This window comes from Carex rostrata, chromosome 9 (assembly GCF_964058835.1).
Source record: "Carex rostrata chromosome 9, lpCarRost1.2, whole genome shotgun sequence".
Lineage (NCBI taxonomy): Eukaryota > Viridiplantae > Streptophyta > Magnoliopsida > Poales > Cyperaceae > Carex > Carex rostrata.
The window spans coordinates 9,539,516-9,611,604 of record NC_135926.1 but is presented as its reverse complement, the minus strand read 5'-3'; the positions used below and the strand labels follow the sequence as shown (position 1 = coordinate 9,611,604).

The window sequence follows — 72,089 nt, the reverse complement described above, 5'->3', positions numbered from 1 at the left end:
ATGTTTATGTCTCCGGATTTTGCGGAGTCTCTACGTAGTCAAGGGCCATTCATGACCGGTACAAGTCACATTTAATTCGTGCATGCACGCATGTGTCTGGTCGAAATTGATTGTTTCCCTATTTGAGAAATGGGTCTCTTTTTCCGGAAACAGTAAGAGAGAATTAATTTCATCAAAACAGAAGAAGAGATATTTAATAACCATCAAAAGTTTGTACTTGAAAAAACGCAACAATAAGGGTCCCTTCGGCAACTCAGTAGGGAATAGAAATGGATGTGGGAATCAAAAATTTTAAACTGAATTTTACTGTTCACCATGGGAATAAAAACTTAGCTCTGAGCAAATTTTTTTTTCCACGGTGAACAGTTGTTCACCGAACAGGCCCTAAGAAACAAGTAATAATGCAATAATAAAATAAAAAACCTCACCCAGCGCCCTGCGCCCCGCTAGTTGGTTAGATTATTATTAATTATATGAGATACTAATAATTGTTCGAGCACTATCTCCACACAATCACTATCGTAATTACATGTGAGGTCACAAAAACTCTAGCACTAACTTTTTTTCTTCTAAAATATTAATACCTATTTATGAAATTATTTATCTCTTCTGAATTAAAGTATTTATACTTATAAGATGAATAATTTTTACATAAATAATTGTCTCTCAAACTAAGTGGGAGACCACTCAAATTACATGAGAGGATCATACATGTTTTTAAAAGTATTTTTTTTCTTTGTTCAATCTCATCCACATTTTTGACAATCTATGAGGATTTTGCGAATCTAAAACCACAAACGTCTTCTATGCAATTTTATCTTTCAAATGAGATCCATGATGACGTACTTTCAGACTCGTCGTCACACAAGTATTTATACATCGACATGTGCAAGTATTTATACCTATACTTGCAAATATTTTTTACATATGACACTGGCTGACATTTGAAAATATTAATATCAAGTATTACAAGTATTTATACCTATGCACTAAAGTATTTATAGCTATGTAGTAAAATATTTTTGTTAGAGAAATATTAATGCATGGATGATTGGGGAATGTGGGGTCTCAACTACTTCATTAGAGGACGGTTGATTCGGGGACTATTGAGGGACTAAAAAAGGGGATGATCATATCAAGTCACAACTACGGAATAAGAGATTGTACACAGACATAATTGGAGGAGCTACACGGATTTCCTGCCGCGTAGAGTGTGAGGGTGTAGAAATCATTGAATAAATATACACGGATATTTACCCTTGTGCAATTATAAGAGAACTACACAGATTATTACATAAACAACAGTGTACAAACACTTGCCAGCGTCACTCTCAAAATAACCGAGCTATATGGATTATTACATATACAGTCGTGTACAATTACTCTTTCTACACGGACATTTAGCTAAATGTTTGTGTACGATTACTCTTTCTACATGGATATTTAGCTAAATGTCCGTGCAGCTCTCTCTCTCTCTCTCTCTCTCTCTCTTTTAATGTTTAAATACCTTTCTACACGGATTTTAGTTAAATGTCCGTGTAGAATTGTTTTATTTTTTTTAATGTTTAAATATCTTTCTACACATACTTTAGTTAAATGTCCGTGTAGAATTGTCTTATTTTTTTTATTTTTTTTAATGTTTAAATATCTTTCTACACGGATTTTAGTTAAATGTTCGTGTAGAATTGTCTTTTTTTTTCATTTTTTTTATATTTAATTACCTTTCTACACGGACTTTAGTTAAATGTCAGTGTAGAATTGTTTTATTATTTTTTTTTCCTTTTTTTTTGTGGCTAGCATCCAATTTTGCTAGCCATTTAAAAAATCAGAATTCCAAAACAGAGAAACATTAAACAGAGTAGCCATTTAAAAAATCAGAATTCCAAAACAGAGAAACATTAAACAGAGTAGCCATTTAAAAACTCAGAATTCCAAAACAGAGAAACATTAAACAAAGACCTTTTAAACTCAGAATTCCAAAACTATACAATAGTATAAATAATTCATGTACACTACATTATACAAAATTATACGAATCCATATTTAGTATTACAAAATTCTTCTTGAAACCACCGTGCCCACATACATATGAGATCGTCGATCTGCTCCTTGGTGTAACACTTTTGCTTTGGTCCATACTACAATTATAATTTGGTATTAGTTAGTAACAAGAAAAGGTAGATGCAAGACACTCGCAAATATCAATTGCTATTAATAAAATAAAAAGTATAAGTAAGCACAATATGAAAACCATAGAAAATATTAACATATTATAATTCATGTAACATATATACATATTGCCTTTTGTACACATGAAATCCCATGTGATCCACATAACATATACTCCTCAAGATCCAATACAATGTTTGTATAGAAGTTATGTCCTTACTACTTAGTAATCATATGATCAAGCTTTGACACAATATGAAAACCATAGAAAATATTAACATATTACAATTCATGCAACATATATACATATTGTCTTTTGTACACATGAAATCCCATGTGATCCACATAACATATATTCCTCAAGATCCAATACAATGTTTGTATAGAAGTTGGGCTTATGTTGCCAAAACTCTTGGTTATGATCTAGTTTGAATCAAAAATGCATACAAACTAAGGAATATTAGATCCAACATATCAAAAAAGGAGCTCTCATGTGATCCATGACATGATGCATCTTGATTAAAGGTCTCCAACATATTGCATCTCCAATAAGAATTCATTGATCAACATATATGTGCATACATAATAGGGAATAAAAATTCTCCTTTAAATTTTCATCCAAAATTATAAAAAATATATTTATATATAAAATTAGTTGAATCTGTATAGCTTTTATATGAACTATTGAAAATCAATTTAGTAAAAAAAAAATTATTGCATCTTATATGAATTTACATTGGCTCTGATAACAAATGATAGTCTTAATAATTCATGACGTGTTTTGCAATTAAAAAACACAAGCAATCTAGAATCCGTAAATCTAAAATAAAATAGCAAAGTAATTTAAATCTTACAGTTCTGAAGTGCAGACATCTTTAGGCGGAAGCGTTAGTACTGATCTTCAACGGTTTTCCTCAGATCTGATGAAGAAGATTTTAGGCGTTTTCTTTACTTCTCACTTTCAAAAAATGGTCCACAATACACTAATTATTTATATTATCTTAACAAATCAAGCATGCATGCATGCATTAATTAATAATTGACCTAAATAAGCAATGAGGAGGGTTCTAATGCCTCATTTTTTTCATACCTCGTATTTTATATTTTCGTTTTCAAAGTCCAAATTGTCGATCCGAACTGTTCAACAAAATATTTATACTAAAATATGCATAAAGATGAAATTTTATATTTTTTGGAATTTGTTTGCTATATTTTAAGATAGGTACAAAATCATTGTTTTTGAACCGTTCAAAAAACAGTGATTTTCTACCCATCTTAAAAAATAGTAAAAAAATTTCAAAAATTATAAAATTTCATCCTAACCATATTTTAGTATGGATATCATGTTGAATGGTTCGGATCGACAATTTAGACTTTGAATATGAAGAAAATGAAGATATAAAATATGAGGTATGATGAGGTATAAAAAAAATGAGGTATTGGAACCCTCCTCATAAGCAATAATAAGTAACAAAAAAATTAGAGGAAGAAAAGAGAAATATATATATATATATATATATATATATATATATATATATATATACACACACACACATGACTAACCTTAGCAAGATACAGAGGAGAAATACAAATTAAGTTCAAAGATCTCAGATCCGGCCTCCTTCTGCACAGAAATCAGACCAACATTACAGAGAGAGTATTAATTGATCAAAATGGCATTAGAAGGAGAAGGCCTTTTATATAACCAAAACCCTACAATAACCTTTCTACACGGATTTTTAATTATAGATCCGTGTAGCTCTCTCAAGGCTTTCTACACTGTTATTTAAACAATGTGCAGTGTACAATCCCTACCTTTTTACACTGTTTTTTAATAAACATTCGTGTAGCTCTCTTAAGCTTTCTACACTGTTATTTAAAGAAACGTCCATGTACAATTCCTACCTTTCTACACTGTTCTTTAATAAACGTCCGTGTAGCTCTCTCAAGGCTTTCTACACTATTATTTAAACAAACGTCCATGTACAATTCCTACCTTTCTACACTGTTCTTTAATAAACGTCCGTGTAGCTCTCTCAAGGTTTTCTACACTGTTATTTAAACAATAATCCATGTACAATTCCTAATAAACGTCCGTGTAGCTCTCTCAAGACTTTCTACACTGATTCTTTAATAAAAATCCGTGTAGAAATCCCATAGATATTTCGAATTTCCAAAAAAACCTATTTGGTACACGGTTTTTATATAAAATTGTCAAATCCTTGTACAATGTGCAGTGTACAATGACCATTTTTGTAGTAGTGAATTATGCATGCAAGTATTAATATCTTAGTTTGCAAGTATTAATTTCTTATCTTCCTAGTATTTATACCTATGAAGGTTGACACAGGACTAGTGTGGGGACTAAAAAAGGAGGGACGATATATATAATTAGTGGGGACCATAGTACAATTTTTCTCTAATGTTGTTGCGAGGACAGAGGAGAAACATGAGTGTGGTGATGAATATAATTATTCAATTATATATGCATTTAAAACAAAAGAAAACAAATACATCTAGCTTAATTGCCCACGACAATACTCATATATGTGAGAGATACAGGCTCCAAACGCGCGAATATACAAAATCATTATGTCTCATTATTTAAAAATATTTTTCTAACAATACTAATAATAAGAATTTTTTTTAATCTAGTGACTAAAAACAACATTCTTCGTATTAAGTGCGGAAGGTTACAAATTTAAAATTCAAATTAAATTTTTGTATGAACATCAAATTTAAAGGGATAAATCTCTATTTTATTTTTTAAAAAAAACATTACTGATACAGTTGTCATTCAAACTCTAATTGGATAGCTATTCTACTTGAAATTTTGAAATATAATTTAGGGGAGTGATATTTTCAGTGAACTTATTACAATATTGAGCGGTGAAATAAAATTTTCTTTCCAAATGTCTATTATATCCTTCTATTCTCTCTCTTCATTATCTACCTCAATTAATACAAAGTTAATAAAGGAAATATTAATATAAGAAAGAACTTACAAAGAAAAGAGAATATGTATTTGAAAATTGACCATGCCAAGTTTTGCTCAAGCTATATTAATACAATTCTTACAAGGTACGTTTGGATCGTGCAAGGATTAGTGCAAGAATAACGATTTTTGGGTTAGTGGTTGAGAATAGTGCTAACCAAAGAGATTCAAGAATAGCACTAATTTTGGCTATTCCAGATTAGTAGAAATGTTGTTTGGATTGTATGTTAGGAATAACAAATGGAGGGAAAAAAATATAATAATTATTTATTTGCTTTTATCTTTTCAACTAACTTTTATATTTATAATGACTTGTTAAATATATATGAAGCATCATATTTTTCAATAATACTTCAATCTAAAAACAATTAAAATTTAATTAAAAAATATCACATAAATAACAGAAATTTAATTTTGAAATAATTTCTTAACTATTTAATAACAAATTTCAAAATAATTAAATCACACAAATCACAAATACATAAATTGGTCACATTCCTATTAAGTAGTATATACCATGAAACACACACACACACAAGCACAAATCAGCTCCTCTCTACACAAAATTGGGAGTTAAGCCTGAATTAGCCTAAATCAACTCCAAACTAACCCAAATAAAATTCAAACTGACCCAAATCAGCTCATCTCTACACAAAAAGGTCATAGGAAATTTACCTCCGCCGCTACCGTTCACTATCTCGTTTATCTCTACCGCTACCGTCTCTCCCTGGTATTGGATCCTTAGAAATAACAAACACAACTATCCCTATACCTGATTCATCATTGTTAAAAGATAAAAATAGATTAGGTTTGAAGATAATGATTAGGTTAGATTAGATTAGAAATGTGAATTAGATTAATAATATTGCCATAAACCCTAAACTTTCAAAATAGCCAATATCCCCATGAAAATACTATTATGTCAAATATCCCCATCAAAACTTCAAATTATTTCTCATATCCCCTTTTATTGATTTAACATATTATTTAGTTATTTTAAAAATCAAATTGACAAGTATACCCTTCCTCTTCTCTTCTTTTCCAATTGTCTCCTCACACAATAACTCTATTACTCAAAAGAAACTTTCCCCATATTATTACATTCCTCTGTATAACTATCTGTTGATGAATTAGAGGTGGTAGATAAGTGTGCGTACTTGATTCTACTTCATACATGTACAATTAGATGTTGTGAGATCGAAAGAAAAGAGATCCATAACCACGTTCTAAAAATGAATTTTAGGTGTGATATTTATGCTCTTTTTTATTTTGAAAATTCGTTAAACTTCTCATGATCATAGAAGCACAATGAAATAAAGTACAACATACCAAAATTTCTATGTAAAAATTAAGTGTATAATAGCACATAAAAACCAGTACTGAATAAAAATATATACCCTGCTGTTAGTGTAATAATCTAGAAGTCAATAATACGATAATTTATCATAAAGCTTTGTTCATGAATTGGATGATTAATATCATTTTGTTGCCTTGAGTATTATTGAATTTATGGATCATTTCGAGTTCATGACTAAAATTGTGAAACTCCATAATATAGATAATATATACTCTTAAAAGGTCACTAACCAAGGTAATTAGCAGGAACACTAATTACCGCGATAAGGTTAGTATGTGGATTAAAAGATGGTTAAGTTTTACAAACCACCTGACACGAGATGTCATTTTAATCACATAGATACATGTTCTAGGAACATGGTATTTGACAGACCCCGAATGAAATATTAAATAGAATTGTGTTCGTGTCATTTATGTTTTCATTCAGTGTCAAGTTCTACAGTATGAGGTATTCATCTTTCCTACTAAGAAATGTATATGTGTGATTGTTATCAAACACTGTCGGTAAAATGCAGTTATAACGGTAGCTCTTCGGTATACATGGCTTAGCTGAGGTAGTGATGCTTTACCAAGAATACTATTTGTCCCTCGTATCTCTATACGAGCTATAGCATCACTGGGCCCCTTGATAGAGTAAGATTATCTGCTAGCGGTATAATTACAAGAGTAATTATATTTGATAATATGCTCAAGATCAAGAAAAGATTCAGTTAGCAAGGATGACACACATCTACCTTGAAACTGATCTGATAGCTATGAGACAGAAGAACAGACACAAGTAAATTGTTTACTGGATCGTGATATTGTACAGTACAGCATCATCTGTGTAATTGGATGGTCATGATGTGTTGCCAGATGCCGCTCATGATTATAGAAGTTAAAACAGTTTTAACTCTATTTACCAACATAACACAGATCCTATTGGGTCACACCATATAGGAGTTAATCGGAGAATCTTATTGTGATTGATTATAAATTGGTTATGATCAATAGTAAGATAGTTATAATTAATTATACGTGTTATAATTAAATTATAAATGTTATGTAAAAATAACAAGCAAAAACATTGGTTAATTTATAAACGTGTGTGACACGTTGTATAAAAGTTAACCGGTTAATTTATAAATGTGCAGGACACGTTGTATAAATTACCGAAACAACAAACCGCAAGAAAAATATATATATAATTGTTCAGAATAATTATACGAATATTATTTGTGTTCGGGCCGAGGGCATTCGGGTCTTTTCAGATTCGTCCTTATCCGCATGACATGTCATTGATCTTATCCAGATGACATGTCATCAATCCTATCCACAAGGGCAAAATGGTCATTTCACACCTATGCCACCTTGCATGTGTAGAAACATGGAGAAGAGTGTGGAAGGGGTATTTTGGTCATTTCACATATAAAAGGATGAGGTGTCAATGACATACCTTGTAAATAGGCCGAACTTGGAGGGCATTTTGGTCTTTTGCAACCGACCCTAAACACTATAAATAGGGGTGGAGGGGTAGAGAGAAAATAACTAATTCATTCGTACCGTTTCGTGTCGAAACGGATCGGTATTTTCTCTCTTTCTCGGTTTCTCTCCCAAATAGTGTTTCGGTTGAGAAAAGAAAGTTATACGTACTTGACGTATAATCTTGCGGGTTGTTGTGGAGTATATTTACGGGATCGATGAATAGTGTTTTATCGAATTTAGCGGTATGTCAGTTTTGCATATTGATGAAACTGAGCAACCGAAAATTCGTGTTTACGGGTTTTCGTCTTTTCCCCGTGAATAGTGTTTTTGCATAATTCCGCGGTTTACGGTATTTTTGGCGGAAGAAATAAACCGCTCTCCGGTTAGTCCTGGTGGATAACCGATAGAGGTATCACACGTGTGATACTCCGAGTCGATTCCTTCCCTGGTGAGGCTCTACTCGCTCGGTCTGCATTCCAACTGTGATTTGGAAACAAGGTATAAATATGCTATATTAATCTATTTAATTGGTAAGTAGATTAAAGTTTTAGAAATCAATCATGGAGTAGATCTGTAAAAGGATTAAATTGGGTTTTGATCCAAAGGAATACTGAAGGTGGACCGCCTTGGAAAGTTTCCTGACATACCCCGTTTAATCCTGAGCTTAAGTTGGCCGTAGAAATTTTTGTTCTACGGTCATTCCGCAACTTAAGCCTAAACGGGTTTCCGGTTAGCACCGCGTAAACCCCAACACTTGCACCCTACATATCCTCAAATTGACAGACAAAATATAAAATCAACACACTTGCAAATTAATACTAAGAGGCTTCATCATATGCCATGCGCAATTCTTTTGTGAATGAGTTTTTTTTTTCATTCATTTCGATACAAAGGCAACGAGTAACTTCAACTGGGATCTCTGATAATTATAGATGTCACAGCACAGACAGGGGAGATCGAAGCACACAACCAACACAAAAAATAGCAATAAAGCTGGTACCAGCACAAGTACCAGTAGAACCAAAACAAGGGAGTGAATAGGATAAAAGCTGCACAGCCAAAACATATTTGTTCGACAAACCCTAGCAATATTTGGAAAGAGGAAAAACAACAAATTAATAAAACTTACCTGTAGGAAACATATTTGTTCGATTAGCTAGATTTTCTTCGTGGATTTGAATGTCTTTCCTTAAGAATCAAGTGGCGAAGTTCGATTCTTTGGCCACCGTCTTCGCACCTTAACAAAATTAATAAAAACAGATCTCTATCTACTCCTTGTTACACCGAGAAGACATTCTTGCAGTTGGTTCCGACGATCTCTACTTACAACAACGGAGATCTAGAAAGAGGTGGCGAGAGAAAAGCTTGTTATTACTATTGAGAGAAATAAATGTCGGAAGTAACGGTTGGGAGAGATAAGATAAAAAAATAGGTAGTCCAAATTTTTTAATAATATTGCTAACCTAGCAGCTGTGAATTTTTGCTAACCCAACGTTTTCATGGAATAGAGCTGTTCCTGTGCTATTCTTAATTTCAATTTCACGTTTGGATGGCTCTGCTCTGAGAATAGCTTTATTCTCTGAGCAACCAAACGCACCCACAGTGGTCAAACCTTGATGAAATCAATATTTCATACGCAATATTTAAAATATATATTTTTTATCATTAAAGTCCTTATAGCATTCCTTTCATTCAAATCAGTAAGTTAGTACATAGATTCCAAATAGAACCAATTTCTGCGATTTTCCTCCCAACTATACAAGTACCAATATTCCCTTAATAACTTTTTACCCGGATACACTAGCCGCCTTTTCAATTTTCAAGTACATAACTCATTTTTCAATCAAGATGAATACATGTAATCCTTTAATATATTGTACTTAAGTTTCTAATTAATTCTTTTAGCATATGCCCCTTACATCATATCTCAATTCTGAAATTTGGATTCCCAGACACAGTTCTATCCCAAAACCAAAAAAATCATTAAACTCAATTGTATACTTCTTTGTTTTACTTCATAAAAATAAAACAAACATAATAATTATTCAGAACAACATCAATTGCATTCTGGTTGAATCACTTATTTCCTGTGATATGCGTACTGGTTGAATAGAAAACAGATATAGAAAGGAGCAGGAAGATACGGAGATAGGAGAAGGAGAGAGATGTGGGATTCGGACATATTTTCTTTGTGAGTTCTTTCCTATATTAATATTTCCTTTATTAACTTTGTATTAATTGAGATAGGTAATGGAGAGAGAGAATAAAAGGGTAAAATAGACATTTAGAAATAAAATTTTCTCTCATCGCTCAATATTGTAATAACATAGCTGAATAGCACTCTCCATAATTTAAGCCAAAAAATTATTAAGGGACGTTTGGTTTGTACTTTTAGAAGGTGATTCCCTGCTACACTAATGCCATGTTATTGCATTACCATGTTTGGTCAAAGGCATGGATATGGTAATACGTGATTGCCTTGGCATAAGGACTCTATAATTCATGCTATCACGCTAGCCATATTTATCGTGGATTTTCTCTATTTCTACCGGATGGAAATCACTCCGTGCGCATATTTCTTACTTATTCTGTCGATATTACTCTTTTGCCTTCTCTGATATTTCCAACTCTACGTGATAAAAATCTAGCCGCTAACCAAGAGAACTCTGCCTCTGCCTCCTCTACCTCCTCTCCATCTCTGATTTCCTGTGTGCTTCTCCCTTTCAAGTTCTCTCTCTCTCTTTCACATCTTTAAGAAACAAAGTTATGCTTTCATAAATTTCATTAATGGAAGCGCCAATTCATTTACCATTGAAAACAAATTTATGCTTTCATCAATTTCATCTTTTTTTATTAGCTTCTACTTTTAATTATGCAAAACAACTTATGTTTTCTTACGGACATGAGTTGTTTGACGAATTGTCACAAATAACACTAAGTTTTTTAACATCAATTGTACTTTAAAGTGAGCAGACATATGTCCTATCTTTCATAAGAAAAAAAATATACTTTCTTTTTTATCATTTATTTTTCTTATTTTTAAAACCATCAAATTGATCGGAAACATTATGCACTACTTAGATTAGGGAATTCAATTTTCTAGTGCCCTGCAGTCATGAAAAATAGTTTGCTGGCAATTGGAAATATGGATCAGTTTGCTGGCAAATAAATCTCAATATGGTTAATATTTGCTTCAGGGGTAAAAACCAACTAAATTAAAAGATTTGTCATTATAATCTGTGGTATCTCCTAAATTTATAATTTTAGAGTCAAACTAAATTAAAAAGGTTTAATATTATAGTATATATGAATGTGGAGTATCATTTACAAGCAGATACCATAAAATTTTTCTTTGCAACAATACATATATGTGATTATAGTATGAATGAGCCTATACTATTTATCAAAGTAAACTGTTGGATACTAGTGGGAATTGTTGGCTTTTGGAGCCCTCGACTTGCTCATTTGACTGGATTTGCAAAACATATATAATTGCATTTTACAATTTTTCTTCTTGAGACATGTGCAGGTTCATGACAACTGGAGATACAATACATACACATCGAGGATGAATCAATGAACTGCAATATAATATCAAGAATGTGGTCATGAAGTACAAGAGTATGGATAGCAAAAGCATAACTCGAGAATAAGGACAATTAATCAGTAAAATTGGTAAAATAACCTTGAGACTAACCTATATAAGGCCTACCGTTGAAACGGTCCAGGAATTATTGTAATGGAATAAATAAATTCGCAGAAATGACTATGTTGGATTAAATTGAAATTAAGCAGCTCCAACCGGAAGTTGAGACAGAGACTTCCGTTGTGGAGAGAGATACGACTAGAGTGCTCCAAACATATTCAATTGGAGTATTGTATTAAGGTTGTAAATGTCTTATTATCTTGCTATATAGAGACACGACTAAAGTGCCGTAAACACCTTCAATTGGAGTGTTGTATTAGGGTTGTAAATGCCCTATTATCTTGCTATATAGAGTCACTACTAGAGTGGTCCAAACACCTTCAATTGGAGTGTTGTATTAGGGTTGTAAATACCCTATTATCTTGCCATCTGGAGATACTACAAGAATGCTCCAAACACCTTCAATTGGAGTGTTGCAATAGGATGGTAAACGCCCTTTCATCTTGCCATCTGGAGACACTACTAAAGTGCTCTAAACACCTTAAATTGGATTGTTATATAAGGGCTGCAAACGCCCTATTATCTTGCCATCTGGAGACACTACTAGATTTCTCCAAACACCATAAATTGGAGTGTTGTATTACTGTAGCAAATGCCTTATTATCTTGCTAACTGGAGACATGACTAGAGTGCTCGAAACACCTTTAATTGGAGTGTTTTATTAGGGTTGTAATAAATGACCTATTATCTTGCCATATGGAGATGCCATTATAGTGCTCCAAACACCTTCAATTGAAGTATTGTATTGGGATTGTAAATGCCCAATTATCTTGCCATCTAGAGACATTTCTAGAGTACTCCAAACACCTTTAATTGGAGTATTGTATTTGGATTGTAAATGCCATATTATCTTACCATATAGAGAAACAACTAGAATGCATTGAACACTTTCAATTGGAATGTTGTATTAGAGTTGTAAATTTCCTTTTATCTTGCTATATATAGTCCTAGACTGCACCAAAGACCTTTAATTGGAGTGTTATATTAGGGTTGTAAATACCCTATTATCTAGTCATCTGGAGACATTACTGGAGTGTCTCAAACACCTTCAATTGGAGTGTTGTATTAGGGTTATAAATGCCCTTTTATCTTGCTATCTGGAGACACGACTGGAGTGCTCCATACACCTTCAATTGAAGTGTGGAATTGGGGTTGTAAATGCCTTTTTTATCTTGCCATATAAAGATATGACTCGAGTGCTCCAAACATCTTCAATTTGAGTGTTGTATTACGATTGTAAAAGCCCTATTATCTTGCCAACTGGAGACACTACTGGAGTGCTCCAAATACCATTAATTGGAGTGTTGTATTAGGGTTGTAAATGCCCAATTATCTTGTCATTTGGAGACATTACTAGAGTGCTCCAAACACCTTCAATTGGAGTGTTGTTTTAGGGTTGTTAATGTGCTATTATCTTGTCATCTTGAGACACAGACTAGAGTGCCCCAAACACCTTCAATTGGAGTGTTGTATTAGGGTTGTAAATGACCTATTATCTTTCCACATAGAGACATGACTAGAGTGCTCCAGAAACCATCAATTGGAGGGTTGTATTAGAATTGTCAATGCCCTCTTATCTTTCCATCTGGAGACAGAGTGCTCTAAACACCTTTAATTGGAGTGTTGTATTAGGGTTGTAAATGCCATATTATCTTGTCATCTGGAGACACTAGTAGATTTTGTCCAAAGACGATCAATTGGAGTGTTCTATTAGTGTTGTAAATGCCTTATTATCTTGCCATCTAGAGACAAGACTAGAGTGCTCCAAACACATTCAATTTGAGTGTTGTATAATGGTTATAAATGCCCTATTATCTTTCCATCTAGAGACACTACTAGAGTGCTCCAAATACCTTCAATTGGAGTGTTGTATTAGGGTTGTAAATGCCCTATTATCTTTCCATCTGGAGACATTACTAGAGTGCTCCAAACACCTTCAATTGGAGAGTTGTTTTAGAGTCATAAATGCCCTATTATCTTCCGATATAGAGTCACTCCAATAGTGCTCCAAACACCTTTAATTGGAGTGTTGTATAAGGGTTCTAAACGCCCTCTTATCTTGCCAACTGGAGAGACGACTAGAGTGCTCCAAATACCTTAAATTAGAGTGTTGTATTGAGGTTGTAAATGCCCAATTATCTTGCCATCTGCAGACATTTCTAGAGTACTCCAAACACCTTCAATTGGAGTATTATATTGGGGTTGTAAATGCTCTATTATCTTGGCATATAGAGACAAGACTAGAGTGCATTGAACACTTTCAATTGGAGTATTGTATTAGGATTGTAAATGCCCTTTTATCTTGCTATATAGAGTCACTACTAGAGTGCTCCGAAGACCTTTAATTGGAGTATTGTATTAGGGTTGTAAATGCCCTATTATCTTTTTATCTTGAGACATTACTAGTGCTCCTAACACCTTCAATTGGAGTGTTGTATTAGCATTGTAAACGCCCTTTTATCTTTCTATCTGGAGACACGACTAGAGTGCTCCAGACACCTTCAATTGAAGTGTTGTATTAGGGTTATAAACGCCCTTTTGTCTTGCCATATAAAGACATGACTCGAGTGCTCCAAACACCTTCAATTGGAGTGTTGTATTACGGTTGTAAATGCCCTAATATCTTGCTATCTGGAGACACTACTCGAGTGCTCCAAACACCTTCAATTGGAGTGTTGTATTAGGGTTTTAAATGCCCTATTATCTTGCCATCTGGAGATACTACAAGAGTGCTCCAAACACCTTCAATTGGAGTGTTGTATTAGGGTTGTATCGACCCTATCTTGCCATCCAGAGACACTACTAGAGTGCTCAAAACACCTTCAATTTGAATGTTGTATTCAGTGTTGTAAATGCCCTATTATCTTGCCATATAGGGAAACTACTAGAGTGCTCCAAACACATTCAATTGGAGTGTTGTAATAGGGCCGAAAACGCCTTTTTACCTTCTCATCTGGAGATACTACTGGAGTGTTGTATTAAGGTTGTAAATGCCATATTATCTTGCTATATAGATCATTACTAGAGTGCTCGAAACACCTTCAATGGAAGTGTTGTATTAGGGCTCTAAATACCCTATTATCTTACCATCTGGAGACACTACTAGATTTGTCCAAACACCATCAATCGGAGTGTTGTATCCCTTGCAAATGCCTTATTATATTGCCATATAGAGACACAACTAGAGTGTTCCTAACACCAATTAGAGTGTTGTATTAGGATTGTAAACGCACTTTTATCTTGCTATTTAGAGTCACTACTAGAGTGGTCCAAACACCTTCAATTGGAGTGTTGTATTAGGGTTGTAAATGCCCTATTATCATGTCATCTGGAGATACTACAAGAGTGCTCCAAACACCTACAATTGGAGTGTTGTATTGGGGTTGTAAATGCCCAATTATCTTGCCATCTGGAGACATTTCTAGAGTACTCCTCCAAACACCTTTAATTGGAGTATTGTATTTGGATTGTAAATGCCCTATTATCTTACCAAATAGAGAAACGACTAGAGTGCAATGAACACTTTCAATTGGAGTGTTGTATTAGGGTTGTAAATTCTCTTTTATCTTGCTATATAGAGTCACTACTAGACTGCACCAAAGACCTTTAATTGGAGTGTTATATTAGGGTTGTAAATACCCTATTATCTAGTCATCTGGAGACATTACTGGAGTGTCTCAAACACCTTCAATTGGAGTGTTGTATTAGGGTTATAAATGTCCTTTTATCTTGCTATCTGGAGACACGACTGGAGTGCTCCATACACCTTCAATTGAAGTGTGGTATTGGGGTTGTAAATGCCTTTTTATCTTGCCATATAAAGATATGACTCGAGTGCTCCAAACATCTTCAATTTGAGTGTTGTATTACGATTGTAAAAGTCTATTATCTTGCCAATTGGAGACACTACTGGAGTGCTCCAAATACCATTAATTGGAGTGTTGTATTTGGGTCGTAAATGCCCTATTATTTTGCCATCTAGGGACACTACTAGAAATCACCAAACACCTTCAATTGGAGTGTTGCATTAGGATTGTAAATGCCCTATTATCTTTTCATCTAGGGACATTTCTAGAGTGCTCCAAACAGCTTCAATTGGAGTGTTGTATTATGGTTGTAAACGCGCTCTTATCTTGCCATCTAGAGTGCTCCAAATAATTTCAATAGAAATGTTTTATTAAGGTTGTAAACGCCCCTTTATCTAGCCATATAGAGACATACCTAGAGTGCTCCAAACACCTTCAATTGGAGTGCTGTATTTGGGTTGTAAATACCTTATTATCTTGCCATATATAACGATTACTAGTGTGCTCCAAATACCTTCAATTGGAGGGTTTTATTAAAGTTGTAAATGTCATATTATCTTTCCATCTAGGGACACTGCTAGAGCTCTCCAAACACCTTCAATTTTAGTGTTGTATTTGGGTTGTAAGCGCCCATCTATCATGCCATTCGGAGGCACAACTGGAGTGCTCCAAACACTTTCAATTGAAGTGTTCTATTAGGGTCGTAAACGCCCTTTTATCTTGCCATATAGAGACACGACTAGAGTGCTTCAAAAACCTTCAATTGGAGTGTTGTATTAGGGCTGAAAACGCCCATTTATCTTGCCATCTGGAGATACTACTGGAGTGCTCCAAACACATTCAATTGGAGTGTTGTATTAGGGTTGTAAACGCACTTTTATCTTGTCATCAGGAGATACAACAAGAGTGCTCCAAACACTTTCAATTGGATTGTTATATTAAGGTTGTAAACACTCTTTTATATTGCCATCCGGAGACACTACTAGAGTGTTCCAAACACACCTTCAATTGGATTGCTGCATTTGGGTTGTAAACGCCCTTTTATCTTGCCATATAGAGACACGACTTAAAGCTCGAAACACCATGAATTGGAGTGTTGTATTAGGGTTGTAAATGTCATATTATCTTGCCATATAGAGATAGTACTAGAGTGCTCCAAATATTTTCAATTGGATTGTTGTTTTAGGGTTGTGAATGCCTTACTATCTTGCCATATAGAACCACTACTAGAGTACTCCAAATAACTTCAATTGGAGGGTTGTAAATGCCTTATTATCTTGCCATCTAGGGACATTACTAGTGCGCTCAAAACACCATCAATTGGAGTGTTGTATTAGGGTTCTAAATGCTCTTTTATCTTGCCATCTGGAGACACTACTAGAGTGCTCCAAAGACCTTCAATTGGAGTGTTGCCTTAGGATTGTAAACGCCCTTTTAACTTGCCATATAGAGCACAACTAGAGTGCTCAATACACTTTCAATTGGAGTCTTGTATTAGAGCTGTAAATGTCATATTATCTTTCCTTATAGAGACAATACTAGAGTGCTCCAAATACCTTCAATTGGAGGGATGCATTAGGGCTGTAAATGACCTATTATCCTGCTATATAGAGTCACTACTAGAGTGCTCCAAACACCTTCAATTGGAGTGTTGTATTAGGGTTGAAAATGCCCAATTATCTTACCATCTAGGGACACTACTAGAGCTCTCCAAACACCTTCAATTCAGGTGTTGTATTTTGGTTGTAAACAACCCTTTATCTTGTCATCTGGAGATACTACAAGAGTGCTCCAAACACCTTCAATAGCAGTGTTGTCTTAGGGTTGTAAACGCTCTTTTATCTTGCAATCCGGAGACACTACTGGAGTGCTCCAAAGACCTTCAATTGGAGTGTTGTATTAATGTTGTAAATGCTCTATTATCATGCCATCTGGAGATACTACAAGAGTGCTCCAAATACCTTCAATTGCAGTGTTGTATTAGGGTTGTAAATGCCCGATTATCTTGCCATCTGGAGACATTAATAGAGTGCTCCGAACACCTTCTGAAGGAGTGTTGTTTTAGGGTCGTAAAAGCCCTATTATCTTCCCATATAGAGACAATACTAGAGTGCTCCAAACACCATCAATTGCAGTGTTGTATTAGGGTTGAAAATGCCTTTTTATCTTGCCATCTTGAGATACTACTAGAATGCTCCAAACACTTTCAATTGGAGTTTTGTATTAGGGTTGTAAATGGCCTATTATCTTGCCATCTGGAGATACTACAAGAGTGCTCCAAAGACCTTCACTTGGAGTGTTGTATTGGGGTTGGAAATGCCCCTATTATCGTGTCATATAGAACCACTACTAGAGTGTTGCAAATATCTTGAATTGGAGGGTATTATTAGGGTTGTAAATACCCAATTATCTTGCTATATAGAGTCACTACTAGAGTGGTCCAAACACCTTCAGTAGGAGTGTTGTATTATGGTTGTAAATGCCCTATTATCTTGCCATCTGAAGATACTACTAGAGTGCTCCAAACACCTTGAATTGGAGCGTTGTATTAGGATTGTAAACTCTCTTTTATCTTGCCATCTAGAGACACTACTTCAATGCTCCAAAGACCTTCAATTGGAGTGTTGTATTAGGGTTGTAAACGCCCTTTTATCTTGCCATATAGAGACACGACTAGAGTTTTCCGAACACCTTCAATTGGAGTGTTGTATGAGGGTTGTAAACGCCATTTTATCTCGCCATATGGAGACACCACTAGAGTGCTCCTAACACTGTCAATTGGAGTGTTGTATTATGGTTGTAAATGCCATATTATCTTTCCCTCTAGAGATACTACAAGAGTACTCCAAACACCTTCAATTGGAGTGTTGTATTACGGTTGTAAACGCCCTTTTATCTTGCCATGCAGAGACACGACTAGAATGCTCCAAACACCTTCAATTGGAGTGTTGTATGATGGTTGTAAATGCCCTAATATCTTTCCATCTGGAGACACTACTCGAGTGCTCCAAACACCTTCAATTGGAGTGTTGTACTAGGGACACTACTAAATGCCCTATTATCTTGCCATCTGGAGACATTAATAGTGCCCTAAAACACTTTCAATTGGAGTGTTGTATTAGGGTTGTAAACGCACTTTTATCTTGTCATCGGGAGATACGACAAGAGTGCTCCAAACACCTTCAATTGGATTGTTGTATTAAGGTTATAAAAATACTTTTATATTGCCATCCGGAGACACTACTAGAGTGCTCCAAACACCTTCAATTGGATTGTTTAATTTGGATTGTAAACGCCCTTTTATCTTGCCATATAGAGACACGACTTAAAACTCGAAACATCATGAATTGGAGTGTTGTATTAGGGTTGTAAATGTCATATTATCTTGTCATATAGAGATAGTACTAGAGTGCTCCAAATATTTTCAATTGGATTGTTGTTTTAGGGTTGTAAATGCCTTATTATCTTGCCATATAGAACCACTACTAGAGTACTCCAAATAACTTCAATTGGAGGGCTGTTTTAAGGTTGTAAATGCCTTATTATCTTGCCATCTAGGGACATTACTAGAGCGCTCAAAACACCATCAATTAGAGTGTTGTATTAGGGTTGTAAACGCAATTTTATCTTGTCATCGGGAGATACGACAAGAGTGCTCCAAACACCTTCAATTGGATTGTTTTATTAAGGATTGTAAACGCCCTTTTATCTTGCCATATAGAGCACGACTAGAGTGCTCCAAACACTTTCAATTGGAGTGTTGTATTAGGGCTGTAAATGTCATATTATCTTTCCTTATAGAGACAATACTAGAGTGCTCCAAATACCTTCAATTGGAGGGTTGTATTAGGGTTGTAAATGACCTATTATCCTACTATATATAGTCACTACCAGAGTGCTCCAAACGCCTTCAATTGGAGTGTTGTATTAGGGTTGAAAATGCCCAATTATCTTACCATCTAGGGACACTACTAGAGCTCTCCAAACACCTTCAATTCGAGTGTTGTATTTTGGTTGTAAACAACCCTTTATCTTGTCATCTGGAGATACTAGAAGAGTGCTCCAAACACCTTCAATAGCAGTGTTGTCTTAGGATTGTAAAGGCTCTTTTATCTTGCAATCCGGAGACACTCCTGGAGTGCTCCAAAGACCTACAATTGGATTGTTGTATTAAGGTTGTAATTTTTCTATTATCCTACCATCTATAGATACTACAAGAGTGCTCCAAACACCTTCAATTGGAGTGTTGTATTAGGGCTGAAAACGTCATTTTATCTTGCCATCTGGAAATACTACTGGAGTGCTCCAAACACCTTCAATTGGAGTGTTGTATTAGGGTTGTAAACGCCTATTATCTTGCTATCTGGAGACATTTCTTGATTGCTCCCAACAAGTTCAATTGGAATGTTGTATTAGGGTTGTAAACGCCCTATTATCTTGCCATATGGAAAAACTACTCTAGTACTCGAAACACTTTAATTGGAGGGTTGTATTAGGGTTGTAAATGACCTATTATCCTGCTAGATAGAGTCACTACTAGAGTGCTCCAAACGGCTTCAATTGAAGTGTTGTATTAGGGTTGAAAATGCCCAATTATCTTACCATCTAGGGACACTACTAGAGCTCTCCAAACACTTTCAATTCGAGTGTTGTATTTTGGTTGTAAACATCCTTTTATCTTACCATATGGAGACACGACTAGGGTGCTCCAAACACCTTCAATTGCAGTGTTGTATTAGGGTTGTAAATGCCCTATTATCTTGCCATCTGGAGACAATAATAGAGTGCTCCAAACACCTTCAGAAGGAGTGTTGTTTTAGGGTCGTAAAAGCCCTATTATCTTGCCATATAGCGACACTACTAGAGTGCTCCAAACACCATCAATTGCAGTGTTGTATTAGGGCGGAACATGCCTTTTTATCTTGTCATTTTGAGATACTACTAGAGTGCTCCAAGCACCTTCAATTGAAGTATTGTATTAGGGTTGTAAACACCCTTTTATCTTGTCATCGTGAGATACGGCAATAGTGCTCCAAACACTTTTAATTGGATTGTTGTATTAGGGTTGCAAACGCTCTTTTATATTGCCATCCGGAGACACTGCTAGAGTGTTCCAAAGACCTTTAATTGGAGTGTTGTATTAGAGTTGTAAACGCCCTTTTATCTAGCCATATAGGGACATGAATAGAGTGCTCCAAACACCTTCAATTGGAGTATTCAATTGGGGTTGTAAATGTCCTACTATCATGCCATCTGGAGATACTACAAGTGTGCTCCAAACACCTTCAATTGGAGTGTAGTCCGAGGGTTGTAAATGCCCTATTATCTGGCCATATAGAAATACTCCAAAAGTGCTCCAAACACCTTCAATTTGAGTGTTGTTTTTGGGTCGTAAATGCCCTATTATTTTGCCATCTAGGGACACTACTAGAAATCTCCAAACACCTTCAATTGGAGTGTTGCATTAGGGTTGTAAATGCCATATTATCTTTTCATATAGGGACATTTTTAGAGTGCTCCAAACAGCTTCAATTGGAGTGTTGTATTATGGTTGTAAACGCGCTTTTACCTTGCCATCTCGAGACATGACTGGTGCGATCCAAACACCTTCAATGGGAGTGTTGCATTAGGGTTGTAACCGCCCTCTTATCTTGCCATCTAGAGTGCTCCAAACAATTTCAATATAAATGTTCTATTAAGGTTGTAAACACCCCTTTATCTAGCCATATAGAGACACAACTAGAGTGCTCCAACCACCTTCAATTGGAGTATTGTATTTGGGTTGTAAATACCTTATTATCTTGCCATATATAATGATTACTGGTGTACTCCAAATACCTTCAATTGGAGGGTTGTATTAAGGTTGTAAATGCCATATTATAGCTCTCCAAACACCTTCAATTTTAGTGTTGTATTTGGGTTGTAAACGCCCATCTATCATGCCATCTGGAGACACGACTGGAGTGCCCCAAACACCTTCAATTGAAGTGTTCTATTAGGGTCGTAAACGCCCTTTTATCTTGCCATATAGAGACACGACTAGAGTGCTTCAAAAACCTTCAATTGGAGTGTTGTATTAGGACTGAAAATGCCCTTTTATCTTGCTATCTGGAGATACTACTGGGGTGCTCCAAACACATTCAATTGGAGTGTTGTATTAGGGTTGTAAACGCACTTTTATCTTGCCGTCGGGAGATACGACAAGAGTGCTCCAAACACCTTCAATTTGATTGTTGTATTAGGGTTGTAAACACTCTTTTATCTTGTCATCTGGAGATACTACTGGAGTGCTCCAAACACCTTTAATTGGAGTGTTGTATTAGGGTTGTAAACGCACTTTTATCTTGTCATCGGGAGATACGACAAGAGTGCTCCAAACACCTTCAATTGGATTGTTGTATTAAGGTTGTAAACATTCTTTTATATTGCCATCCGGAGACACTACTAGAGTGCTCAAAACACCTTCAATTGGATTGTAAACGCCCTTTTATCTTGCCATATAGAGACACGACTTAAAGCTCGAAACATCATGAATTGGAGTGTTGTATTAGGGTTGTAAATGTCATATTATCTTGTCATATATAGATAGTACTAGAGTGCTCCAAATATTTTCAATGGGATTGTTGTTTTAGGGTTGTAAATGCCTTATTATCTTGCCATATAGAACCACTACTAGAGTACTCCAAATAACTTCAATTGGAGGGTTGTTTTATGGTTGTAAATGCCTTATTATCTTGCCATCTAGGAACATTACTAGAGCGCTCAAAACACCATCAATTTGAGTGTTGTTAATGGGTTGTAAACGCTATCTTGCCAACTGGAGACACTACTAGAGTGCTCCAAAGACCTTCAATTGGAGTGTTGCCTTAGGATTGTAAACGCCCTTTTATCTTGCCATAGAGAGCACGACTAGAGTGCTCCAAACACTTTCAATTGGAGTGTTGTATTAGGGCTGTAAATGTCATATTATCTTTCCTTATAGAGACAATACTAGAGTGCTCCAAATAGCTTCAATTGGAGGGTTGTATTAGGGTTGTAAATGACCTATTATCCTACTATATAGAGTCACTACTAGAGTGCTCCAAACGCCTTCAATTGGAGTGTTGTATTAGGGTTGAAAATGCCCAATTATCTTACCATCTAGGGACACTACTAGAGCTCTCCAAACACCTTCAATTCGAGTGTTGTATTTTGGTTGTAAACAACCCTTTATCTTGCCATATGGAGATACTACAAGAGTGCTCCAAACACCTTCAATAGCAGTGTTGTCTTAGGGTTGTAAACGCTCTTTTATCTTGCAATCCGGAGACACTGCTGGAGTGCTCCAAAGACCTTCAATTGGAGTGTTGTATTAAGGTTGTAAATGCTCTATTATCATGCCATCTATAGATACTACAAGAGTGCTCCAAACACCTTCAATTGGAGTGTTGTATTAGGGCTGAAAACGTCATTTTATCTTGCCATCTGGAAATACTACTGGAGTGCTCCAAACACCTTCAATTGGAGTGTTGTATTAGGGTTGTAAACGCCTGTAGACACCCCAAATTGCATAATCTCAAATAATAAAAAAAGCTTGCACCAAACACAAGTTGGAAAATCCAAGACAAATGAAGAATGTTATCTCCATGCACCTGCAAAATGAGGTACGCCAATCAAATTTTTTGGTAAGAATCATTTTTATTGCCTAGTTTCTAACTGAAGATGTGCACTATAGGTTGAACAAAATTTAGCATGAGAATATTATGAAAGATACTTCAAAAATAATTATATCCACGTTAATGATGATTATTACTGACAGTTTCCTATCCACGGTTTTAAGATAAATTCTAGTAGTATGTACCACCTCGCAAAATTAAGATAAAGTCTAAAAAAAATATTATCTCGCAAAATTAAGATAAAATCTCAAAATTATGATATGAACTAGTTATTTAATTCGCTAATCTTAGCTTAAAATGTGAAATTCATCTTTCAAGCCTGAACAAATGTTCGATAGACCGAAACACCAGTGCTGAGCCAGTATCACATTGTATGTTATGACGGGAGCAAGTATTCAACCTTCGCTTTGATAAGCTATAAATATCTAAACATGTAGTATGATATTTACTTCTTAACCTAAGATAAATATTAGCGCTTAGGTAAAGTGTGATAATACATAACTAAGATTAAGAATTTTATAAAATATATTTCTTTCTTGCATCATCTTCTAAAAGGTAAGCTAAATATGTCCAAAATAAGAATAATTAAGGATCAGCAAATTAATTTGTTTTGATAGTCTATGCACTTAGCGAAACATAGGTGAAACCATTATGCATATTAATTGCCACGCGTCTAAAATTTTAAGCAATTACATGACGTAAAAAAAAATAAAGGTCGCATCGTCAACGTGCTTGCTTTTCAAATATCACCCTCATTACTCGTTTTATATTATTGCCTCACATATAAGATTAATGTTGGTTTGCGTTCAAAATCATGCCATGTTTTCTCTTTTAGCATATATGGCAAAAATTAGTAAGTCTTTTAAGAAGAATAACCAAATCCTAATAGTATACACACGCATGATATCATTTGTCACTTAAAAACCTAAATTTGTTTCTTACACTTATCTATAATAAAAGAGTTGATACTGAGCCAACTTGTACTGAGACAAATTAATTCAGCATTATTTCTTGGAACGTTTATGTTTGACATTTTATAATCAATTAAAAGTCTACAGCACAAAAAGAAAATGGCAGCAGGCATCTCATTTCTTTTCAAACTAGTATCAACTTGGATCTGAATTTTTTTCATGTACCTGTCAACTTGTGCTTGAGCTCTTCATGCTTCTTAGGAAAATTAATAAATTAATGCATTAAAATATTCACATTATTAATATAAAACATCTCATATATATTAGCTCAAACAAAAATATTTTCAAGAGAAAAACAGGGGACGATTACTCTTAACGTATCATAAAATCAAGATAACTTCATATTAGAGATCACCTAAATAAATAAAGACATATGGTATCATTTATTTGCCTGGCTAGAATCTGGTAAGTATTAGAGATCATTTTATGCTTAGTTATCCAAGAAATTATCAACGAATACAACGTACTAGAAAGGTGCAACATATAGAAGTTATATGGTGCAATAATGGTCCGCCAATGAGCGAGTTGTAGATGTTCGCTTAATTTCGGCACGTCAACTCAGTAAGTTTGTGTATTATTATGAGAGTATACAATTTAATTTTGTGATAAGGCCTTCTTCTTACTTGCTACCAGGGGTGTTCATCGGTTTCAACCGAATCGAACTATGTAAACCAAAGTTATAATTTGGTTTTAAAAATAGAATCAAACTGAATCAAATTAGCATTGTAACCAAACCGAACTGAACTAAAGTCTTATTTCGGTTTGTTCGGTTCAAACCGAAATATATTAATTTGTTTATTTAAAATAATTGATTTATAATAAATCAAAGTATATTATGAAATAAACCGAGGTATTAAGAAATAAATCGAAGTATTTAAAGCAATTGATTAAGAAATAAACCGAGGTGGTCCAGATCAAATTCATAATATATAAAAGTTCGGTCGATTTGGTTATTCTGGTTTTGAAATTTTTCAAATTGAATCAAACTGAAGTTATAATTTGGTTTTAAAAAGAAAACTGAACCGAACCATTAAATCGAAAACTAAGCCATTTAATCCGAACTAATTCAGCTCAGTTCAAAACCAAATAAACTAGACCCAATGAACACCCCTAGCGAGTGGGCCTTACCCTAAAAAAGCTCAAATTTAGGCGGAGGGGATTTTGAAAATATTTGCGGGTTTTTATTCTTACAGGTGGTGTTTGGTTGTGGACAAAAGCTAAAAATTGGGTATGCAGCTTAGGACGGTCTAAATTATTCATGTTTGGTTGAGATCTAAAGTTAATTCATAGTTTAAAGTATTTATTGTTTGGTTAGAGATGGTGGACTAAAATTTGGAAAGCCTAAATTAGTTAATTCAAATTAGTTAATTATTTATAATAAGATACTAATTGTATAATACTAATATATTAATAATAACTATAATATATTATATTATTATAAAATTAATTTAATATATTAATAATATAAATATTAATTATATAATTATATATTAACAATAATTATTAATAATAAAATACTAATTATATAATTATTAATTATTAATAAAAAGATACTAATTATATAATATTATTAAAATAATTATTTAATATATGAGTAAGGCTTGGGTGCTATGGATAGCATAGAGAGCTACGGTGCTACGGCTTAATATTTGAGTTTTCAAAATCCTAACGGTCGATCCGAACCGTTCATCTTGTTCTCCATATTAATATGTGTTTGGAGACCAAATTTTACATTTTTTGGAAAAATTTTACTATTTTTTTAGCTAGGTAGAAAATCACTTGATCTAAAAAATTCTGCACCATTCAGATATTTGATTTTCTACCTATCTAAAAAAATAGTAAAAAAATTCTAAAACATGTAAAATTTGATCTCCAAACACATATTAATATGGAGAACAAGATTAACGGTTCGGATCGACCGTTAGAATTTTGAAAACTCGAATATTGAGCCGTAGCACCGTAGCCCTCTATGTTATCCATAGCACCCAACCCTTACTCTTAATATATTAACAATATAAAATATTGATTATATAATTATATATTAATAATAATTATTAATAATAAGATACTAATTATATAATATTAATATATTAATAACAACTATAATATATTATAATATTATCATAATAATTATTTAATATATTAACAATATAATAATATATTAATTATATAATTACATATTGATAATAATTATGAATAAGAAGATACAAATTATATAATATTAATATATTATACTATTATTATAATAATTATTTAATATATAAACAATATAGGATATTAATTATATAATTATATAATAATTATTATTAATAATAAGATACTAATTATATAATATTAATATATTAATAATAACTATAAAATATTATAATATTATTATAATAATTATTTAATATATTAAAAATATAACATATTAATTATATAGTTATATATTGTTAATAAGATATTAATTACATAATATTAATATATTAATAATAAGTTAATAACTATAATATATACAATATTATTATAATTATTATTTAATATATTAACAATATAACATAATAATTATATAATTCTATATTAATAATAATTATTAATAAAAGAATATTAATTATTTAATATATTAACAATATAAGATATTAATTATATAATTATATACTAAAAATAATTATTAATAATAATATACTAATTATATATAAATAAAATATTATTATTATCATTCAAGTTAAGCCACGACGTGTAATAAAGTTAAACCACCATGTGAGGCGGTTTAATTTAGACCGGCCTAAAGTTCGGCTTATACCATCTTAGTCCGACTCAATTAATGCTCATTTGGTGGAATAATGAGGCATAAACTCCTTATTCCACCCTTTAGACCACAACCAAACATGGAGATAAGCTCGGTTAGGTTAAATAAGGAAGCAGGTAAGTCCGATGCCCATTAGATATACTTTTGGTATAATGAATTTCATAATCTTGTAATATGTTTTTAGATCCGTATTGACGAAAGACAGTACTATTATTATAAGAATATGAATTCTAATTTTAATTTTAATTTTAATTTTATTTCAATTTTGTCCTTATTAAATACTTTCTTATTTTGTTTCTAATTAATTTTTGCTACCAATTATGGAAGGGAAATTCATGCCACCAAAAAAATTGTATTTTAAATAATTCTTGCTATTAACTCCTGCCTAACAAAGTTGCTCATTCTATATAGAGTGGAATAAGTAAACAAAATTATACATGTACAACTCCAAATTGATTAAAATTTAGAACAATTAGAAATAATTAATTGATGGGTAATTCAATGAGATTAGTCAAAAAATAATGATACTACAAATTCATCTCTATTATCCAAGGGAAATTATTTAGATTAAAAAAGATGGTCAAATTTTGTTAGTTGCAATATGTGCAATTAAAGTTATGTATTCATGTACAATATTTCCATGTGCAATTGGTACAATGGTGCAGTTGGTATCACCGAGTTATAGTAGCCAATTCCTGGGAACTTATGGATCCATCTCTTTTACTACCAAAAAAACCTTGTCCCGCTGTTAATGTCATAGTTGCATCGAGTTATCCTTATTTCACACTATTTCTGACGATGAAATGGTGTTATTTCTTTCAGGCCTTGTGCACAGACGAGCTTTATATGTTGGCCGAGCCATCTTTCTGACTAGATCATGGTAACACAAAGCACGTCACGTTTGATCGATGGTCTCCCTGACGAAGTAGCCATTCAGTGCTTGGCGAGGGTCCCACTCTTCTACCACCCCTCTCTACACTTGGTTTCGCGATCCTGGCGCTCTGCTTTACGGAGCCCTGACCTCTTTAAGACCCGAACCCGCATTACTTCTAATGAAAACCTCCTTTGTGTGCTCGTTTTCGACCCTGAGAACACCTGGCAACTCTATGACCCCTTACGCGACCATTGGATTACATTACCCATTATGCCATCCCAGATTCGCCACCTGGCTCGTTTCGGCGTTGCTTCAGTCTCAGGTAAGCTCTTTGTGATTGGGGGAGGAAGTGACCGGGTCGACCCATTAACCGGCGACCATGACGGTATATTTGCGAGTGACGAAGTATGGTCTTACAACCCACTACGCCGTGAGTGGGCCCGCCGGGCCCACATGCTCATGCCACGTGCCATGTTTGCTTGTAGTTCTTTAGACGGGAAAATAATCGTAGCAGGTGGTTTCACCAATTGCCGGAAATCTATATCAAAGGCAGAGATTTATGACCCTGAGGCTGATAGGTGGGACCCACTGCCTGACCTCCGTCAGACACACAGCTCAGCTTGCACTGGGCTGGTCATCAGTGGCAAGATGCATGTCTTGCACAAAGGCCTATCAACGGTTCAGATTTTACAAGAAGGTGGTGTAAACTGGAAGGTCGAGGACTATGGCTGGTTAGCAGGTCCCATGGCAATGGTGCGCACAGAGCTGTATGTGCTCAATAATGGATGTATTCTTAAACAGAGGAGGGGGAATATGCCAGATAAGATGGTTTCTTGTGCATCAGAGTTTCAGAGCAGGATTGGGTTCGGAATGATTGGTATAGGGGATGAGATATACCTTGTGGGAGGGGTGATTGGGCCTGGGCCCAGGAATCAGTGTATTAAGCAGCTTTCTGACGTGGATATATTGAATGTTACGAGCGAGAGGCCAACCTGGCGACCGGGGTCTCCTATGACACGCTGCCGGGGTAGCATCCTCGGGTGTGCCTTGCTGATAATTTGAGGTGGTTGTTTATTATCTTTTTTGGTTTCTCTTTGAAGAAGCTAAGAGGAATTTGTATTTCATGACCTCCCTAAATTTTTTTCGGCTTTATTTTACTAGTTTCATTGTCCATTATGAGTTCTTTCTTGGCGATCTCAAGAGCTGAGCCTCTAATGTAGGGTCTCGTTAAGGTATGTGATAAGTTGTTTGGTATTATTGAGCATGCATGCAGTTGTGCTATATGGGAGTATATTGAACAAAGCAGATCATATTTACTTGGATGTAGTTGGAAGTTAACTTGTTTTCATTTTTCTTCTGTACATTTTGCTTGCTTATTGTTGTTTGGGTTGCTTGCTTTTTGCTTATTTGAAGCTTCAATTTTCATGTGCCTAGAGCCCTATATTACATTTGGAAAGTTATTTTGGGCTTAGGTTGATGGGCTTTGTGCCTCGGTGGTTCATTTTTGTTTTGTCTAGACAAAGGTTTCACCGGATTGATATACAAAAGCTTAGTCCAATAATTGAAGTTTGGTGAAATATTATTTTCTATCTTGTCACAGATGTCACGGCCATTTTTATTAATAACCCAAAAAAAAAACGATTTTACCAAAATAACCACAAAATCTGAGTTTTTTCAAATATAACCAAACCGCCAGGGATGCTGGCGGTCCACTTCTATAGCGGACCGCCAGGGATGCTGGCGGTCTGCTTTTTTTTTTTTTTTAGAGATCTAATTTTTTTATATTTTCATTTGTGAAGTTTTAGTTTTTTTTTTTGCTTAGGGTATTTGCCAAAAAATTAATTAGAATGTTTAAAATATAAACGAAATTTTTATTAAAGAACTGGGAGTTTAAAATTAAAACAATTATAATATTAGTCTGAAATTTTGAAACAGTCAGACCTAATTGAATTAAAATAATTTATCATTTATCTCTGAATTAATTATTGAATATGCTAGATAATCGAATTAAAACAGCCAGGGATCTGGGCGGTCCACTATGGACCAGACCGCCAGTGATCCTGGCGGTCCAGTATGCTGGCATATAACCACTCTGTCTCTCTCTCTCCAGCACACAGTATCATTTATTAAACCACAGAGAAGAAAGAGAGAGCGATTTTGGCGATTTTGAAGCAATTTTAGGCGATTTGGATGCGATTGCTACAGGTATTTTATTTTTTATTTAATTATTTTCTGTTTAATTTTTAATTAATAATTATTATACCCACAGTCCGTAAATACTATAAATTAGTCTTTAATTAATATTGTAATTAACTTTTAAATTGCAAAAAATAATGAATCTATTATACTGTAATTCTTATGAATGTTTTTTTTTAAATGTAGTTTGTTAAGGACAAAATGCTGGTTGCACTGTACGTGGGCGGTAAGCTAACTAAGGGTGTAGATGGCGTGTATTACTCGAAAGATGCCTCATTCGGCTTGCAGGTTAATGAAAGAACCATATTTATTGAACTTAAGCAACTAGTATACGAAAAGACTGGTATAAACCCCAACCGGTATGACTTAGAATTGGCTACCCGAATTGACAGACAACGGGATGGGGCGGGTAGACCTTACTTTGTGAGTTTTCTTATAACAGATGAGGAGTTGTGGAAGGCTGTGTACCAACAATTTGAGTCTAGGGGGGTCGCGATGATAGACTTATATTCCAGGAGGGTTCCCCAGGCCGGGGCTAGACCTTTTAGTGCGGCTGGGGCTGGACCTTCTAGGGCTCCCCCTGCTGGACCTTCAGGTTATGACAATTCGGCTTATGACAGCCAGGGGTACCACCACTCCCCTCATGACAGCCAGGGGTACCACCACTCCCCTCATGACTACCAGGGGTACCACAGTCCCTGCTATGACAACCCGGGGTACCATAACTCCCGTGAGTTTACTGAAGTTGTACCCCCACCACCACCACCCAGACAAGCACCCATAATCCCTACATTTCCAGCTATACCAGAGTCAGTACCGATACAGTTATCCGTTAATCGAAATGATACTAATATTGATGTTGATGCTATTGATGCCATACCGGAAAGAGAAATGGAAACTGGAGATGAATACCAAGGAATTTGGGAATCTGATGACTTATCAGATGGTGATGCAAATGTACCAGGTTTGTCCAGGGAAGAAAAATTCCCAATCAGGGGTCGGGGGAATAGGCATCCTGTCGCCACATTCAACGATACCACATCTTTTGAAGAGGCTGACATTAGTTTCTTTGGTCCTCGTGTTGTATACAATCGTGAACTTGCCCCAGGGCAAGTCTATACCAACATAGATGAACTTGTAAAGAAAATTCATGAGACTCATGTTCACGGCAACTGGGAATGTATATTAGAAAAAAGGGAATCAAAAAGATTGGTTGTGATATGCAAAAATGCCCCTCGTTGCGAGTTTCGCCTTTATGCAACCCCTGCGGGTTCAGGGGAAGCATGGATAATTAAAAAGTGTGAAGCACCTCATACATGCAAGTCTGCGTCCACAAGGACAGACCATTCAAACCTGACAGCATCACTAATTGCCGATGCAATTGAGGCAGACATTAAGTTGGACCCATCGATGAGCATCAAGGCGGTGGCTATGGCCGTCAGACACAAATACATACATGTAATCCCAAAATATAACAGGTTGTGGAGAGGTCGTGAACTTGCGATTTGCAGAATATTCGGTAGTTGGAAGGATTCATACGACTATCTGGCACCATTGCTCCAGGTTATGGCAAGTACAAATCCTAGCACTGTATTTCAGCGGTGGCATGGCCCCATTTATGACAAGAATGGAGTACTAATAGAGGGAGTTCAACAATTCAAGGGCATAGCATGGGCTTTTGGTCCTTGTATCCAAGTTGTGCCATTCATCAGACCCGTTATCAGCATTGATGCATGCTTCATGTCTGGCCATTACGAGGGGAGGATACTGATAGCATGTGCATATGATGCTGAGAACCAGCTGTTGCATTTGGCGTTTGCAATTGTTCAGAAAGAGGATGGTGAGAACTGGGGATTCTTTATGCAGTTTTTAAGAAGACGGGTGGTTGGGCCAACAAAGTTTTTCTCTGTAATATCAGACCAGCACAAAGGAATAAAATATGTTTTTGATCGTGAAGAATACGGTTGGTCAACACACACTGGCGAGTGTGTGCACAGGTTGTGTATGCAACACGTTGCGGAGAACCTTAGCAAGGCAACCGGACACGATACATGGGTCCTAGAAACATTCAGACGTAATTGCAAAAAAAAGAAGCCGAGAAGGGTGGAAGAGATGAGTAGAGAATTTGCAAAGGTATGTGTTTGTTAATTGTTTACATGTCTTATTGTACTTTGTGGACATATTTTTATTTTAATTGTTTACTTATATTATTTTATTTCCTTATTTATATGTAGTATATGCCGAAAGCAAATCTCTACTTAATGAAGGTGGGCAAAAATAAGGCCGCAGAATTAATAAAACAAATCTCTACTTATTTATATGAGTAGAGAATTTGCTTGTGGCTGCAGTTGTAGAAGACACTTTCTACAAGTTAAATACCTGGTTTCATGAACGGCGTGCTAAGGCCGCAGAATTAATAAGGATGAACCAGTCATTTTCAACAAGGGTGGAGGAGAAACTAAGAAAACACAGGAACAAAGGTGCAACTATGACCGTGATCCCGATGGGTAATGATGGTACAGAATTCGAAGTGCACAATCCAAATGAGTATGTTCCTTCCAGCCGTAGACCAGATGGCACTATGGAGTTTGTGAAGAGGGCTTTCAAGTACGTAGTGCAATTCCAAGAGATCACTATGTCGCTAACATGTATCACTATGTTCCTTCTGCGAGGATCACTATGTCGCTAACATGTATCGTACCGATTACCTTGCTTCTACTTGGGGTGGATCTTTCCATTCTTATCCCAACCAGCATGAGTGGCCTGCCCATGTCGGTGATAGAATACTTCCTTCAAAAGGATGGATAAGGAAGGGGAGGAGGAGACACAAACGTGCTATAATGACCATGGATGAGATGGGTGGTAGGAGGCCATCGGGAAATCAGGCTCGCCGTTCCGTTTCTGACAGGTGCAGGGCAGGTATGTAGCATTTTTCGGAATTAATTTATGATTTTATTATATTAATAACTGAATTCTGTTGTTATGTTCAGATGCCATAAACGAACACAATGAAAGAGAAAATGCGAGAGTTGTTGCTGAAGCAACTGGTAGACCACAACCACCTCTTGCGACCCAATCATCTAGTAGCCAAGGGTCTACAAGTACTGCCGCACCTGCAGCTGGCACCAGAAAATCTTCTCATCTATTGGGTTTATTCCGACGTCGTGAAAGATGAACTTATTATTTTGCTTGGGTGAACTTATTCTGTTTGGTTTGAACTAAGTTATGAATATTGGTGAACTTCAGTTGTATAATTGAACTTTAATTGTATTCGTGAACTTTACTTGTTAGACTATGTTAGACTACTTTAGAACTACAGTTATATTATCTAGCATATTCAATAATTAATTCAGAGATAAATGATAAATTGTTTTAATTCGATTAGGTCTGACTGTTTCGAAATTTCAGACTAATATTATAATTGTTTTAATTTTAAACTCCCAGTTCTTTAATAAAAATTTCGTTTATGTTTTAAACATTCTAATTAATTTTTTGGCAAATACCCTAAGCAAAAAAAAACTAAAACTTCACAAATGAACATATAAAAAAATTAGATCTCTAAAAAAAAAAAAAAAATAATAAATAAATAAAAAATAAAAAAAAAACCAGACCGCCATATCCCTGGCGGTTTGGTTATATTTGAAAAAACTCAGATTTTGTGGTTATTTTGGTAAAAACGTTTTTTTTTTGGGTAATTAATAAAAATGGCCGCAGATGTCATGTTATTGGTACTGTTTTTATACGAATGACTCTGCCAACTAAACTAAATTTGCATCCTTATTGCAAAGATGATGTATTACTGAAAATCAATTGACGATGAGACCAACTTTGCAGTTCAACCCTCCTTTTAAACTGCAACTGTAACGCCTTTCTTTTTCATAAAGTTAAAGAAATTAGGGGGCGAAGAATCATTTTTCCAGAACGCATCATTTTTTGCAGGATGATTTTTCTATATTTTGTGTTTGCTCAACGCTATGTTGCTGTAGTTTAAAGCGACGTTTAACTTACAATTACAATATGATAATAGAAGTTATTAAAGGCAAAAAATTTCTGGTAGAGCAATCATTGGAGAGGGAAACAAAAATAGCTCAGTGAAAAGATATGAAACAGAATAGATGCATATATCATATATAACCGTGGCTAATAACTTACATTATCTTTGCATTATTGAATTTTACTTTTTAGCACCATGCAATCCTGTTCATTCAGTCAAAAAGGAGAGAGAACCCATCAAATAGTAACAAAAGAAAAACCATCCCTCTCTTTCCATCACTACAAAAAAAGCTAAACTAGCAAGTTTCCTCCTCCATGGAAAGCATCCAATCAAAATAAAACCAATTAAAGTAACCTCACCACGGAATCTTCTTCTCTAAGCCTAAAACCCCACAAATCGAATTTACAAAATTTTGGACAGGAATAAGGTGGAAGAAAAAAATTCTAAAGACAGTGGAACGCCTCTAGTCTTCATCTGATTCCAAATGAACGGAGAAATCAATCCATCACCTAATCAAACAGCATCGCTTGGTATCTACACTCAGTGCTGCAAAATGCGCTCTCCCCCCTGAAATAATAATGAATTACATTTAGGGTTTTCATTATAAAATCCGTATTGTATAATAATATCAAATAATAATTTATTTATTTTTGTAAGGAAAAAGATAGAAAATATATAGATTAAAAAGTCAAAATTAAACAAGAATTAGATTGAAGTAAACCTGTACATGAAAACATCACTGCCTGGACTAATATCCTTGTTGCAACCATGGCAAAAACTCAAAAAATCACCAGATTGTCTCCTCGATTGATCACCGCCGTTAGAAAAACGATCACTACTGTCGCACCTCAACGGTATCATAAGCCCCTCGGTACCAGGACTCTCAACAACTCTGTTATCAAATATGTGAGTAGTTCTCGGATTGGGGCCGTGCGATATGATACAAGTGTAATCTTCAGATAACAGCTCTAAATCCCTTGGTGAGAGGCCTCAACCTTATGGCTGGATTTATCTGGTTGCATTCTGCACTTTTTATGGTGCAGTATGGTACCAATTGGTACAGTAGATTTTAATCTAATTGATATCACATTTTGATGAGTGGAAAGTATTTGTTGTGCACGAAGATGAGGACAAATACATTCAAAGAAAAAGTTGTAATTTGAAGCCAATCAACTATTATGATTTTCTTATTTTTAAGATAACCCTGTTATACATACCATCTGTAAACTAAAGAACACATGTTATTAATTAAATCACAGGCAAGATCAACTTAAAAAAGTACGCACATTGTTACAATTACTTTGTTGCTCATGTTTAATCTTACTAAGTACATTTTTACTTTTTTAAATCCAAAAATACTAGTCACATTAACAAATTCAAGATCTTAAAAACAAACTGAAGTTCCGTAAATTACATAACTCCATCAAGTCAATCCAATCCATCTCATAAAAGCCAGAGCAGCCTCTCTTCTCCTCAGTTGCGCGTCAGTTTGAACCTTCCGTGCCTTCCCTTTATACAAAGTTGAATGGTATTTCAACCAAAGCGACCTATACTTGTACTTGTCTATAAACATATCTCCTTTCTCCATCATCTCTATCACCTCCATGGCCCGCAAAAAGTACCCACCACGCACAAAGCAATGCAAAAACAAATCCAGCAACTCCCTATCGGATCTCAACAAATTCGAGCCCGCAAGAACTTTCATCTCTCCCCATAGTTCAGTGACTTCTGTGTACTTCCCACCCATGACCAAATATGCAGTAACAAGTGAATGAAAAGTTTGCGCATTTGGTGTGTGGCCTGCAAACCGCATCTTGTTTAGTGCCTTTTGTGCATCATGCATCAGTTGCTTCTTGCAAAAGAAGTGTATCATGCTGTTCCAGTCATGCAATTCATAATCTGTGCCAGGGTTATGCTTAATCTCTTCCATTAGTTTAGCAGCTAAACTGGCCTCATCAGGTGGGTTGATAATGCCATTGAGTTCAATGTTTTGAACTTGATTTGGTTTTTCTGATATATTTGAGTCTTTCGTTTCTTTAAAATTACATCGAGTGGTGTTTGAGTTGTTTCCCGCTGCTTGAAATTGCATCATGGCCTCATAACAACTCAGGTCCAGCTGAACACCAGCTTGCTGGGCCTCCTTTAGCAAGGCTTTTATGCACTCTTGCCGGTTATCCCTGGAATATGCTGTTATCAGGTTGTAATAAACAGAGGAATGGACCCTAATTCCAGAGTATCTCATTTCATCTAATAAGTCATGAGCTTGGTCTAACAACCCGAGAGAAATGCATGCATTTATTACTTCAACCACAGCTGAAGTCTCCTCGGAAACTGGAGATTCCAGTTTGCTTGCATTGATCAAAAAGCTTGCCAGGTCAGCAGTCCTGCCAGCTTCTAGAAAGGCTCTTATGAGCTTTGCATACAATTTCTCTGTTGGATACAGAAGCCCATGCTCTGACTTGACCAACTCCACTTGTGCTTGTAACCTGTTCGATAGAATTCTCAGCAATTCCTTTGCCTCAGTTTCAGGTATCAAAAGGTTTGCATCCTTGCAAAATGAAAGAAAGCTCGGCGGCATTGTCTTAATCCAAATTACATCATTTTCAACCTTTTGATAGGGAAGACATAATTTTGACATCCCATCCCTGAATACCTCATAAGCCAATTTACCAGACTCTAGGGACTTCTTTGTCTCCTTTGCCTTATGAAGCATGCTCAAGACCATATCCATGCAAGATTCCAAGTCCCCGAATTTCAAATAGCATGAAAATAAACAGTCATAGAATTCTTGTAAATCTAGATCAGTAATCCCAACGGCCTCCTCCACATGCCTTTTCAATTTCCTAACCTCATCTCTATGGCCATTTTTCTCATAAACACGAGCCATGGTAACCAGCAAATCAGGTTCAGGTCGCAAACCGATCCATGGCATTAGATCGAGCATTTGCTCGGCCTTCCTTGTGGTACCAAACACGAGACAACCAGTTAAGGCTATGTTGAAGACAAATGAGTTGGGTCTCATGGACAATAGGGGTTTATTTATCTTTCTTCTTGGTTCAGATCTGTTGTCTCTGAAAAGGTACCCAATCTCCATCACAAGCTCAGCAGCTAGAAGTGAGCCTATCTCTGTCTGACACATGTGGCCCACAATGCCAGACCAGGCAGCCACAGGAGGGTATAACTCCAATTCTATTAGCTTTCTCATAATATTTAAAGATAGAACCGGCAAGTTACACCGTGCAAGTATGAAAGAGAGGTACAAAAGAGGCTCTCTCTCCAACAATTCAAGTTTGTTTTGCTCTAATGCCAAATCAACTACGCTATAGGCTTTTTTGAGCCATTGTGAGTCGAAGCTTTCGGTCAAACCAGTTATGAGCTTAGTGAAAACTGATTTACAAGGCAAACCATTCATGTGCAAGTGCTTTTCATAGGATTTCCATGCATCCTCTAGTCTCTTATTGTTTAAAGCACTATCCAATTCTAGGGTCAATTGTGCCAGATCACATGCCTGAACCAATAACGGCTCAGCCAAAGTGGACAGGCTGGATCTGAAAATTGGAGCTCTTTTTACTGAACTGGTACCGGGATCTTTAAAAGAACCTAAAGAGAGCTCAGATCTGGCTCTGTTATAGGTATAGTATGAGCCGATTCTCTTGGTGGTATTGTTGACCAGGTATGATATGACGGAAGACATTGTACGGATTTTTTTTAATGGAAGCATTCTTGCAGATAATTAAATTAATAGTCATGCATCAAGTGGTAAGATTTAGGGATGCCCATATTCTATAGAGAATGAAATTTAGTGTTAGAGCACAAGGACCATTAGAGGCAATTTATCGAACAGCTTCTGTTCATAAGCCTGAGTACCAATGGGCAATGGCACTGTCAGCAGTAACAGCAAGTGACCATACCAAGAGTCACACGGGGACCAAATACCACATGTTAGAGTCAGAAACCACGTAGAATAAAGCAGAAAATGAGACACTACTACATGTACCGAATCCGCTGATAAAAGAGGGTGGTGGTCAAGTGCGAGTTAACCAAGGCACCAAACGCAAGAAGACGAATGAGGAGACGCACTTTGTTGAACTCACTCCTCACTTCTCACTTCTCAACAGACAACTGTAGCTCCTTCTATGAATAAACAAATCGGAGAAATCAGGCATTACGAAGCGACAACTCAGAGTTATTAAAATTGATTAAGACTCGAGTAATCCAGTACTCCTAAATTATGTCCCAAATGCAATTTAATTCAGGATAAGACGAGATGAATAAGAAAAAGAAGTAAAAAAAGACATAGAAGAGTTCGAGCACCTATTACAGGAGATCGAACAACACTAAAGTGCAGTAATATAGGAAACATAAAAAAGGAAGAGAAAGTGCTCAACATCAGATCAATATTTTTTAAGAAAGCAAATTTAATTAATTGAAACCAATATTTTCTACATATAAGGCACAGTGTCAAATCATGCCAGTTACACTTAAAAAAAGTTAAGAGATTTTTTATTTAAAGTCTGCTCAGTTAATTCCTGAAAAATATACAGTAGTCCCAACAATGCCAAAGTAAAAGAATTTCAGTTTTTCAACAATAGTCATAAGCCTGTACAACTAGTTATGTACTTTAAATTTGCATGGACAACCAAAAGATTAAACCCTAATTCTAGAAGCATGCAGATTAGATACCTGATCTACCTTCGTTGGCAAGGTCTTCTCTAGTCAGAACACTTGGCCGTTGTAGAACTAGCCTCCAAAATTCTATTGCAGATCATGCATAAAAAGCGATGTATTATCCTTGGCTCAACCTGATAGAGAACTGATCTGTCAGCTATCTATCATTATAATTGATATTTCATTTTGTTCTTTTCTTCAAAAAATTTATGTACTGTTACATTTCATTTGACATTTAGCTCATCCAAGTCTCCTCAAACCATGCCGAGTTTTTTTTACCATAAATTATACATACAGCATTTTTCATTCTTAATTTACCAAATCACCAAAATTGTACAGAATATCAACAGATATCCTACTACAACCCTCCGCCATTTGTTGCATTAGCAAATTGTTAGTTGGTGGTAATATCTACAATCCCCTAATTTGAGTTGATTAGCCTAGCTTTTGAGAGGTAAAAATATTGGTGATGATATAGGTATGACTTGGGAGCTACTTCATTTCTTCTCCTTGCTTGTTTGACAACTTAAAATTTTTGGTTTGGAAACTACAGAGCTAGAAGCCAATAACCATGGTTTGGAGAAAAAAAATTCAGAGCGCCCGCCTATTCTATTGTTCGTAAAGTACCTTACTTTAAAATAAGGTACCATAGAAAGAAACCAAGAACCATGGTTTGGAAAATCTACCAGAAGCCACGATCCGATTACTGAGCGGTTTTCCAAACCCGACCGGCCGACAGCGGAAGAACCCTTGAATCGCAAGAGAAGAGACTCACCTTATTTCCGAGTTACGCCGCTTCTTGGTTGTAGTCAGGGGTGTTCATCGGTTTCAACCGAACCGAAATTATAATTTGGTTTTAAAAATAGAATCAAACCGAACCAAATTAGCATTGCAACCGAACCAAACTGAACTAAAGTTTTATTTCGGTTTGTTCGGTTCAAACCGAAATATATTAATTTGTTTATTTAAAATAATTGATTTAAAGTATATTATGAAATAAACCGAGGTATTAAGAAATAAACCGAAGTATTTAAAGCAATTGATTAAGAAATAAACCAAGGCGGTCCACATCAAATTCATAATATATAAAAGTTCGGTCGGTTTGGTTATTTTAGTTTTGAAATTTTTTAAATTGAACCGAACCGAAGTTATAATTTGGTTTTAAAAAGAAAATCGAACCAAACCATTAAACCGAAAATCGAACCGTTTAATCCGAACTAATTCGGCTCGGTTCAAAACCAAATAAACCGGACCCAATGAACACCCCTAGCGAGAGGGTCTTACCCTAAAAAAGCTCAAATTTAGGCGAAGGGAATTTTGAAAATATTTGCGGGTTTTTATTCTTACAGGTGGTGTTTGGTTGTGGACAAAAGCTAAAAATTGGGTATTTCAGCTTAGGATGGTCTAAATTATTCATGTTTGGTTGACATCTAAAGTTAATTCATAGTTTAAAGTATTTATTGTTTGGTTAGAGTTGGTGGAGGACTAAAGTTTAGGAAGTCTAAATTAGTTCATTCAAATTAGTTAATTATTTATAATAAGATACTAATTGTATAATACTAATATATTAATAATAACTATAATATATTATATTATTATTATAAAATTAATTTAATATATTAATAATATTAATTATATAATTATATATTAACAATAATTATTAATAATAAAATACTAATTATATAATTATAAATTATTAATAAAAAGATACTAATTATATAATATTACTAAAATAATTATTTAATATATTAACAATATAAAATATTGATTATATAATTATATATTAATAATAAGATACTAATTATATAATAAATATTAATATATTAATATATTAATAACAACTATAATATATTATAATATAATTATAATAATTATTTAATATATTAATTATATAATTACACATTGATAATAATTATGAATAAGAAGATACTAATTATATAATATTAATATATTATAATATTATTATAATAATTATTTAATATATTAACAATATAGGATATTAATTATATAATTATATAATAATTATTATTAATAATAAGATACTAATTATATAATATTAATATATTAATAATAACTATAAAATATTATAATAATTATTTAATATATTAAAAATATAACATATTAATTATATAGTTATATATTGTTAATAAGATATTAATTACATAATATTAATATATTAATAATAACTATAATATATACAATATTATTATAATTATTATTTAATATATTAACAATATAACATAATAATTATATAATTATATATTAATAATAATTGTTAATAAAAGAATATTAATTATTTAATATATTAACAATATAAGATATTAATTATATAATTATATACTAATAATAATATACTAATTATATATAAATAAAATATTATTATTATCATTCAAGTTAGGCCACAACGTGTAATAATATTAAACCACCGTGTGAGGCGGTTTAATTTAGACCGGCCTAAAGTTCGGCTTATGTCATCTTAGTCCAACTCAATTAATGCTCATTTGGTGGAATAACGAGACATAAACTCCTTATTCCACCCTTTAGATCACAACCAAACATGGAGATAAGCTGGGTTAGGTTAAATAAGGAAGCAGGTAGGTCCGATGCCCATTAGATATACTTTTGGTATAATGAATTTCATAATCGTCGAATATGTTTTTAGATCTGTATTGACGAAAGAATAATGAATTTCATAATGGTCGAATATGCAGGTAGATCTATTATGAATATGAATTCTAATTTATGAATTTTAATTCAATTTTGTCCTTATTAAATACTTTCTTATTTTGTTTCTAATTAATTTTTGCTACTGTCACACCCCGCGGCCACGGGTAGTAACAGTCCCCCGCCGTAAGCATACAACGCCGTGTATGCTTACAAGGCTAATCAAAATTTAAACCAACAACACGCAATTCAAAACAAGTTTCTAATATATATAATCAGAGTACACAGTCTGGACAGTAAATAATACAATATAAGTATCTCATCCGGATACCAACCACGAGGCCTACCCTAAATCTATACAACAAAACATATCTAGGGTCGTATACTGGTAAGCTACTAAGGCCTACTACTCTCGTGCCTCTCCGGAATCCATCGCACCAATACCTGTAAAATAACGGGGAAGGTGGGGGTGAGAATAAATTCTCAGTGCGAATTTTGCCACATATGAATTATTGGACTTGCAATCAAACTCTATATTCAATAATGAAACCCAAACAATAACAATGCAACAGTATATAAGAAAACATAAATAACAGAATGCCACTACTCGACAACAGTTAATCAACCTGAAACACAGTTTACGGAATTTCCAAGATGGATTTCAAAACACAACATCTATTTTGGCTTAACTCGATTCCTAACTCAGTTCATTAGGGCTGGTAGCAATTACAGATGTTCTTTCGAGCTGAACCGTTATCAAACCCACATCTGTAGGGTTACAAGCGCCTACAGATGGCCAACCAAGCTGAACCTTTATCGGACACCCATCTGCAATTGCTGTTTGGCTTAACCATTTCCTAAGGTTCGGTTACAAGTCACCAATACAGGTCAACTTGACACAAATGCAACACACGGAATCAAAGTTACCTATACAGGTCAACTTTGCTAAATCTCAAGCAAATATATCTCAAAGCCACACATACAGGTTAGTCTCACAAAATCATAACACATGGTCAACGGATAGCTCACCGTCACCTTATCCAGCCACCTTAACAGGTCGGTCTGGCAAATCCATAACAGGTCAAACGCATAAGTCAGCAGCGTCACCCTATCCAGCCACCTAAACAAGTCGGTCTGGCAAATTCTAACAGGTCAAACGCATAAGTCAGCAGCGTCACCCTATCCAGCCACCTAAACAGGTCGGCCTGGCAAATTCATAAACACCGGTCAACGGATAGGCCACCGTTACCTTAACCAGCCACCTAAACAGGTCGGCCTGGCAGATTCATTCGCAACAAGAACAATTAATAGAACTAAACAAATAATAACCATACGAACATGCCAATCAACCTTAACTAAACAATTCCATCATTCTCATTTATGCAAGAATCAATATGCAGCATGAATTCCAAGATATGCAACAATCAATCATTCAACATGACAAACAAATAAACAGTTTAATTCCTGAAAATAAAGTATCAAACAAGTCCAAGAATCCCGCACCTGTTTGACGAGCGTACCGCTTAAGCTAAGGATCGGACGTCTCGTATGGTCTCGCAAGTTCTTGCTCGACCGAGCCTACACCTATATCATACGTATACTTGGTTTAATTCGGGTTCAGTGGTCTATACGTTTACTTAGGGCTTGTACAGTCCTAAATCAGTTCTCATGGTTTGGTATCGATTCTTTTCAGTTCCTTCTTTCTTACCAAAATCTCACCAAACGGTACACAATTCCTTCTAGGCCCTCTAGCCTTATACTATGTCACTTTGGTAACCATCAATCACCGCTTTACTACTTTGGTTCTCGGTTCATTTCAATTTACCGTTTGGTTAACCCTAATTTGGTCAAAATCTCAAATCAGTCGTTAAATGTTCTAGAAATTCACGATCAGGAGGCAACCCTACCGATTACAAGTCTAATTGGTCGGGTTAAGCAAATCAAATCACGATTAGGCCAACTTTCAATTTTGGCACGAAACCCTAGAAATCAGATTTCATAAATCGGAAGAAATCGGGAAAAAGAATGACAAAAAAACTAGTAAGAAGTGTAGAGGAACTAGTCCTCGAGCAATTCGAGCACAAATCTCAGGTTTAAAACGAGAATCCGAGAAATCGAGAAAATTCGAGGTTTCGAAAGTAAAAAGGAGAGAAAGAAATACCAAATAGAAGGGTTCTGAGAGATCCTCGGCTGCTTTCTCGGTTCCAAACTCGATTTCTCGCAACAATCGGGAGTCTGGAAGAAACGGAAACTCACGGGATCTTTTCCTTCTCTCTTAACCGAAAATAACTTAGAAATGGGGATAATGGTGAAGTGAGAGAGAGAGAAGGTTTAATTTGGGTTTTAGGGTTAAAATTACCCTGAATGCGGATTAGCCAATCCGCACTGCGGGTTACCTAATCCGCACTCGAGACTTAGTCGGTTGTCAGCCGAATCCAGGAAAAGTCCGAGCCTACTGCGGATGAACCTGATCCGCACTGCGGTTCACCCTCATCCGCACTCACTACTTAGCCGATTTCAGGAAAATTCAGTGCAATACAGAAATTCATGAGTGCGGCTAAACTCATCCGCACTGCGGATCCCTCACCCGCACTCACTACTTAGTCATTTTTTTTGGCAAAATTCCAGAAAAAGCCTGAGCCACTGCGGATGGCTTCCACCCGCACTGCGGTCAACCTAATCCGCACTGGGGCTATAAAATTCCGAAATCTCGAAATTTCGACGCGGTTTCAATTCACAATTAACTTACTTATTTAGGGGAACCTTAATTAAGGTTTAAACTTCCATTTTATTAACATGATTTATCGATTCTTTCTTTTAAATCATTCGAATTTAATTGTAAAAATTTCATAACGTAACAGCTACCAATTATGGAAGGAAAATTCATGCCACCAAAAAAATTGTATTTTAAATAATTCTTGCTATTAACTCCTGCCTAACAAAGTTGCTCATTCTGGAATAAGTAAACAAAATTATACATGTACAACTCCAAATTGATTAAAATTTAGAACAATTAGAAATAATTAATTGATGGGTAATTCAATGAGATTAGTCAAAAAATAATGGTACAAGAAATTCATCTCTATTATCCAACGGAAATTATTTAGATTAAAAAAGATGGTCAAATTTTGTTAGTTCCAATATGTGCAATTAAAGTTATGAAAAAAAAATAACATGTTAAATTTTGGAACCTTTCAATTGAGGATTCAATTACTAATATTTAAAATTTAATAAACATTTCATAATTTTCTAAGTATTTCATTTGTGATTAAAATAAATAGTTCCATTTTTGGGGAGATCGTTTATTGTATTTTAATAATAAAATATTAATCTTTAAGATAAAGTAACTCGGTTTAATTGAAATCATGATCATATGGATAAAAATAAAAATAATTGCATTTCTTATTTATAATTTTCATAAATATACAAAATATGTCATTTGTATTGTTAAGCACTTGAAATTGTTTGTAAAGAACGTGACATGAAAGCTTTCTCTCATGTTTATTTGGTGAATATATGTGACGACATATAGTCAGAAAATTCTGGACCATCAAAAACAGTGATTTTAAATTTTTTTTTTTTTAAATAGTAAAAAAATTTCAAAAAGATTAAATTTGGCCTCCAAACACAATTTAATATGGATTTTAATTTGAATAGTTCGGATCGACGTTTTGAACTTTAAAACTAGATATATGAGCATAAATTAAAATACCCACTTTAATTTGCAAAACATGCTAACCTTACTCATATTATTATATGTATAAGTTGTAAATTTAGTAGCGTCGTAAAAATGACTGGGTTCATCAAGGAATTTGATTAACTTCAAATCTATTAAATAGAATCCGATCAACTGTTTATATATGAATTTTCGAATTGATTTATTATAAAATTGACCATTCATGTTTTTTTTAAAATATGGTTTTGGGGTATGGCTGCACAAAAAGTCCATAGTTCGTGATTCGATTTGAGTTTGATTCGAAAAAAATTCGTAATTAATTTAATTCAAAATTAGTTTATTTTGAAACAAATCAAACTAGTTCGGTTCAAATTTTATTTAAATTAAACTCAAATTGGGTATAATTTGTTCAAAATTGATTTGCAAACTATTTAGGTTCGAATCTCAAATAATGCTACTAATGGATTCAACTATCAATTTTTTAATAATGAGGGAACCAAACTTATATCAGAGCTCAAAATTGTTAATATAATAGTAACTTATAATAGGAAAATATTTCAGCAGCGTAACAAATTAACAATGGAATAAGTTTCATTTGACTAGGTCCATGCTGTGATTTTTATCAATTCAGCAACGTAAAAGATAAGAGGATCTTAAGCTGACCCATAATCCATCAGTGTGAATTCGTAAAAGATAAAAGGAAACCGTGTGAATTTTGTTACGCGAGAAGAAAACTAATGCATAAACTACCAGTATTACTAGAGCTGCTAAACAAATTTGCAATTCATAATTCGATTGACTTCGATTCAAAAAATTTGTAGTTCACAATTAATTTGATTCAAAATTAGTTTGTTCTGAAACAAATCAAACCAATTCGGTTTGAATCTTATTCGTTCAAACTCAAAATAAGACAAGTTCGATTTGGTTCGATTTGTCTGCAGCCCTAGTTGAGTGTCAAACCATCCAACACATTTCAAACCCTTATATATTAATATAGAGGATTTTCCCACTTTGTGGGTTTCGAACCATGACCTCCCAGATAGAAGCCTTGTGTCTTTGCCACTAGACTAAAAACAAGTACTTAAAATTTGCCGTTCATGTTTATTGCAGTTATCTATTTTTTTTCATAATTTAAGTTAGTTTATTTAAAAATTATCATTTAATTAAAATCTAATGATTTGAATTGACCACGTGACGTGTTGTGATCAGACTAATTCGCATGTCGTTTTAACTTTCAAAATAACAGTCACATCATACAAATTGTCACATTACGAAACATGTAATTGGCGTATATACCATAACAAAATCGTATTGTGCCGTGACACATGTAGTCTTTTTAAAACACATTATCCTAATATTTTATAAAATGATCATCTATGAAATGTTCTGACACGTTACAAGAGCCCAATCAGTTTTGTATTCCTCGGATTTGTGCTCAATCGCACTTTCCATTGTAATTCCAAATAACATTTTTTTTCTTGTTAACAAAATAGAAAGAAAGAAAAATATATTAGTTCATAATTAATGGTTGTTATAAATAAATATAAACTTTTTATAATTAAAAAAGAAAACAAAATTGAAATTATAAAGTATACATAATTTTGCAATTGTGATTGATGCATGAGATATTCTGGCCTAAGAATGCAAACAGATCAGATATTATCTGATTATATCCGGATCTGTATTTAAAAATATTACGAATAACTGATATTTAAATATCCGTGCGGATATAAATATAATATTAAATTTTAATTATTTATATTTAAATAGTAGATATATATCATATAATTTAACATATATTATATAAAAATATATGTATTATATAGAAATATTCGATCCGTATTTATATCCGTGACCGTCTATCCAATCTAGATATGAATCCGAAAAATAAAAATGATACAGATATATTTTTACCACTATCCGATCCATATCAGATCCGTTTGCATCTCTATATTCTGCCTTTGAAAAGGAGTTTCCAGTTTTATTTTCAAAACTGCAGAGTTTTATTATAAAGGATTAGTTGTTAGGAATGTTGATTGGTCAAACCATTAGTCACAAGTTTAACAGAATTGACTGGTCAAATCAGTGAAATCTCTTGTCTTTTTAAAAAAAAAGCTTAACAGAGGCGGCTAAGAGTCTTCTAATTTTTTTTTGAAAATTATTGCACTGTACTTGCTAGTAAATTAATTGAATATAAATATGTTATTTATTTATCTTTCTTATGTTGGTCATGTTTTGTACAGATCCAGAAATTTAGTTAGAAGTAGAAAAAAAAAATGAGAAATTCATATAAATCCCCATCAAAACTTCTCTTATTTTCCATTAAAATTTAAAATTTGGTTATTTTCCAATTATAACTCATTATTTTACTCCCTACTAATATTTGACTAAAAGGATATGTAGGCCTACAAGGCATGTGCAGGAAGTCGAGGACAATTGTACATCCACAAACCAGACACCAGAATGTGTGGCATTCCAATAAGAATAAAAACGAAATCAACGAATTAATGATGAATAAAATGCGTACCAGCTTGAAAAATATTCACACACAACAATCTTTTTCTTAGGTGAATAGTCCGACACATGCATTAACTCTTTATATAAAAATAAAGTTATAAATATGTAACTAAAACCACCCAAAAACTTCCAAGGTTGTCAATTGTCACATTATCTATCCCACCTTCTATACAATGCTCTCCATTCCAATACAAAAAGAGGCAACTCGATTCGTTCTATTAAATAATTATAACTAGACAAATTAAATTGATTATTATGCGAAATAACAGTTCGGCTTCGGCAGGCGGCAGCGCAAAGAACAATAAAATTCGACCAGTAATGTTTTGTAGAATGGATATCTCCAGCATAGTCTGACTGGAGAAGAGGAGATCTAATAGTTGCATTTGGCAAGACTAAATTATCCAAAGAGCGGGGAAAGAAAGAATCAACCTCATAATAGCAGGTCATTAACTAGATGCATACGCTAAATCGCAATCGGATATTATGCGCATATTCCTCAATTTCCTTTTTCTCTTGTAAAAATATATTCGAAAAATATAATAACATTCGAACATGAGATAGACAGAATTTTTTTAATGTTCATTGAAATAATTTTTTATGCAAATTAAATGTATATTTTTGGAACTGTTTAAGAAGTTGAAAAAACAAATAGAGAAAAAGAAATAATAAGTAAAAATGTATAAAATTGGGAATAAAAGGAGGTAAAAGAACACAATTATATACACGAATCAACAAAAGTATTATTCCTCAACAGCCGGATCCCAAACCGACAGACCCATTTCTTCCTCTTAACTCTGATTAACGAAAACACATACTTCACGCTATCTATCAGCTATCCCCAAATCTCTTCCGATCATCAACCAATGGACCCCATTTGCGGCTTTGCCTTCCAAGAATCGAATCGGTAAAAGAAATCAAATCTGAAGAATCAGTCAGTCTCCGAACAAACTACAACCAAGAAGCGGCGTAACTCGGAAATAAGGTGAGTCTATTCTCTTGCGATTCAAGGGTTCTTCCGCTGTCGGCCGGTCGGGTTTGGAAAACCGCTCAGTAATCGGATCGTGGCTTCTGGTAGATTTTCCAAACCATGGTTCTTGGTTTCTTTCTATGGTACCTTATTTTAAAGTAAGGTACTTTACGAACAATAGAATAGGCGGGCGCTCTGAATTTTTTTTCTCCAAACCATGGTTATTGGCTTCTAGCTCTGTAGTTTCCAAACCAAAAATTTTAAGTTGTCAAACAAGCAAGGAGAAGAAATGAAGTAGCTCTCAAGTCATACCTATATCATCACCAATATTTTTACCTCTCAAAAGCTAGGCTAATCAACTCAAATTAGGGGATTGTAGATATTACCACCAACTAACAATTTGCTAATGCAACAAATGGCGGAGGGTTATAGTAGGATATCTGTTGATATTCTGTACAATTTTGGTGATTTGGTAAAATTAAGAATGAAAAATGCTGTATGTATAATTTATGGTAAAAAAAAACTCGGCATGGTTTGAGGAGACTCGGATGAGCTAAATGTCAAATGAAATGTAACAGTACATAAATTTTTTGAAGAAAAGAACAAAATGAAATATCAATTATAATGATAGATAGCTGACAGATCAGTTCTCTATCAGGTTGAGCCAAGGATAATACATCGGTTTTTATGCATGATCTGCAATAGAATTTTGGAGGCTAGTTCTACAACGGCCAAGTGTTCTGACTAGAGAAGACCTTGCCAACGAAGGTAGATCAGGTATCTAATCTGCATGCTTCTAGAATTAGGGTTTAATCTTTTGGTTGTCCATGCAAATTTAAAGTACATAACTACTTGTACAGGCTTATGACTATTGTTGAAAAACTGAAATTCTTTTACTTTGGCATTGTTGGGACTATTGTATATTTTTCAGGAATTAACTGAGCAGACTTTAAAAAAAAAATCTCTTAACTTTTGTTAAGTGTAACTGGCATGATTTGACACTGTGCCTTATATGTAGAAAAGAATGGTTTCAATTAATTAAATTTGCTTTCTTAAAAAATATTGATCTGATGTTGAGCACTTTCTCTTCCTTTTTTATGTTTCCTATATTACTGCACTTTTGTGTTGTTCGATATTTCCCATGTGCCTTTTGGTTTATGTATTCATGTACAATATTTCCATGTGCAATTGGTACAATGGCGCAGTTGGTATCACCGAGTTATAGTAGCCAATTCTTGGGAACTTATGGATCCATCTCTTTTACTACCAAAAAAACCTTGTCCTGCTGTTAATGTCATAGTTGCATCGAGTTATCCTTATTTCACACTATTTCTGACGATGAAATGGTGTTATTTCTTTCAGGCCTTGTGCACAGACGAGCTTTATATGTTGGCCAAGCCATCTTTCTGACTAGATCATGGTAACACAAAGCACGTCCCGTTTGATCGATGGTCTCCCTGACGAAGTTGCCATTCAGTGCTTGGCGAGGGTCCCACTCTTCTACCACCCCTCTCTACACTTGGTTTCGCGATCCTGGCGCTCTACTTTACGGAGCCCTGACCTCTTTAAGACCCGAACCCGCATTACTTCTACTGAAAACCTCCTTTGTGTGCTCGCTTTCGACCCTGAGAACACCTGGCAACTCTATGACCCCTTACGCGACCATTGGATTACATTACCCATTATGCCATCCCAGATTCGCCACCTGGCTCGTTTCGGCGTTGCTTCAGTCTCAGGTAAGCTCTTTGTGATCGGGGGAGGAAGTGACCGGGTCGACCCATTAACCGGCGACCATGACGGTATATTTGCGAGTGACGAAGTATGGTCTTACAACCCACTACGCCGTGAGTGGGCCCGCCGGGCCCACATGCTCATGCCACGTGCCATGTTTGCTTGTTGTTCCTTAGACGGGAAAATAATCGTAGCAGGTGGTTTCACCAATTGCCGGAAATCTATATCAAAGGCAGAGATTTATGACCCTGAGGCTGATAGGTGGGACCCACTGCCTGACCTCCGTCAGACACACAGCTCAGCTTGCACTGGGCTGGTCATCAGTGGCAAGATGCATGTCTTGCACAAGGGCCTATCAACGGTTCAGATTTTACAAGAAGGTGGTGTAAACTGGAAGGTCGAGGACTATGGCTGGTTAGCAGGTCCCATGGCAATGGTGCGCACAGAGCTGTATGTGCTCAGTAATGGATGTATTCTCAAACAGAGGAGGGGGAATATGCCAGATAAGATGGTTTCTTGTGCATCAGAGTTTCAGAGCAGGATTGGGTTCGGAATGATTGGTATAGGGGATGAGATATACCTTGTGGGAGGGGTGATTGGGCCTGGGCCCAGGAATCAGTGTATTAAGCAGCTTTCTGACGTGGATATATTGAATGTTACGAGCGAGAGGCCAACCTGGCGACCGGGGTCTCCTATGACACGCTGCCGGGGTAGCATCCTCGGGTGTGCCTTGCTGACAATTTGAGGTGGTTGTTTATTATCTTTTTTGGTTTCTCTTTGAAGAAGCTAAGAGGAATTTGTATTTCATGACCTACCTAAATTTTTTTCGGCTTTATTTTACTAGTTTCATTGTCCATTATGAGTTCTTTCTTGGCGATCTCAAGAGCTGAGCCTCTAATGTAGGGTCTCGTTAAGGTATGTGATAAGTTGTTTGGTATTATTGAGCATGCATGCAGTTGTGCTATATGGGAGTATATTGAACAAAGCAGATCATATTTACTTGGATGTAGTTGGAAGTTAACTTGTTTTCATTTTTCTTCTGTACATTTTGCTTGCTTATTGTTGTTTGGGTTGCTTTGCTTTTTGCTTATTTGAAGCTTCAATTTTCATGTGCCTAGAGCCCTATATTACATTTGGAAAGTTATTTTGGGCTCAGGTTGATGGGCTTTGTGCCTCGGTGGTTCATTTTTGTTTTGTCTAGACAAAGGTTTCACCGGATTGATATACAAAAGCTTAGTCCAATAATTGAAGTTTGGTGAAATATTATTTTCTATCTTGTCACAGATGTCATGTTATTGGTACTGTTTTTATACGAATGACTCTGCCAACTAAACTAAATTTGCATCCTTATTGCAAAGATGATGTATTACTGAAAATCAATTGACGATGAGACCAACTTTGCAGTTCAACCCTCCTTTTAAACTGCAACTGTAACGCCTTTCTTTTTCATAAAGTTAAAGAAATTAGGGGGCGAAGAATCATTTTCCAGAACGCATCATTTTTTGCAAGATAATTTCTCTATATTTTGTGTTTGCTCAACGCTATGTTGCTGTAGTTTAAAGCGACGTTTAACTTACAATTACAATATGATAATATAAGTTATTAAAGGCAAAAAATTTCTGGTAGAGCAATCATTGCAAGTAATACATCTCTACTCTCTGGAGAGGGAAACAAAAATAGCTCAGTGAAAAGATATGAAAGAGAATAGATGCATATATCATATATAACCGTGGCTAATAACTTACATTATCTTTGCATTATTGAATTTTACTTTTTAGCACCATGCAATCCTGTTCATTCAGTCAAAAAGGAGAGAGAACCCATCAAATAGTAACAAAAGAAAAACCATCCCTCTCTTTCCATCACTACAAAAAAAGCTAAACTAGCAAGTCTCCTCCTCCATGGAAAGCATCCAATCAAAATAAAACCAATTAAAGTAACCTCACCACGGAATCTTCTTCTCTAAGCCTAAAACCCCACAAATCGAATTTACAAAATTTTGGACAGGAATAAGGTGGAAGAAAAAAAATTCTAAAGACAATGGAACGCCTCTAGTCTTCATCTGATTCCAAATGAACGGAGAAATCAATCCATCGCCTCATCAAACAGCATCGCTTGGTATCTACACTCAGTGCTGCAAAATGCGCTCTCCCCCCTGAAATAATAATGAATTACATTTAGGGTTTTCATTTTAAAATCCATATTGTATAATAATATCAAATAATAATTTATTTATTTTTGTAAGGAAAAAGATAGAAAATATATAGATTAAAAAGTCAAAATTAAACAAGAATTAGATTGAAGTAAACCTGTACATGAAAACATCACTGCCTGGACTAATATCCTTGTTGCAACCATGGCAAAAACTCAAAAAATCACCAGATTGTCTCCTCGATTGATCACCGCCATTAGAAAAACGATCACTACTGTCGCACCTCAACGGTATCATAAGCCCCTCAGTACCAGGACTCTCAACAACTCTGTTATCAAATATGTGAGTAGTTCTCGGATTGGGGCCGTGCGATATGATACAAGTGTAATCTTCAGATAACAGCTCTAAATCCCTTGGTGAGAGGCACCCATTGGATCCAATTGGGGTTCTATCGACAGGAGAACACACACCAAGTTGGGAGATTTTGTTTTTTATGCCAAATTCTATATGATGACCAGTTGGTGAAGGTGGAGGTACTTGAATCTTTAATTTGGATCCAAAGAGGACCATTCTACTATCATGACACAAAGCGGGGTTACTATCCATTTCTTCATCTTTGAGTGCGTCAATCAGACCTAATCCGATGGGTTTCAGGTTGTTGATCTTGGTTTCTCTAGCAATGGCGGAAAGAGAGGGATGAGCCCATGTTGGGTTTGTAATTTTGGAGAAAGGTCTTGGTTCAAGCGTAGAGGTTGGACTTATGGAGACATGCTCTGTTTCTTGGCTAGCGCTCGTTTTGTTAGCCTTTGGAGAAAGACCCAAAATGAGTCTCGGATAATTGAGAAGAGGAGAGGTGGGTTTGCCGCTATCTGCAGAAATGCTCTGTTTATTATTACCAATTGATCGTGATCTCTTTCTAATCATCATCAGTTGTATTATTGATCTCAGAAACATGCAGGACAAGAGAAAAGGTTCTGAAAATTGGAAAAAATTGTAAGTTTAGTTACAGCTTGAATCAAGAAAAAGTTGAGTACAACTACTATTGAATGGGTATTTATAAATGGTCTTACAAGTTACAAGTAGCGTGTACGATTCCTTTTGATCAGTGAGAAGGATGCGAGTTCTTGGCTTTCATCTCTTTCCTCGTTGAATTTGGAATCTCTCTTTATCTCTCTTTCTGGGGCTTAAGATTTAATTATATTTACACTAGTACCTCCAGCTGTAGTAAGTTGAATATAATAAGAGAACAAAACATAATTATAACCAGCGCTCAAAGCTGTGTCAATGCTCAAAACTCTCTCCCACTCTCTCTGTCTCTCTCTCTAGTATAGCTAGAGCTTACAAAGCAGAGAGGCTCAGTGCCTCTCTTTTTCTCTCTTTCGTTCTGTTTCTCTAGTAGAGAGGTGAGAAAAGGAGAGCAGCAAGATGAAGCTTTAAAGAAGGAACTCTTGGGACTCGAGATGATTAGGCGACATAACTATCACTGAACAGAGACGAGAGAGAGAAAGAGAGGCGTATACTTCACCGAAAACCGTTTGGTTGTTTCTTACAAACCGCCGCTCTCTTTTTTTCCCTCCATTTCATCTTTTCTCTTTTTTAAAACCTTCCCCTCTCTGTTTCACTTCACAAGAGAAGCTCGTTGGGGTCATCGACTCATCGGGTGTGCTTATCTCTCCAATTTTGGAATGACAACTCCAGTGGTGATCTCTATACTGTTTAACACTTCTCTCCTCCAGTGGTGATCCGCTACAGAAATTTACGCATTGGATCGTCACAGTATTCGGACAGGAGTTGAATTACGGTTGATTCAGAAATCAGTAAGTGCAATGTGCAAGGGAAGTGAAAAATTCAGAATAGTAGCCTAGTAGGGGAGGGCCGGAGGGGACCTGCCAATGGATTAGTGGGCCGGGTATGTGCCGATGACCCGGACTTGAAGTCCGTTTGCATTGGGTTTTGTCAGATGCGCGGGGTCGTTCCTATCCTCTTAACATTGAATTCTCCTCTCAAAAAAAAAAAAAAACATTGAATTCGTATCCTCTGCATTAACTCAAAAGGGAATCTTTTGAGTTAATGAATATTGACCACCCGATCTGCTTTAAGATGCGTTCAGACTAAATCTACATTAATATTAAAGGGACCCCTATGTCATAAGCAGGAGTCGGATTTGCTCCGTTTAAGATCAGACGGTTGAGATTCATTAACTCAAAAGATTCCTTTTTCAGTTAATGCAGAGGACATGCATTCATTACGTTGGATTCAAACAAGATAGTAGGAAGGAAGAGAGCGAGAAAAAATGGAAAAGAAACTAGTATATTATTTATTCTGTTATTTAATTTATGAGTCGAGTTAAAATGAATTATTTATTGGTTTTGTTCTTCAATTAAATTCTAGATTATTATTTTTATTTTTAAAATCTGAACAATTGATCTAAACGGTTTAATATAATTTTTATATTAAAATATATTTGGAGATTAAATTTTTTATTTTTTATTTTTTTAATATTTTTTAGATATATACAAAATCACTACTTTTAAAATTTTTTGAGTCATTCAACACAGTGATTTTGTGTCTATCTAAAAAATATTAATAAAATATTTCATAAAAAATACAAAACTTAGTCTCCTAGTATATTGTAATATTAATATTACATTGAGTATTTCAAATCGATTATTTAGACTTTAAAGACAAATATAATAATGTAAAGCATGATTGGAACACAAAGTTAATGATCTACAAATCTTAATTTATTTCATGGTTTCGTTATACTTCAGTTAAAAAATTAAAAATATATTATCTATTAATTTTATTATCCTATCAATTGTTGAACTAAATAAAATTAATCATGAAATTTTATTTCTCCTATCTTCTCTTCCCTCCTCTATTCAAACATGATGTAATGTTTATCCACCTATCTCTGGGTATATATTAGATAAAGAACGGCTAACCAAGCCAGCTGTAGGTTAGCTCGGCTCTCTATATTTATTCATATTTTATAAGATAGTTTAAATTCACTCTTATTTATTCATCACATTTGACTACCTAAAATTTTTAAATAAAGTACTAATATTGAATTCGTAAAAAATTCTAAAATCATGTGGAGTTCTCTTGAATAGTAAATTATAAGTCTTAATTATTTTAGACATGTGATTAGGGAGCTATAAATCAAAATTATCCAACATGACTCGATCGAGTTGATGATTATTTATATTACATGAAAGGAAAATCAAAATATAATATGTTTTGGAATATAATATAGGTTTTAGAGTTTCAAAATTATAACTGTAAGTTGAAGTAGACTTAAAATGTAAAAGTTACATTGATTCAACAATTAGATCAATCTCATAAATTAATGTGTATTGTCTATGGTAATTTTGAAATTACCGAACATGATAACCTCTGCATCAAGTAAATTTATCAAGAGAGTCCTATTAGAAGAGAATGTATTCTTACAAGCTCTTTTCATACATTGTAAATTTGTAGTAGTATTAGAAAATTGATAAACCCAATGCAATTTTATATTATTAAGCCAAAACAAATTATGACTTAACTGTTGATATGAGTTCTTTCTTTTTCTTCTTCTTTTTTTCAATAAAAATGAAGGTAATGTATTTAGACTTTATATATATATTTACAAGAGAACTTCAATCATATTTCGAATTTACAATCTTTTGTACGAAGAATATTATCTTAACTAATAGATTAAATGTTAGTTCTCTTTGTTATGATGAGTATACATTTTTGTAAAACTTTGTTTAATAAGTAGATATTATTTAATAAAGAGTATATTGTTATGAATAAATTAAGTTATGAAAGTCAATTTGCGACTCTCGCATGTTACAAATTTTCACTTATTACTTGAAAACTTCTCCTTAAAGAAGTATGTTTCACCTCTTCACATTATCAACAAAATTAATTGAGATAACTCATAATTTACATTTTTTTAATCTATAAATAGAGGCTTTATACACACATAAAAACATATACATACATAAATAGTCATTTTTATATATTCCCAATATCTTCTTTACTTTTCTTTATCTTCAATTTATAACATATACTAATTTTTGCAAAAAAGTTGAATAAAATGTTCAAACAAATTCACTAAAAATTAAGTTAAATAAGGATTGTTATATAAAAAACAATCGTTTGAAAATAGAAATAGCTATTGAAGAAAACTTAAACTTTAATTAAATTGAGATATTTTTTATTTACATAATTATATAAAATAAATTTTAAATGATATTGTAAATAATTTCATATTAACTCTAATACATGCTTTCTAAAATTTTATATTTAATAAAAGTACACTCCAAGTAGGGGTGGCCAAAAAGCTCGTAACTTGTGGATCGTTCGTGACTCGTTTCTAACTCACTTGCTAACAACTCGTTCGTTAGTGGACCGAGCTATTAACGAGCCAGCTCATCACTAGTTCAATCCAAATTTAACAAGTTCGAGCTGGCGAGCCAGCTCGGTCCAAATATTAATTTGTGAAATGGCATGAATTTATGTGAATTTAGTATGCATGAATTTATTTTGTGAACTATGTTTGTATGAATTTAAATATTTAGTATTTTAATATGTATGAATTTAATTACAAACTTAATTTATGGCAATTCACTTTATATTACATTATCTAATACATTTGGACTTTTGGCCCACGAGCTTTCACGAGCCACTTTTTCAACTTGGATCTGAATGTTGGCTTGCTCATGACTCGCTCGTTGCTAAAACGAGTGAGCCATGAGCTTGGTCTAGCTCGAACTGAGCTGGCTCATTGCCAGCCCTAATTCCAAGTTAAAATTCGACAAAATTAACAAATATATTTTAAAATTATAAGAATGAATGGTCTTAAACCCATCCTTATAAAATGTGCTCTAACATAAACAAGAAGATAAATCACAAGATAAAAAATGCTGCCGCGTTAAAAAAAATTGTTTTGATTTTTCCGATTTTTTTAATATGGATTTAAAAAAAAAAAGTCGGCAATTTTTCTAAGTAGAGAATAGACCTGTTACAAGTGACCGACGAACCGAATGGTTGTGGTTCCGAGAGTTTAGGGATGTAGGTCCCCTCTTTGAATATTCGCGGGACCCACCTGTCATCCAATCATACGCGATCAATTAATTGGATTCGTCGTATCCTTCAATTTTTTTCAAATTATCATTTACCTTTCAGCACCTCAACCTCTCCGTTTCTGTGAAACGTCTTCATCGACTACTTTTAGTGATAAGCGACCTTCTTTGTCGTTTAGTGAATTTTACCGTTTTGCCCCTCTAGGGTCCTGCTTTGTCGCTTCGGCCATTAAAATATCGCCACGCTTGACAGAAACGACTATATCATAAATGGGCCCAACGGTGTACACGTGCGACTGGGCCCACAGGTGGCCCACGTTACACGGACTGGATTTTGTTCAGGCCTCAAACGCAGTGTGTGAACCTCAGTACCTCACTGACAATGTAAATAATTACGTTCAATTAAGGGTTGTGGTGGTTATCATAATATGATTGCTAGCACCATAGTGCACACTGTCTTATTTACCTCAATGTATTTTATGAGTATTATTTGAAATTAATTTCTAGTACCAATTTTGTTTCGAACAATTTCTTTTTGATGAATATAATTCAAAATTAAATTATATAAATCAATATATAATGCAGCATATAATAGGTGAAAACTTCTTCAATTGAAGATAAACACTTATCCTAAAGTATCTTATTGTAATTAATAAGTTATAGCCTCCTCGAATTTCCCAGCATTTTCAAAATAATTTCCAATTAATTAATAAATTTTATAGACTAACTGTAATTATTTGAAATTTCTCATGATGTTTGTAAGAGCGCAAATAGAGAATATTTCACCGAATTTTCATTTTACCATCTTTAAAAAATAAAATCCAATGGCCACCTTTTTTTTAGAAAATTTCAGAATTATCGGGTCCACAAATATAATATGCGCAACAAAAAAAGTATGAAATCCAATGAAATCAATATCTACGCAGCTACGGACCTCGTAATTCCGGAATTTTCCAAAAATGTAACTAATGTTTTTTTTTTTTTTTTGGAAATATGGCAAGAAAAAAATTAGAAAATTTCATGCCTACGGGCCTTTTCTTAAAAAAAAATAAAATAAAATAGAGGAAATCAAGAAATAATACATCATCGTCAAAAACAGGGTGGCAAACTGGAAATTTCCAAACCAATAGTAAGAAAAGAGGTATAAAAATACAAGAAAGTGAACCAATGTGATGCAAGGAGCCAAGGAGAAGGAGAGATGCTACCGTTCCTAGAGACAAGGCATTCAAAGAGGCCCCATGCATGTTATTTTCTTTAATAGTTTATTGATTCCCATACGTCTAAGTACTCTATTCTATCCTTGCCTTCGTACCAGGGGATTTATCCGTTACCATTATTCGCTCTTATAAAATACCAGTATACAAATTCGATTCGATCATTATCCTTTCATTTTTTTTTCTTTTATAAATGTATCAACTATCAGATCAAATCTCTTTCATGGGATATGATAGGATGACTAATAAATGCAATATGTGTACATCGTTTGATTTATAATATTTATTCGTAAATGAAGAATATAATTGCGGTGTTTTTTTTCTCTTGTTCTAGAAGAAATCACTTTTATTTTTATATTTTTATTTTTATTACTACTTTGTCACTATTTATCTTTATTTTATGATTGTGATTGGATTTCATTAGTAAAAACAGACTCTGTAAATATTAAAAATAAGAAAATGGGTAATATCTTAAGAGATGAGCTACGGTGAGTTGCGAAGTAAAGCGACTATTTTACTTCATGCTCATATTTTGCGATTTTAAAGTTCAAAACGTCAATCCGAACCGTTCATCTTGTTCTCCATATTGAAATGTGATTGGAGACCAAATTTTATATTTTTTGGAATTTTTTTTACTATTTATTAAGCAATTTTAAAAGTCGCTGATCTGATGGTCCAGAAAATTTTACTGTTTTTACTGTTCACAGCAAAACAGCAATTTTCAAAAATGCTTAATAAATAGTAAAAAAATTTCAAAAAAATGTAAAATTTGGTCTCCAATCACATTTCAATATGGATTAAACATCTAACGGTTCGGATCGGTCGTTTGGACTTTCAAAATAAAAATACGGCATGAAGTAGAAATGAGTTTTACTTCGCAATTCACCGTAGCCCATCTCATATCTTAATTACTAATAGTGATGTTTTAGGTAGCATCAATATTTTTTATGACAAGCTGTTCCAAACACTTAAGAGGAGATAAAGAATGATGCTAAATTAGTGTTTTATTACACAAATTTAACATGTTATTCCTACTACACAATTTAAATATAATTATATTGTTTCGAATGTCATAAATTTATGGTTTAGAAGACAACATATATAAAAGAAAACCGAACTATATAGTTCTCATCTTTGATGAGAATGTGTTCAGCGTCCACATGTTGTTAAGTTTCTAAAAGTATTTTTGTTCACACATATATATATGATAAATGAGTGAGACTATGGTATTATACATAGCATATATTGGTCTGTACTTTGAATTAACATGTTTGTTTTTAAAATTCAAACAATTGACTTGAATTATTCATTATAATCTTTATATAAAAATGTATTTACATACTAAATTTATAATTTGTAGAAATGTTTTACTATTTTTATAAATAAATAAAAAATCACTACTTTTGATTGATCTAGAATATTAAGATCAAGTGATTTTCTACCTATTTAAAAATATAGTAAAAAAATTCTAAAAAATGTTAAATTTGATTTACAAGTACACTTTCATATAGTGATCACATTGATCGATTCAAATCAACTATTTAAATTTTGTAAAATGAGCTATTGATCTATAGTACATATTAATATACATTATGCGTTAGCCTTACTCTTGATAAATTACGTTTTGATCAAATATCAGTATGTTAGTATGGAACTTTTTGAATGGTAATGGGAAATTTCCTCCCTCTGAAGGTCAATAGAAAAAATCGGATCACCGATTATTAAATTCAGACTGTTGTTAATTGTGGCACGAATCTCAAAAACATACATTCTATGTTTAATAGGCATCAAATTTTAATCGTTGGAATTAATCTCAACTCATTAGACTACTCTCTCTGTTTATTTTTTTCGAATTAAGAGCTCCCGTAAACTACGGATTCTATCTTTTTGGATGTCTTTTATGAATATTAAACATCCGTCTCTTTGAAAAAAAGAAAAGAAAAGATGAGCTTATTACAACCATGAATCAACAGTTCATTACTTTCTCTATTTTAAATGAGATATTTTGTGACATAAGCCCCCAAGCAATTTATGAGAAAGAAAACCTTTTTTATGATAGCATTGGCAGTCCAAGTGCTGCTCACTGCTCTGTCAAAGCATCAATTGAGATTCAGAGACACAAGATTCAATTGCAATGAAACCACCACTTATGAATGTACATTTCTGCTACTGAACATCGATTAAATTTATTTATTTAGTACTATTGATAAATAATATAAAATTTGCAACAATCATATATATAAACTACATGTGATATTCAAATTACAAAAAATCAAATACACAATCAATACAATAAATATCATTATGGTAAATTGGCAATGCACTGTTGTTATGTTTGATTTTGATAGCTGATTTTTTTTTTTTATTTTGAGGGGAAAGGCCCGTAGACATATTTTGAGGAAATAAATCTGTTGTGATTCTAAAGAGATCGCAGGGCCCTGCGATTCCAAATCTAACCTTTTACTTTTTAAAATGCACAAATTTCAATAATACTTATTTTTTATGCACAAATCTCTAAACAGATAAATGAATGGATATGTAATAACAGGGTCCTGCAATCCCTTTAGAATCACAGCAGATTTATTTCCATATTTTGATACCTGATTCCTTTCAGCATTCCAGGATATATATGATTACAGTATTTTACGACCATGCAATTGTGATGTACAAAACATAATGTAGAAGAGCATCTATAACTTCCGATTTATTTTTTTTCGATTAATTTTCAATTTGACATATACTATGCATTTAATTTTGATTCTAGTAGTTAAGGGCTAGTCTAATTGTTTTTTTATATAATTAACAACTAATAGTACTCTCTACTATTTTTCGACACATTCTATGCATTATCGTAATTGTGAAATTCCACAAATCGCACCGTATAATCCCGTACTCATAAATAAATTTCGTTTTATGAAATTGCACAGCTGTCGGAAATGATGGCTCTAAGAGTCAATGAAGTGCGGACCCCACCGTTACCTACAACAAGTCCTTTGAATGATAAAAGTCTGCTGAACCTGACATTTCAAAATTATAGACTATTCAAAAGTAGTTATTTTTTTACTCATTTAAAATACAGTAAAATAATTTTAAAAAATGTGAAATTTAGTTCACAAGTATATTTTTATATAAAAATTATATTGAACATTTTATATTGACTATTTGAATTTTAAGAACAAAAATTGTTACATACCAATCTATGCTATACATAGTACCGTAGCCCCGCTCATAATTATATATAAATGTAGAATGAGGCAATGGTACTATGCATAATGCGGATTGGTTTGTACTATAGACTAATATTTTTATTTTCAAAGTTGAAACAATTGATCTGAACCTTTCAGCATGATCTCTATATGAAAATATACTTGCACGCAAAATTTTACATTTTTATTATAATTTTCTTACTATTTTTTAGATATATAAAAAATCATACTTTTGAATGGTTTATAGTTTTTAAATAAAGTAGTGATTTTCTATCTATCTAAAAAGAATGGTAAAAAAATATAAAAAATGTAAAACTTGATAGAGATCATATTTCATAATTCTAATTGTCTGTTTGAACTTTAAAAATAAAAAAATTAACTCATACTAAAGACTAATCCACACTATGCATAATACCATAGCCTCACTCTATATCATATCCATAACAAATCCCAACCAACTTTTATTATGACTTTTACTAAAAATCGTAATCAAAACCAAATCCAAACAAACATTTAATTAATTATCCACAAAATATTTAATTATATATCGGATCTTTCATTTATTTCCACATTTTTGGTTGTCATAACATTATGATATGCATTAATAAATCCTCCAAGTGTGTATATTTCACCAGAGAACTTTATGTAGGGGTGTAAACAGATCGGATAATATCCGATTTCATCTGGATCCGAATCTGAAAAAGTACTTAAATTATCCAATTCATATATGTATTCGTATCTGAGACTATCCGTATCCGTATCTGTATCCCAAAAATTATAACGGATACGGTAAGACTTTTAACTATCCGTATCTGACCGTTTACACTTTTAAACCACAACAAATGTGATATATGTTCTTAAATTGATTTATTAAATTGCACATTGTACGAAAATTTATTAAATTGTATATAAATATATACAATATAACACTATGACATAATTAGTGACTAATATTTTAATAATATAATAGATGTTTTATAACTAACAAGCTAATTATGAAAAATATCCGTATCCGTGACATTTAATATTCAATCTGTATCCGTATCCAAAAAATTATTACTAATACGGATATGATAAGACCACTGTCCGATCCGTATCCGACCGTTTACACCCATAACTTTATGTCCCTGCTTAACCGGTATCCGTTGAACGGATGATGTGAACTTCAATAATACACAGCCTTTCAAAAGGAGGAAAGAAAAAGTGGCAAATTGTGTTTGAAAAGTAGATACAGCCAATGAAAAATGGATGAATGGAGAGGGGTTGGGAGGGGGGTCCCTCCCCTATATTTTTTGTTCTGTAAGCAGAACAAGACAGTTATGAAAGCATGAACGTACCTCTCTACTGAATACTGGTATAGTAAAAGTGGGGTTGTTATTATTATGCAGTATACCGGGCCCACCGATGGTCCATGATTTTTCTTTTGTGACTTTGGATCCTTTATGCTTCTCACTTGTTGTGTGAGAGGCTGAGAGCCTTTGTTTAGTAACAATATACGTGATACATATGCGAATAATTCACGTTTTATTTGTTTTTTTAAAAAAAATTTTAAACTAAACTCTGAATAAAACGCAAAAAAATATATAATACGTTTTTTTCACGAATAAAGCGTGAATCATCAATTATTCGCGAGAAAAATGCTAAAAAAAACACATTTTTTTTTTGCTTCCTTGTTGTACCGAATCATTCCCGAATTATACCCCAATCACGAATTTTTGACTCCGCCGAACCAAACTCAAACTATTTGTTTGTCACTATGCAAAAGATTACCATATCTCATCACATTTTGTTGTTACAGTAGATATCTATAATCAAAATCTATAATACTTTCAAACATCAGAGTTAGATTAATTGTTGGATCTATACACATAACAAATTATTTTGACTTACATAATTGAAGAAATAATATATGCCAAACTGTAATCATTTAATTAATCAATAAGTCAATCGTTAGTGTAAAGTAAACATATCAATAGCCTAAATAAATATATGACTATAAAATTTCAAATAATTTCATTATAATACATACATGTATTTTTTTTGTTTATTAATCAAAAGGAAGCTATGCCACCCTCATTCATTGAAAATTTATAATTTTGTCCATTAAATTTTATAATTTTATATGTATTAATACTTTTAACCTCTCTATAAAATATAATTACACTACACTTTATCTTTTAGTTCTCTTCACCTCACTATTCTAGTTCCGCCTTTAACTGCAAAATATTGATGATTAATAAAATTTATACTACATATATATTTTAGAAACTGGTTGATTAAGTGCCCTGTATAAAATATTTTTTAAAGTATATCTCTAAAATTATACCTCTACCATAAAAGTTAGAAATATATGCTTTAGTTTCAAAGTAATTATGATGTTATACTTCAGTGCACAACATATTTTGTGTAATATGCTTCACAGCTATACTAATATACATAATAAAGTATAGAAAAAATACTTAATTTAATAAATAATTATAAAATGAGGAGGGTTCAAATACCTCCATTTTTTGTGCCTCCATCATGCCTCAATTTTTTTTAAATTTAATAACTCAAAATTTAAAACGTAAAAGTCAAATAAAAGCATTGGATATGATCTACATCATTTTATCTATGCACGTGTAACAAATTGTGACATTTCAATTTTGTTTTAATTGTCACCAAGAGCTTGTAAAAATGTATTAATGTGGATAATTTCTTGACGTTGATTTTTCAAATGATTGGTTCACATCAAAACAAAATAGAAATGTGAATTTTTTATGAGCAAATAGAGAAAATAACATAGATCACATATAACAGTTTTATTTTGACGTTTATGATTTAAATTAGATTTATTAAAATATTAAAAATAGAGATAGGTGTAGGCACAAAAAATAGAGGCATTTGGACCATTTTCTTATAAAATTATATCTCATTCTAGATTTGCACCCCCATCTGTCACAGAAATAGTGCCATAGTAGAACACTGGCTAATTGTAGATTGCGTGGTTTGGTACTACAGTGTTTCCAAATGATGAGGGGGTGATGTAGATATCGATGTGCGTGGGCCAAGAGGTCTCATCTCATCACATTGCTAGATAACATGACATGTGAGCATGCATTCTTACAATTATACAGAGGACCATTTAAAGCAAATTCATGTAGACTGTATAGTGTTGGTTAAAGGAACACTCAGCTTGTGCAGATATACAATTCAAAGCGGGACCATTTAAAAGGGAGTATTGGCTTCTATTTGGTAAAATTAGGTGTACAACTCACCAAGTGCATGCCTCTTAATTCAACAATAGGTGATTAAGAGAGACTAATGGCTAATGGCTATTTTTTGTTTTCCAGATAAAAGAAAGATTGTCTGATTCCAGTGCTAGTGTGGAACTTTCATGTTTCGATTTTTGATGAAATCTTGATCGACTAGATAGCAGGAAGCACGATTTTGTCGTGTATTGATATTGATTAGCTGATACGTTATATATTTTCTATATAGTTTAGAGTAAAATGTTGAGTGTACTGTAAAATTGATCATATAATTTGCATTAAAATTTTGTATAATTAATCATCTATATGTGTTTGATTTTCATAATTTGAAAGTTTAGTTCCGCCTTTACAGTAAACACTAAAACAAATACAAAGAGAGAAGAGAAAGTACATAGAGAATAAAAAGAATAATTATACTAATCTCCTCACCCTTGTCCTCTCTTTTTCCCCGCACTCTCTTTCCTCAATATTAACTTCCTTAACAGTCTTTATCCCCCATTTATTCCACTAATAATTTTCATTTATCCCCGCATTAAATTAGACTGTCATTTAATAACAATCCCCACATTAATTATATTGTCCTAAAATAACAATCCATGAATTAATTATAATTTCCTTTAATAACAATTCCCGCTAACATAAAATATTTATCCATGTAACATAAAGTACTTATCCATATAACATAAAGTATTTATTATTATGCTTGAGAAGTATTTATCATTGATGTTTTATTAAAAATTGCAGCTATATCTGTGAAGTATTTATCCATGTAACATAAAATATTTATCATTATGTCTGAGAAGTATTTATTATTAATGTTTTACTGAAAGTTGTAATTATGTCTGAGAAGTATTTATCCATGTAACATAAAATATTTATCATTATGTTTGAGAAGTATTTATCATTGATGTTTTACTAAAAGTTGCAGCTATGTCTGTGAAGTATTTATCCATGTAACATAAAGTATTTATTCATGTAGCATGAAGTATTTATCATTATGTCTGAGAAGTATTTATCATTGGGTGAGGGGATTGTTTATTTAATGGTCCCCAGTTGTGCGGGGACAATCCAAAAAAAAAAAGTAGAAATTTTGTGCGGGGATAACTGACAAATATTTATGAGGGAATTGCTTATTTAATGGTCCCCAATTGTGCGGGGACAATTCAAAAAAAAAAAAAAATTTGTGCGGGAACAATTGATGGAGTAATTTATTCAGTCATAAATAGAGATTATTGCATAGGGATTAATACTTTGCAAATTCAAGATAAATACTTTGATTCTTCAAGTTAAATACTAATAGTTTATGCGGAGTATTAATGATTGAGCGGTCTCTCCATGACTTTTCTGGCAATTTGTGCGGAATTTTTTGCGGGGTTGAGACTGCGGGAATTGTTATAAGGATCCGAATAAAAATGGGAAAGTAAAATTTAATTGATTCAATTATTGCAAATGTTACTAGTACATGCATTTCTTCCGTACTTTGGATGTTATGCTTAAATGATACTGCCAGCCAATTAAAAGTTTCCATTTGGTAATAGCTTTTTTCATACAATAATTGCAGTATTAATTGCTAATGACAAGTCACCGTTGTTCCTCATTACTCCTCATTAAATGTATGTTTATGTGGGATAGAAAATGCTCTATGTTTTTAAAGTTGAAGCAAACTACTCAAAAAATACAGAGCTCATGCACATCCATACTACAAACCAAATTAGTTTCCAAGTGGAAATTGTGACAATAACATGTCAATTTTTCTCACAAGAGAGGCAACATCTTCATTAAGAAGACAAAGAAGGACGAAAAACTTTCAAACAGATATATGTCAGATCGAATATTTGATTTCAGCATAGGACCACTTTCAAAAAGCTTGTGAGGAGATATACAGCAATTACCCCTAAAAATAAAATTTAAAAATTTTATGTCAAAAAAATAAATGAGGAGGGTTCCAATACCTCATCATATCTCATATTTTATATCTTTGTTTTCAAAGTCCAAATTGTTGATCCAAACCGCACAACATAATATCCATACTAAAATATGTCTAGGGATGAAATTTTATAATTTTTTTAATTTTTTTACTATTTTTTAAGATAGGTACAAAATCGATGTTTTCGAACTGTTCAAAAACAATGATTTTGTGCCTATTTGAAAAAATAGTAAAAAAAAATCAAAAATTAGAAAATTTTGGTCTCCAAGCATATTTTAATATGGATATCATGTTGAGCAGTTCAGATCGATAGTTTAGACTTCGGAAGTGAAAATATAAAATATAGGTATTTGAACCCTCTTCAACAAAAATTTACACCAAAACAAAAGTGGTGCACATATCTAGTATGCGCACGTGAAAAAAAAAAAAAATTACACCAAACGGTGGTAAAATACAAATTATGGAAGTTTGAAGTGGTAACTAAAAAAAATTCAATCTTGAAAATTATGAAACAAAATACTCATCTTTTAAAATAATTAAACAAAATATCCCTGTGGATTTCAATTTTTCCCTTCGTCCTCTTTTTCTCCAATCTAATTACTCCCTTTCCTTTCTTTCTCTTTTTCCTCTGTTTTAGTACCACTTTCATTGCTGCTTGTTCTTCATAAATTTCACGAGTTCATAGCCGTATAGTTACTTGTAAGAGGTTATGATAACTTTCAATCGTTATGTGCTTCTTTTGGGTACTAACAACTAAAAAATAATAGCAAGTTACAATTATATGGCTATGAAGTTGGGAAATACAATGAATATTGATCTAGTTCGTAAATCAAATTTCTATCAATACAAATTCAACAGCTAAATTTACACATTAGCATTTAAAGTTCTATCAACTAGAATGTAAAAGAATATTGATAGTAGTTGGCCAGTAAAAATGGGTTAAATGACATAGTTCCTTTGTGGACATTGAAATTTGAAAGGGTAGATTTCCATTTTTTTTTTTTTTAAATGTGTTAGTTTGAGGAGAATGATAAATTAGTTATTCCATTCAAAAAAAATATTAATAATAAGCTCAAATAAAAGATCAAAATTACATTAAAAAAGAGAAATGAGAAAGATTATTTGTGTTTAGTGAAAATTAAGTATTTTTAAAATTTTAATGAAAAAAATTGATTTTGTTTTTATGAATATGACAATCATTATCCTTAAAATTTATAGGTCTCAGAACTTTTTAAGTTGTTTGTTCAACATCAATGGTCCCTATAAGAACATTACATCGACCAAAAAGAAAACATTATTCTATGGTTCCTATTAGAACCGTCTTCTTTACTTTACAAGTATTTAATATATACAAAATTAATACATGAAATTACTACTTGAGAATTGAGATCATTCATTAGTCGTTACAATGGTAAACAATTTTCTCTAAATAAAAGAATCATCCAGCTTTTCCGTCCCCTAAATGCGGGTCACAATCACATGCCTCAGCAGTAATTGAACATCATTCCCCCATTACCTTTTTATCCTTTAATCAACCATGATGCCTAGAGAAAGTGTTTGACCGCAAAATAATAAATAAACACAATGAATTAATAATCAATAAATTCAACTTCCTATTTTTCAAAAAAATAAATTCAACTTCCTGTTCAGAGAAAAAGAGGTGCTGGACTCCTATTGATATAATAACCTCTTTCACTTTTCTGAAATTAGCACCCTATTGTAGGGATCAATTGCCTCCTTCAGCTATATATTATGCTATTGCTCCCTCAGTTAGTTTATAGATGCAACATATTTACATATTCTTATTAGAATTTCTTAGAGGTTTAAATAACTAATTATAGTTGTGCTATAGTTTTTTTTTATTTTAAAAGCTGTAATGCTATCATCCGTTTTTTTTTATTAGAGTTCTAAATAGTATAGCTGTATAATAGCTGTGTTATAGCTTTATCGGACCTTAAAAATAGTGACACGATGATCACTACTTAGAACCTTGAAATTTTTGAATAGCAATTATGATAATATTAAGAACGCTCTCTTAAAACATGTTAAAAAATAGAAAATAAAAATTTATATAAACATGATGCTAGCTTATAATTTAAAATCTGACATGTAGTTTTAATATTATTTGATACTTTATCAAATATTTTATACATGAATCATTGTAAATTTAATGTTATTTGATGAATGATAAGATTATTATTCAATTTTTTTTTATCTATATGATATTGCAGTAGGATTACATTACTTGTCAAATTTTAAAATTATAAATTATAAATTATTTTTAATGTTTTTTATTTATTTATGTTTACAAGTAGATAAACATCTACCAAAACCTCCCTGGACACCATCACACCACCCAAGTCAGCAATCATGTCTGAGCTAGTACGTCTTCTAGTTTTATCTTCTTTCAATTAAAAGACACTTTCAAATTACACAACTTTTAATCAATGGGAAATTCTGTGCTTAACAGATGACTAATCATGCCTTCCTTTGTCGTTTATCTTGACTAATCATGCTTTCTTTTATCAAACAAACAGAAATTTAATTCCTTGACATTCAAATGCCTAAATAAAAATCTATATCCATCAATCTGGGTAGGCATCACTTGCTTGAAAACTTTGATTGAGCCAAATGCTAGGTACAATCATTATGTGACACACACCACTGTTCATTTATTATTATTTTTAAAGTTTCGTGTGGCTCTCCTCCCCTGCTTCGTGTAGAGAAATCATTTATAAAATCAATGTTGATTTCCAGATATACCCCTGCAGTGCCAAAATTTTATTTTATGGACTATCCTGTCTACGGTTTTTTAACATTAATATTTTACGAATTACTATTACTGATGTCACCTCCCATTCAACTTGTTCTCTCCATCCAACTTTGTTAGAATAATAATATGTAATTAACAGTTAAAATTTAATCATACATTTAGAGTTGTTGTGCATCATTGTCTAAACTAGTTTAAATATTATTAACCCGCTCTACCTTAGGGGTGAAAACGGAGCGGATAGTGGTAAAACTATATTCATATTTCTTTTTTCTTTTCCGAATACGGATACGGAGTGGATATCAGATGGATACTGATATGGGTCCGGATCAGATCGAATACTGATGAAAATAATATAAAAATATTAAAGTTCATAATATTTATCTAATTATAATGGTGAATAACATAAAATTTTCATAATATATATTTAATATAGTATATATCTACTATTTGGATACGGATAATTGAAACATATACCCATATCAGTATCCTTATCCACATTGATATTCGGATATCGGATATCCAAATTTAAATTTTTGAATACATATCGAATACGAATCGGATATTATGCATACCGTTTTCATCCCTACTCTGCATGCATCATCATTACATTCATGCAGTTGAGGATTGTTCTTCTATAGTCCAAATTAAAGATCTAAAATTTGAGATGTATTTTTATCATTTAGATAGGTGATGCATCATATTTTACACTGTTTATTATATTAAAGATATTTTAGACACTGTTTACCCATGTTTAAACTATTTGAATTTTTTAATGTTTAGAAACTTCTTAAATCGTTGTAATTAGTAAATATTTACATAGTTGAACAAATTATCTTCAAATTGTGCTAAAATGCCATACATGAACAGCCTATCTCATCTAAATAATAGAGAAGAACATCTATAATTTAAATTTTTTAATTAAATATTGTGGATATATGACTCTATGGCATCCAATAAAATTAAGGGAAATATTAATATAATATTCCACGTTGTCTAAGTAATTGAAACCACAACATTGGCAAATTAATATATAACATAGGTAATTTAATTCATCATGATCAGACGAATATTTTGGATGCAAATTTATTGCAATGAAAATTTCTAGCACAATAATAGTCAATTGTAAAAAAAAAATACATTAATAGAACATCATTTTCACAATTAATTGAATTTAGCCGCTTACAACTTCCATTTTTTAATATCTTGATGAGAAATGTGGGTCTTTGAAAAAAACTATCATTGGATTGAGACGCTTTTGTGAATGAGAGTATGAGAGGTACTTATGAGACGATTTGAGTTGACATTTAAAATTAAATAAAATCATTAAATTATGCTATGAAAGATACGCTTCTCTTTTCTCTGGGATGCTGCATATAGTGTTAAATTATAAACAAAACTAAACAAAGCTTGTTCAGAGTCATACGCAACTAATAGGGGCATATGAGTACAAAAAAAAAAAATTAGGGTACTTTTGAGATTTCTTCCTTGTCCTCATTAAGAGATCATAAAAACTAGTACCCTGAATTTTTGTCTTGTTTGTGTGTGTGTGTGGAGGGGGGGTGGGGGTAAAGAAAGAATTCGAATCCTCTGAGATATCTCATATTTTGCATGACTTTTTCGAAAATCTGAGCCGTTCAAATACGTTCTGCACGAATTTCGAAGCTCAAATAATACTGGCACCCTACGCTACCCCCGAATAGGCACCGGACACGTCGGTCACGTAAAAGTTGAGATATCTCAGAGGATACGCACTCGTAAAGAAAACGGTGCCATTCGGGATAGCGCAAAGTATTTTTTGTACTTTGAGATTCGTGCAATGTTAAAAGATTTTTTTTACGGTACCGGAAAGGATCTGAGTTCGGAGGAAGGATTTTGCATCCTCATATTAACATACCGTTTGAGTTAATTTTTGAACCATATAATTAAATTCGGAATCTATGTGTTCTTCAATAGTCGTGCGGATTTAAAACCATACAGACAGTCCAGATCTTACAAAATTTGAGTTAATTCAGAGGATGTGAATTGCAGTTGGGGGGAATTCGCATCCTCTGAATATCTCATATCTCAGGGGATATGCAATGAGGGGGGGGTGGGGGGGGGGGGGGGGGGCCTAAACTAATAATTGGTGTTCGCCACTAATTATTGGTGTTTCAACACAGAGATAGAGACATGATAGAAAGTATTTGCAGATCGGTAATCGAAAGATCAAATGGGAAGCATACAAAAATTTAATCAAAGTAATCTCTTAATAAAAACAATTATGTTAGACTTTACTGCACATATTCTCTTCTAGATAC

The 72,089-nt window shown here is 33.5% G+C and overlaps 3 protein-coding genes, 1 long non-coding RNA gene and 1 pseudogene across 11 annotated transcripts; 2 read left to right on the top strand and 3 right to left on the bottom strand.

The window, feature by feature from the left end:
* Positions 1–27,543: 27,543 nt before the first annotated feature.
* Positions 27,544–29,147, top strand: LOC144559658 (F-box/kelch-repeat protein SKIP30 pseudogene; annotated as a pseudogene). Its single transcript, XR_013513198.1, has one exon. The product of XR_013513198.1 is annotated as an F-box/kelch-repeat protein SKIP30 pseudogene (transcript).
* A 4,935-nt stretch (positions 29,148–34,082) lies between these two features.
* LOC144559657 (uncharacterized) lies at positions 34,083–34,918 on the bottom strand. Its single transcript, XR_013513197.1, has 2 exons — positions 34,696–34,918; positions 34,083–34,541 (listed from the first exon to the last, which is right to left on the bottom strand). It is a non-coding gene; the product is annotated as an uncharacterized LOC144559657 (long non-coding RNA).
* A 299-nt stretch (positions 34,919–35,217) lies between these two features.
* Positions 35,218–39,452, bottom strand: LOC144559744 (Pentatricopeptide repeat (PPR) superfamily protein). Of its 2 annotated transcripts, none has more exons than XM_078308858.1 (2): positions 38,658–39,452; positions 35,218–38,108 (listed from the first exon to the last, which is right to left on the bottom strand). In XM_078308858.1, the coding sequence occupies exon 2, from the start codon at positions 37,693–37,695 to the stop codon at positions 35,398–35,400; it is 2,298 nt and encodes a 765-aa protein (XP_078164984.1). In that variant the 5' UTR covers positions 37,696–38,108; positions 38,658–39,452; the 3' UTR covers positions 35,218–35,397. The 2 variants fall into 2 exon arrangements, with proteins under 2 accessions (XP_078164984.1, XP_078164985.1); XM_078308859.1 differs by having other exon boundaries at positions 35,218–38,105.
* Positions 39,453–48,246: 8,794 nt separating this feature from the next.
* Positions 48,247–51,228, top strand: LOC144559654 (F-box/kelch-repeat protein SKIP30-like). Of its 6 annotated transcripts, none has more exons than XM_078308745.1 (3): positions 48,247–48,481; positions 49,109–49,234; positions 49,829–51,228. In XM_078308745.1, the coding sequence occupies exon 3, from the start codon at positions 49,884–49,886 to the stop codon at positions 50,940–50,942; it is 1,059 nt and encodes a 352-aa protein (XP_078164871.1). In that variant the 5' UTR covers positions 48,247–48,481; positions 49,109–49,234; positions 49,829–49,883; the 3' UTR covers positions 50,943–51,228. The 6 variants fall into 6 exon arrangements, with proteins under 6 accessions (XP_078164871.1, XP_078164868.1, XP_078164873.1 ...); XM_078308742.1 differs by having other exon boundaries at positions 49,109–49,243; XM_078308743.1 differs by having other exon boundaries at positions 48,443–48,481; positions 49,125–49,243.
* Positions 51,229–51,892: 664 nt separating this feature from the next.
* LOC144559656 (FCS-Like Zinc finger 8-like) lies at positions 51,893–53,909 on the bottom strand. Its single transcript, XM_078308749.1, has 3 exons — positions 53,420–53,909; positions 52,507–53,323; positions 51,893–52,352 (listed from the first exon to the last, which is right to left on the bottom strand). Exons 2-3 carry the CDS (start codon positions 53,301–53,303, stop codon positions 52,283–52,285), a joined length of 867 nt encoding a protein of 288 aa, XP_078164875.1. The 5' UTR covers positions 53,304–53,323; positions 53,420–53,909; the 3' UTR covers positions 51,893–52,282.
* Between the last annotated feature and the right edge of the window lie 18,180 nt (positions 53,910–72,089).

Coding starts and splice junctions, on each gene's coding strand:
- LOC144559744 (XM_078308858.1), bottom strand. CDS start 37,695: ATGCTTCCATTAAAAAAAATCCGTACAATGTCTTCCGTCATATCATAC.
- LOC144559654 (XM_078308747.1), top strand. CDS start 49,884: ATGGTAACACAAAGCACGTCCCGTTTGATCGATGGTCTCCCTGACGAA.
- LOC144559656 (XM_078308749.1), bottom strand. CDS start 53,303: ATGTTTCTGAGATCAATAATACAACTGATGATGATTAGAAAGAGATCA. Junction 52,353..52,506: donor AGTGATGTTTTCATGTACAG/GTTTACTTCAAT, acceptor TTATTATTTCAG/GGGGGAGAGCGCATTTTGCA.